Source organism: Bubalus kerabau, chromosome 2 (genome assembly GCF_029407905.1).
Source record: "Bubalus kerabau isolate K-KA32 ecotype Philippines breed swamp buffalo chromosome 2, PCC_UOA_SB_1v2, whole genome shotgun sequence".
Taxonomy (NCBI): Eukaryota; Metazoa; Chordata; class Mammalia; order Artiodactyla; family Bovidae; genus Bubalus; species Bubalus kerabau.
In genome coordinates, this window is record NC_073625.1 from 12,510,067 (window position 1) to 12,579,593 (window position 69,527).

General features: G+C 49.1%; 2 protein-coding genes and 2 long non-coding RNA genes across 10 annotated transcripts; 2 read left to right on the forward strand and 2 right to left on the reverse strand.

Annotated features, from left to right (window-relative positions):
- Window positions 1-468: 468 nt before the first annotated feature.
- Window positions 469-8,952, reverse strand: PLPBP (pyridoxal phosphate binding protein). Its single transcript, XM_055567099.1, has 8 exons — window positions 8,770-8,952; window positions 7,169-7,276; window positions 7,043-7,078; window positions 6,484-6,559; window positions 5,813-5,947; window positions 3,853-3,995; window positions 3,321-3,419; window positions 469-1,779 (listed from the first exon to the last, which is right to left on the reverse strand). Exons 1-8 carry the CDS (start codon window positions 8,866-8,868, stop codon window positions 1,648-1,650), a joined length of 828 nt encoding a protein of 275 aa, XP_055423074.1. The 5' UTR covers window positions 8,869-8,952; the 3' UTR covers window positions 469-1,647.
- A 9,525-nt stretch (window positions 8,953-18,477) lies between these two features.
- On the reverse strand, window positions 18,478-36,545 carry ERLIN2 (ER lipid raft associated 2). 2 transcript variants are annotated; one of them, XM_055567100.1, is made up of 12 exons: window positions 36,440-36,545; window positions 34,904-35,025; window positions 33,121-33,202; window positions 31,972-32,018; window positions 30,249-30,310; window positions 29,933-30,058; window positions 26,292-26,365; window positions 26,066-26,124; window positions 25,327-25,418; window positions 24,394-24,483; window positions 22,684-22,763; window positions 18,478-21,893 (listed from the first exon to the last, which is right to left on the reverse strand). In XM_055567100.1, the coding sequence occupies exons 2-12, from the start codon at window positions 35,008-35,010 to the stop codon at window positions 21,696-21,698; spliced, it is 1,017 nt and encodes a 338-aa protein (XP_055423075.1). In that variant the 5' UTR covers window positions 35,011-35,025; window positions 36,440-36,545; the 3' UTR covers window positions 18,478-21,695. The 2 variants fall into 2 exon arrangements, with proteins under 2 accessions (XP_055423075.1, XP_055423076.1); XM_055567101.1 differs by lacking the exon at window positions 36,440-36,545 and adding an exon at window positions 35,135-35,268.
- LOC129643023 (uncharacterized) lies at window positions 25,385-31,285 on the forward strand. Its single transcript, XR_008709983.1, has 3 exons — window positions 25,385-25,520; window positions 25,834-25,907; window positions 31,043-31,285. It is a non-coding gene; the product is annotated as an uncharacterized LOC129643023 (long non-coding RNA).
- A 6,314-nt stretch (window positions 36,546-42,859) lies between the features above and the next one.
- Window positions 42,860-45,695, forward strand: LOC129644604 (uncharacterized). Of its 6 annotated transcripts, none has more exons than XR_008710866.1 (3): window positions 42,860-43,044; window positions 44,799-44,976; window positions 45,074-45,695. It is a non-coding gene; the product is annotated as an uncharacterized LOC129644604 (long non-coding RNA). The 6 variants fall into 6 exon arrangements; XR_008710867.1 differs by lacking the exon at window positions 42,860-43,044 and adding an exon at window positions 43,617-43,653; XR_008710864.1 differs by lacking the exon at window positions 42,860-43,044 and adding an exon at window positions 43,626-43,727.
- Window positions 45,696-69,527: the final 23,832 nt, after the last annotated feature.

Sequence of the window (69,527 nt, forward strand, 5' to 3'; positions counted from 1 at the left end):
AGGAGATCCAACCAGTCAATCCTAAAGGAAATTAGTCCTGAATATTTATTGGAAAGACTGACGCTGAAGCTGAAGCTCCAATACTTTGGCCACCTGATGAGAAGAACCGACTCATTGGAAAAGACCCTGATGCTGGGAAAGATTGAGGGCAGGAGGAGAAGGGGACGACAAAGGATGAGATGGTTGGACGGTATCACCAACTCAATAAACTTGAGTTTGAGCAAGCTCTGCGAGTTGGTGATGGACAGGGAAGCCTGGTGTGCTGCAGTCCATGGGGTTGCAAAGAGTCGGACACGACTGAGTGACTGAACTGTGGCCTAAGGCGCACCATTCTCGTAAGCTGTGCAATGCCAGGATGGGTGTGGTGGCTTCCAGTTGGGTCCAATGCCCCCTCCTGTTAGACTCACTCACTACACCAGATCGTAGAAAATAAATCTTTTAATTGCTTTGTAATTAGCACAGAAGGTGTAATTCAAACTCACATTTTTATTTAATAGATGCTGAATTATCACATGAGAGCTTTGATTGAAACAGTATAGGAATCGTAATGGTTTAAGTTTTACAAAATTGCATTCTGCAGCATTATCATGGAGTTGTTTTCATACAATTAAAAGACTGGGGTTTGAATAAATACGAAAAACCCACCTAGAAAACAAACGATGACCCAGACTACAGCCATCTGTCGTGACTGCCCGAGAATTGTGCTTTCTGGGTTGTGAAGAGCTAGCTACACTACTGACAATCTAGAGCTGCAAAATCCTGGCTTATAAATACAGTCGGGGGGGGAAGCTATAAACGCGCCTAAAAAGTACTCCCAGGAATAGGACCCTCAAAGTCAAGTCTTGTTGAAACTGTGAGCCTGAACTGGCTTTGGGGGAAATCTTTAATTTCTGGCGAGCTACTGGAGATCCACTGGTGTTTGATATGAAATTACCACAGCAAGGACTGCAGTGGGGGGAAAAATTGCATCACTGGACTCTCATCACCACAGAGCCCTGGGTAAAAGCTCAAAGTCCTGTGTTTGGACGGGATGGTAGGAAGGCCCGAGGCCTGCTCATGGTAGTCACCCTGTAATTTTCAGGGTCATAGGGTGGTTGATGGATGATACAACTCTCATCGGCCACAATATGGGTGTGCAGGATTAACTCGAGCTGGGTCCTGAAGTTACCCAAACTGCCATCTGGAGTGAAGACCGATGTTAACTGGGTGGGATGGAAGCGGGGGGACAGAGACTATGCTGCTCCAGCGTGGCAGAGGTGACTGCTCTGTGGGGTCTGTACGGAGCTGGCAACAGGGATTTTCTATCCAAGTGGATGACGAGTGGGAATCCCTCTAACTGTGGCAATTACAGGCAACACCTGGGAAATGCATTCCTGGGCAAAGTTCAAGCCTGAACTCGACTCCTGGCCCTGGCCTAGGCATCTGATCTGCAGAAACGTCTGGATTCTTCAAATCCAGTCCAAAGCCACTGCTTGCAGTGAGCTTCCTGTGTCAGACACTAGGTAAGACGCTTCCCAGCCACACACATTGCCCTGGGCATGCTTTTGTCAGGTCCCCAGGAGGGCGTGGTGGTACGGTGACTTGGGGCCCCTGGAAGGTGGAGGCCCAGGTGAGCGCACAGTGAGTCCTCCTGGATCCGGCTTCGGGTCAGTGTGCCTGGGCCATCTCCTCCGGGGCCTTCAGCTCTGCTGCGGGCTTGTCTGGGGCCATTTTCTTGGAATAATCTCGCTCTCCAAAAATGGTGCTTCCGATGCGGACGTTGGTAGATCCCACTTCAATCTGTGGGGAAGAAGAAGGGGTTAAGTTTAAAAAAATAATGAGATGTAGCAGATGCAGCTGAAGGACTGTGGGGCAGTGGTCTACCCAAAGGGGTGTTTACGAAGTACGTAAGGCGAGACTGCAGAGACTGGGGAAGGCGACTGGCACTTAGTGGGGTGGGCGACAGGGGTGGCAGCCATGCGGGGTGGCCCACACACCCTTCTCATATGCTGGGGTTTCAGAGATGAGCAACCCTCCCTGTGAGTGAGCGAGCACAGGATCGAATTCCATTTTATGTAGAAACACCAACCTTATAGCAGAAAGTGAAGAGGAACTAAAAAGCCTCTTGATGAAAGTGAAAGTGGAGAGTGAAAAAGTTGGCTTATAGCTCAACATTCAGAAAACGAAGATCATGGCATCCGGTCCCATCACTTCATGGGAAATAGATGGGGAAACAGTGGAAACAGTGTCAGACTTTATTTTTTTGGGCTCCAAAATCACTGCAGATGGTGATTGCAGCCATGAAATTAAAAGACGCTTACTCCTTGGAAGGAAAGTTATGACCAACCTAGACAGCATATTCAAAAGCAGAGACATTACTTTGCCAACAAAGGTTCGTCCAGTCAAGGCTATGGTTTTTCCTGTGGTCATGTATGGATGTGAGAGATGGACTGTGAAGAAGGCTGAGTGCCGAAGAATTGATGCTTTTGAAATGTGGTGTTGGAGAAGGCTCTTGAGAGTCCCTTGGACTGCAAGGAGATCCAACCAGTCCATTCTGAAGGAGATCAGCCCTGGGATTTCTTTGGAAGGAATGATGCTAAAGCTGAAACTCCAGTACTTTGGCCACCTCATGCGAAGAGTTGACTCATTGGAAAAGACTCTGATGCTGGGAGGGATTGGGGGCAGGAGAGGGACAACAGAGGATGAGATGGCTGGATGGCATCACTGACTCGATGGACGTCAGTCTGGGTGAACTCCGGGAGTTGGTGATGGACAGGGAGGCCTGGCGTGCTTCGATTCATGGGGTCGCAGAGAGTTGGATGTGACTGAACTGAACTGAATATACTCTATCTTCCAATCCTGCAACTACTGTAGATCCAGAGGAAAGTTTTACAGTGTGGTTCTTGGAACCTGATCACATTAGCCTCCACTCTGGAAGATGGTGTATGTGAGTTGCTAACACAGCACATCTATCAGTGTGTGCTCAGAGCTGCTGCATCCTGGGGGATCTCTGCGTACGATCAGACACTTCGTCAGGACTCGGTGTCATATGACCACGCCCAAGCATGAACACAGGGAAATGCCTTTTTAAAAAGCTGCAGTTTAATTTCTTTCGATTTTCCTTTAGATCCCACTTAGGGAATTAAACTGAGTTGTTGTATTTTTTTTTTTTTAATGAGGTGTCAAGCTATAATTTCTATACAGTTCATTTGAAAAAAAAGAAGGGGCCGGGGACGTCAGCATGGGTGAGAGACACTGCCGCGTGGTGCCTCGATGCGACAGCTAGGCGTTGCCTTTGGACCCGTCCTGCAGGCACCCGAGGGCGCCCGGGACATACTCACCGCGTGCTGGAAGTCCACGGACATGCCCATGCTCAGCTCCACCTGCTCGGGGGGGGCGCCCAGCTTTTTGCACAGCTCCTCCCGGAGGGACAGCAACACCTGACGGGGAGACAAGTGTGATGCCATTTTACCCCTGCCTTCTCCGAGGATGGCTGAGAGGGGCCGAATCTCAACACCTCTGACAGAAACTACTTTATTCCTCATGGCTTTGAGGCCTGTCAAAATCACCAGAAATCACTGGAAGGGTTTGTAGCGAGCTCTCCTACTTTCAAGAAAACTGTCACTCGTTGGAGAGGAAGCCGGAGCTCGTTTTCTCTGAAGACCGTGTGTCAGGCAGGTTCAGACTGAGTGGAGAACGGTCTGTGGGGGTTCGGGGGACCTGTTCCCGTTTTCCGTATGAGGAGAGTTTAAGGAGTGGGTTATCAAGTAACATGACAAGACATGTCTGCAAAGTCTGTGGAGCTGACGACAGCAGCCAGCCCCGGATACCCTCAGTGGACGTGAGTACCGCCCCCACCCCGGGCCCGAGTACCTGGAAGTCTGGGTTCGGTCCTTGACTAAGATCATGCCCGAAGCTCCCGATGGTCATCAGCCCCACGAACTCCAGGCTGGGGCACTTGGCGTTGATGTGTTCCACCAGGGCTGCTGTCTCTGCAGGGGGCAGGCCGTGTTTGCCTTCACAAGAGACAGAAGACCGAGAGGTTCTAGGAAGCCAGAGGAACACCGTTCCCTAGGACAGGGGAGGCGACTCTCAGGCAAGAGGACTTCTTGGGAGAACTTGTCCTCAAGACTGAAATGGTGACTGAAATGGTGAGATGTCTGTCTGTGTTGCTCCCCTTCTGACCCGGTCCTGAGTGTCTCAAGGGAAGAGCTATAAACTGGATTCTCTTTATTCTGTTTCAGCATCTGAAGACAGCTAGAGTAGAGGGAAAAGGAAAAAAAAAAAAAACACCCAAAACACTGCTTTTCTTCAAATAGAAAGAAAAAAAAATTAATCTAAAAAAAAAAAATTATCTGGAACTTTCCTGGCGGTTCAGTGGTTAAGATTATGTGCTTCCAGTGTGAGGGCGGGGGGAAGCCATCGGGTTTGATATCCCTGGTCAGGGAACTAAGATACTGCGTGTTGGGTGTGCGGTGGAGCCAAAACATTTAAAAAGAAAAACAGAAAAACACCAAGAAGATGCACATTGCCCAAATGCCAGATTAACCAGAGAATTATTTTTCCAAATCTGGTACTTCTACGGTTTCATTAATTTATTAGTGGAATTGTAAAAACAAATAAAAATGAAGTACATATCATATAGTTTTGACTAGAACTTCGCAAAATTTACCTGATCTTGCTCATTAAAAAAACAGAGAAGGATTCTGTAGCAAAACATTACTTGTTATGCAGGTATGAGGACAGATTCTGTCCTTCCCTCATTTAACAAAGAGAGATGCTAGTAACACTCCAATCTTTAATTAGGGCAAATGAGGAAATGCTGTAATGGACTCCATCTGGAATCCGTTTCAGGTTTACCTATCAGGATCAAGTAACGTATAATCTAGGTGCACGTACAGATAATGCTGATTGTTAAGATTTAGTGAATGCTTATGTACCAGGCGCACACGCCACGTCCCTACAGTTTTTTATTTAATGCAGCAGCTCTGTGAAGTAAGTGCTCTCACTCTCTCCATTCTAAAAAAAGAGGAGACTGAAGCTCTGGGAGGCTAAGGGCCTTTCTCAAGGCCACAGGGCCAGGAAGTGAGGAACTGGGACGTGGATCCCGGGAGCCTGACTCCAGGCCCCAGGCTTGTTCCTTCAGCCTAAGCTCTATCAGCAAACAACTGGTTTGTAAACACGGATTCTTAGCAAACAGCGAACAAGTAAGACGCACAGGGTCCTGTACCAACAGCTTTACCTCCATCTCCACACTCAAGCCTCGCAGCACCCTTGGAACTACCGCTCTGCTATCGCTGGCAGGTAAGGAAAGTGAAGGGTCGGAAGGTCAGGCACATCACTCAAGGTTCCAGCACTGGAGCGTGGTAGAGCTCAAACCCCAGGTCTGCCTGTTCCAGGCCCAGGCTCTGACTTCTGTGCTATACTGCTAACCCAAGCCTTGTCAAGATATTCCCTGACTGGTGCCCACAGTGGGTTTTGTTCGATTTTCTCCCAATAATGGAAACATGATTTGTTAAGGTTTGAGAAGTATTACACATGTAAATTCGCAATCTCTTTTGGGAGGGAGGGTGACCTCTGGGAATTTTCAGGATCAAAGTCACACAAGCCCCTTCTTGAGTCTCCTTGCTGGCCTCTTCAGAAACTAAGAACGCATTAAAGAATTAGACGTGGACTGGTTTGGAGGTCCTCGTGCCACCGAGACCCTACATACGACAGCTTATTGAACGGCCCTGCGAGTTCCTTCTGTGACCTACTGCATCGGGTGTTCAGGCCTGCCATCTGTCCTGCACTCCACCATATCCTAAGGGGAAAAAGTCTGCTGCTCACTTACTCGCCTCTCCGCTGGTGTTTATCTGGACCATAACCTTTAACCTTTCGGGGGAACCTTTTTTCTGCCACGCACTGTTCACTTTGTCCGCCAGCTTCACAGAATCGACCGTCTCCAGCATGGAGAGGTTAGGGACAGCTGTAACGAGAGGGAGGCGAGGTTATAGTAGCCACAACTGCTGAGCCTGTACGCCACACCAGGAGAAGCCACTGCAGCGAGGAGCCCATACAACAGAATGAAGAGTAGCCTCCGCCTGCAGCGACGAAGGCCCAGCACAGCCAAAAATAAATAGATAAAAAGAAAATTATGTTCATTACACAATAAAACGAACCTCAAACAAAAAAAAGGAAAAGGGCAAAAGTGTTTCCTGTGCTAGCCAAAAAATTTTTATGGGCTTCAATTCCTTCTCGTTTATTTCAAAAACCGCCCAAAAAATACATAATGTGTGCTAGGGTAGGTTTCCAAGTATATAATACCCAGCCAACTGTGAGTTCATTTTGTTCTTATCATGATGTTTCCCTTTAATCAAGAACTAAGATTTCTTTCCCAAAAGAATCCCTGAAGCATAAATGGTGACTGAGGGATAATCTAAAACATTTCCTCTTCCACAGAAGGGACTGTATGTGATACAATGATGGAAAAACTGTGTCTTCATATTTAGAGTTTTATCTTACCCATCAGTTTGTTGACATTCTGTTTCTGTAGATGGCCAATGAAGTGCCATTTGATCTCAGGACACGAAGACAGAATCTGAACAGAAAGAGGTGGTTGAGTTTAACTCATAGTCTGTGGAGGGCTTGTCAACTCACACACTTCGCATGTTCCTGTCTCACCTTTCCCATCTAAGCAATTAACCACTATTGCATCTTCAGTCAGGCCCTTAAAGACACTTAGAGAAAAACTGAAGGCTTCTATTTCTCTTCCTTGTTCCTGTCAACTCTCCCCTTCTTTCAGATACTTCCCCTTGAGAAGAAACTGATTAAAGCTTTCAAATCTCAAAAGGATCCAAGGTTACAGCAAGCTTCTAAAATTACCATCTTTAAAAAAGCCACAAAGGAGAAAACGACAGCGTTGAGAGAGAAAATCTAGATGAGAAATATTTGGGGCTCACGGCGAACGCAGGCATTTCTACCATCAGCCTGACCTCCTGCTCTGAAACTCAACTACCAAGGTGGGTCTAATTTCCAACTGAACAGTCAAGATTTAGATACAAAGAATTCAGATTCCACTTACTTGAGGATTTGATGCTTTTTCAAGCAGTTCCTGAACCTACAGGGTAAAAAACAGAGTAAGTCAGAAGCCTGGCACATCCGACTCTTCTGAGAGCAGCTTACAGGCAGGAAAAGGGCCCTCACATACATAGTTCTCCCCGAAAGTGCGTTGCCCGTGACTGTAGGCCTCTATCACCATGTCCGCAGGTTTCGTTTTGCTGACTGCTACTAGCCGGGGCTGGATGGCTGGGAGATCCTGGCAAGAGGAAAAGAGCCAGATGAGTCACTGTTTGGACTTATTATCCTGATAAGTCCTGTAGGACATCCTGTAGGATGGATCGGCAGAGATCTTTACTTGGCATTTGATAAGATCCACTTTTCCAATACAGCAAGGCTATCAGTATCAAATAATGTTGATGAAATGTCTTTTGTATGCATGGCATCTAAATCTAATATGTTAGCCACATTAATATCTAGCAGAGCAGAAGGGACTACCCTGGTGGTCCAGGGGTTAAGAGTCTGTGCTTTCAGGGGGCGTGGGTTTGATCCCTGGTCAGGGAACTTAGATCTCACATGCTGCATTGCATGGCCAAAAAATAAATACATGTAAAAACTAAATAAAAAAAAAAATCTAGCAGAACACCTTTCTCTCTCAGGAGAGCTGGGAAGGTAAGTAAAAGCTTTATTTGCTAGGAGTGTGGTCTTTAACCAATATTACCAGTATCATCTGGGTCCCCTCCTGACCCACTGGGTCTGAATCTCAGATTGGAGTCTGAGAATCTGCTTTAAAACAAACTCTTCAGCTGACTCTTGCATGGCAAGGTTGGAGGTTTAAGAATCACTTAGTTAAGAAAAGGCATCAATCTCTGACTAGAAGGGAGGCCACTTCCAGCTCCTAAAACCCCAAGGTCAACAGTTTTGGAAACTCATTGTGATCCTGGGGTAGCTATCAATACTGCCTCTCAGAAGCAGCCTTAGGGTAACTCTGCAATTTATGTGGCAGAACCAGTGGCAGAGGGGCATCCCTGGTGATCCAGTGGTTAAGAATCCGCCTTCCAATGGAAGTTCCATCTCTCATCAGGGAACTAAGATCCCCCATGCCTTGGGGCAATTAAGCCCACCTCACAACTAGAGACAAGGGGGCGTGCCACAACGAAGATCCTGGGTGGTGCAACTAAGACCTGATGCAGCCAAATAAATGAAATATTGAAAAAAAAAAAAAAAGAAAGAAAGAAAGAAAAGAAACAGTGGCAAAACTGAAGCTTCCCTCCCTTAGTCGGTAAAGAATCCACCTACAATGAAGGAGACCCGGGTTCGATTCCTGGGTTGGGAAGACCCCTTGGAGAAGGAAATGGCACACACGTGACCCCCGGCAGACCTGGCCTCCTTTGGGTGCACCTGTAGTGGGCATCTTCCCCTGCAGTCTCTGAATACAGGCCTGGCCCCTCTCCCCTCCGCCAAGGCTGCTGACCCCTACCACGAAGCAGGCTGGACAATGGTCGCGCTGCCTAGAGACTGGTCATTTTCCTGGGATCGCTAACCTTCAGAAAATCTGACAGGAGCTGGGGAACCCCCTTAGCCTTCGCTAGCTTTTTGGGGGGCTCTGCAGCTTGCGCCAATGCCAAGGCAGCGGGCAGGTCCCGCCCCTCCAGGAGACCCCTCTGCGTCACTGTGACGACCCGTTCCCACGCAGGTGTCCCCCTTTCTCGGCGCGGCCGCCCACAGTCCCCGCGCGGTCCCCTTCCTCACCCGCGGCCGCCGCGCCACCGCCTGCTGCACGCGCTCGTTCACTGCTCGCAGAGCGAAGCCGATCCCCAGCTCCGCCGACATGCTGCCAGCTTTCCACATCCCCCAGGGACCAACGTGGAGCCCCGGGCCCGCGAAACCCTGGCAGAGACCCCTTCCGGTCCCGCCCAGCGCGGGTTTCCGTGAGGCCCAATCACCACTAAGCACCGAGTCGTTTTAGCCAATCGCCAGCGCGGGGTGGGACGGAGGTGGTGATGCGGCCAGTCCCGCCCCCCGGCGACGCCATCTTGGGGAGGTCGCCTCTGAGGCCCTGCGAGGCTCTTGGGTGCCGCTGGCGTCCTTCCTGGTGCCGCCGCCCCCTCCGCCCCGCCGCCCCCGCCGCCCCGCCGCCCGCCCCCGCGGAAGCCGGGAGGTGCAGAGAACCTAGTGTGCTACCGAGGTCTTACTCCTCCATCGGGGAGACGTGACTTTTATCTCAGATGATTCTTGGGAGGAACCGTTAAGAGAGAGAAAGCTGTTACTAAAGAACTTGGCAGGATTTACATGCATGGCTGTTTTCCTTTGGTTATCCTTCAACTCAGTGCTGCCCACTGTAAGCCACATATGTAATTTAAATTTTTCGAATAGGCACACAAAAAGTACATTTGTCCTCTAAAGATGTACAAGTTGAGAGTTGCATATTTATTTGAGGCAAGATGAGGTGCCCAGGAGGCGGCAGCTCAGCTGAGCTGCTGCTGCTGCTGCTGCTAAGTCGCTTCAGTCGTGTCCGACTCTGCGACCCCAGAGGGCAGCCCACCATGCTCCCCGGTCCCTGGGATTCTCCAGGCAAGAACACAGGAGTGGGTTGCCATTGCCTTCTCCCGGATAGCTGAGGGACTGCTCCAAAGAGGTAGTGGGGGAAGGTCAATATATAAGATTTTGATGCAGGGGAAATTCAGTGCAATCACTTTGTACGAGTTTTTCCCCCTAGTCAGGAGGATCTGATGCCACCATGAAGGGATTTTGTGCTTTCCTAGATAAGAGGAGATGCAAGGATCAGGATCATAAAACCTGTTCCTGAAATATCCACCTATATAAAGACCTGTGCCATCAGATTCCCTGGAGCACAGAGTACCTCACTCCACCCTGAACTCCCTCATCGGGTGCTGAAGGTCAACAGCTGCTTGCATCTCATCATATCTAGAAGAGCACTAAATCCCTTCATGATGACAACAGATACTGGCTGAATATCTTTTGTAAAATGAGCGCTTAATTGTATTGAACTCCACCTTCGACAAAATCTTAAATATTGAGCTTCCCTCACTGCCTCTTGGGAGCAGTCTCTCAGAGCTATCCGAGGTACTGCCTCCCAGGCTGCAGTCCTCAATTTGCCCCAAATATAACTCAACTTGTAGCTCTAAAGTTGTGCATGTCTTTTAGTTGACAATCACAACCCTTAGAAAGTCAAGTTACCCTAATCTGGAGCGACTGTATTAGACAGACATTCCTAAAGCATAATTATTCTTAATACAGTTTATCTAACAGCTCATTGTTGCTGTTCAGTCGTTAAGTCCTTAAGTATCCGACTCTTTGCCACCCTATGGACTGCAGCACACTAGGCTTCCCTGTCCATCACCAACTCCCGGAGCTTGCTCAAACTCATGTCCATCAAGTCAGTGATGCCATCCAACCATCTCATCTGTTATCCCCTTCTCCTCCTGCCTTCAGTCTTTCTCAGCATCAGGGTCTTTTCCAATGAGTCAGTTCTTCGCATCAGGTGGCCAAAATATTGGAGCTGCAGCTTCAGCATCAGTCCTTCCAATGAATATTCAGGACTGATTTCCTTTAGGATTGACTGGTTGGATCTCCTTGCAGTCCAAGGGATTCTCAAAAGTCTTCCCCAACACCACAGTTCAAAAGCATCAATTCTTTGGCCCTCAGCTTTCTTTATGGCCCAACTCTCACATCCACACGACTACTGGAAAAACCATAACTTTGAGTAGATGGACCTTTGTTGGCAAAGAGACGTACAAATAGATTCAAAAGATATTTCACAGCTCTGTTTTCCAAACTTAGTTGTGAATCAGATATCACAATATAAAACTCACTAGTTGTGAATAACAGTTGGAGCAAAAATTTTTTTTAATGCTTCCTTCCCTTTTTTTCTCTTTTGGTTTCAGGAATTAGATGGTCTAAATAAGTGATCCAGAGAGCTCTGGTCTCAAGACATAGGAGGAGTTTTACCTCAGAGCAAGAGATAATTTCTTCAAGCTTTCTCTGGAGTCTAAAGAATATTGTGACCATACTGTCAAAAATCATCTTTTTTTTGGCCACTTGATGCGAAGAGTCACCTGATGACTCATTGGAAAAGACCCTGATGCTGGGAAAGATTGAAGGCAGGAGAAGGGGACAACAGAGGATGAGATGGTTGGATGGCATCACTGACTCAATGGACATGAGTTTAAGCAAGCTCCACACTCTGTGGTCATAGTTTTATAGCCAAAATTTAGACCAGAGAGTGGTCAAATTGGCTCTGATAACAAGGGCAGATTGGTCCCAGCAGGGATTGTCCTTCTTGGGAAGTGGGGTTCTTAGTTTGATCAGCCCAAGGCTGTTGATTATAGGAGAAAACTCTGGAGATAAGGGAACTTGGGTCCATTTTCCTAGCCTGTGTCAATAAAGAGCTAATATTTTTAGGCCATTTTTCTTGTCATTGAATCATAGCTAGGGTGACCACTCATTAAAAATTTTTTTCCCAAGGGGTTCCCAGGTGGAGTGTGGAACCTTAGACGAAGTGCTTCCCACATTAGCTCGAGAAGTTTGTACCAGATGTTTGCATGCTCAAACCAAACCAAACCAGAACCTCACCTGCCAGGGATCACACTCTAAATAAAACAAAAGGCAAAGAGATGCCCAGAAATCAAAAGCCAAGTGACAAGAGAGTTCCCAAAAGATGGTAAAGTGATGCCCAGAAATCAGAAGTTAAATGGCATAAATGCCAACGTGACTTTCCAGCCTCACTCGACCTGCGACCTGGCAGAGGCAGTGCTAGCAGCCCTAATTTTTAGTTCTGATACAGTTTCAAGCAATTTCTTGTGGTTCGTGCATTCTCAGTCATGTCTGACTCTGTGATCCTATGGACTGTAGCCCACCGGGCTCCTCTTGTCCATGGAATTCTCCAGGCAAGAATATTGGAGTGGGTTGCCATGCCCCTGTCAACTACAAATTAGCACTTACCAAGAGCATTGCCGGAGAAGGCAATGGCACCCCACTCCAGTACTCTTGCTTGGAAAATCCCATGGACAGAGGAGCCTGGTAGGCTGCAGTCCATGGGGTCGCTAAGAGTCAGATACGACTGGGCAACTTCACTTTCACGCATTGGTGAAGGAAATGGCAACCCACTCCAGTGTTCTTGCCTGGAGAATCCCAGGGACGGGGGAGCCTGGTGGGCTGCCGCCTCAGGGGTCGCACAGAGTTGGACACGACTGAAGCGACTTAGCAGCAGCAAGAGCATTGCCAACGAGTGAACAACAAAGGTGTTTGCCATCTGCCTCTAAGGAGATTGAACCTCATGCTGCTACAGCTGTTGACCTTCAACAACCCTGGAGGGAGTTCAGGGTGGAGTTTAGGCACTCTGCTCCAGGGAATCTGGTGGGACAGGTCTTTAAATAGTTGGCTGTTTTTCGTAACAGATTTTATGATTTCAGTCCTTTCATCGTCTCATATCTAGAGAAGCACTGAATTCCTTCATAGTGACATCAGATCCTCATAACTAAAAAAAAAAAAAAACCGTTCGTAAAATGAGTGCTTCATGGTATTAAACTCCCCCTTCACCAAAACCTTATATATTGACTTCCCCCATTGCCGCTTTAGAGCAGTCTCTCAGAGCTATCTGAGTTGCTGCTTCTCGGGCTGCAGTCCTCATTTTGCCCCAAATAAAATTTAACTTGAAACTCTCAAGTTGTACATCTTTTTTTTGTCAATAACCTCCTCCAGGGGATCTTCTTGATGTGGGGATCCAACCCATGACTTCTGGATCGCCTGCATTGCAGGCCAATCCTTTTCTGCTGAGCTACAGGGGAAGTTGGTTTCCTTCAAAAATGTTACTCTATCATTTCCTCTTTTAGCAACTTCTAGATATCAGTCAAGGTAAGCAGGGCCAGCCGTTTCTAATTGTGTGCGCTAAAGTATCAATTTTGAGATATCAAAAGAGCCCCAATTTAGCCATTTTAGGTTGAGATCTCTTTTAGGTATAATTTCCCCGGTTAACTGCTGCTGCTGCTGCTAAGCCGCTTCAGTCGTGTCCGACTCTGTGCGACCCCTGAGACGGCAGCCCACCAGGCTCCCCCGTCCCTGGGATTCTCCAGGCAAGAACACTGCAGTGGGTTGCCATTTCCTTCTCCAATGCATGAAAGTGAAAAGTGAAAGTGAAGTCGCTCAGTCGTGTCCGACTCTCAGCGACCCCATGGACTGCAGCCTACCATGCTCCTCTGTCCGTGGGATTTTCCAGGCAAGAGAGCACCCCACTCCAGTACTCTTGCCTGGAAAATCCCCGGTTAACTAGGTACTTGCAAGTATGCGCACCATATGTATTGCATGTGAATCTGGTTGGAGTGTTAGTCAGTGGTTGGTTTTCTGGTGCCCCTCGTTTCTGTTTCTGAGAGATCCTGTTTCCCACTTTAAGTTCATCAGGGATAAAAGTGAGAGATCCTGTTTCCCACTTTAAGTTCATCAGGGATAAAAGTCACTAGTGAAATTGTGTAGTGGGCCCGTGTGCTTCTTGTGAGCTTAACTCCCCCAGGAGTCACCCCAGAGTCGTTTCTGCCGTGTTACATGTCTCGATTCTGCCTCCAGCAGTCTAAGACCACTGTGGCTGCTCAGATGGCTGGATGGTCAGTTCTTATGTGTCACCTCTGGACGAGCAAGTAATTTAATTAGTGGGTGGGTTTCCTTATGGGACCACTGCATGATATGAGGACTAGGCCTCCACCATCCCCATAAATTTCTCAGTCTCCTGAGAAAAGCGCAACCAGCCAAGAGGAGTCTTGTTCCTTTTTTTCACAGCAAAGCTCTCATACATTCTCATTTGTATCCCGACAGATTCTATAAAGGCAGTCGAATTGAGGTAGTCAGATCAGACTCTTATCTCACCACTCATCCAAGACCACTTAGTCCCCTACAAAGGAGTGACCTCGGCATCTTTCAGCTGAGCCCTGGGTATTCCTCGATTTTTTTTTCAGTCGAGCAACCCCCTCCCCCATACACACACCCAGTACCTTTCCACTGGGTGGGAATTTCTCGGTATCTTTCAGCCGAGCCCCACTCATGTCTAGACCATGAGTGGGTAAGCCCCGGATGTTTCACCGGCTCCCCGCTCCCCCATATCTTTCTGTCACGCGAGTGTATGTTCCTTGGTTCTTTGTCTCATCACAACAAAGATTTGGAGCGATGGACATTAAAGCCCTCGGCGCATCACAGCTCTCAGTTCTTGGACAAACCGTGCTACAGCTCTTAGGCAAATCAGTGTTACAGCTCCATTTTATTTAGAAGATAGCAGGAGAATCCAAGACTCAAAGAGAAGAGAGTGGAGGAGTGCGTGGGGAGGGAGAGAGAGAGAGTGAGAGAGGGAGAGTGAGTCCGAGAGAAAGCGCTTTGGCTCCTCCTTTTATATGTTTTTCCTCCACCTGGGCCTGCCCTATGCAAATTGGGCTTAGCCAGGAGTGCTGTTTGTTCTGCCTGAAGTCTTCACTCTGGTCCTCGGACCTTCCTTTGACCTTCCTTGTCTTTTAGCCACCGCCATTTTGGACTCCTTTTCCCTATTCTACCTACCTAACATTTCCAACTTGGAGGGGGCAGGTAACCTGCTCCACTGCCAAATGAAACTCAGCATCTCAACCAATATGTGAGATTTGAGAACCAGGAGAGACTTCCCCAAATTTGTTTGGATTCCCCTAGGAGGCGGATGGGTGCAAGGGGCCGCTGCTGGAACCAAAGCTCCAGTTCCTCGTGGAGTCCAGGCCAAGGAAGGAAGTCCACTCTGGGTCACTTTGTCAGTTGCCCTAACTGTTGACTTAAAAAAAGGATGCACAACATGAAAGTGTTGTGTTAACTCGCAACATGAGAGTTGCGAGTTAAGTTTTGTTTGGGGTAAAATGCGGACTGCAGTCTGGGAGGCAAGCACTTCAGATACCTCTGTAGAGCAGTCTTGCAGAGCTGAGATGATGCCTCCCCGACTGCAGTCTGCATTTTGCCACAAATAAAACTTAACTGGCAACTCTCACTCTGTGTGTCTTTTTTAAGTCGATACATTTTACATAGTTCAGAAAATCCAAAGTAAGGTTTCAATATGTAACCAATAGAAAATGAGATGTTTGGATTCTTTCTTATTGTACTTAATTTACAAATGCCAGTATGTAGTTAGGACTTAAGGCTCAGATCTGACTGTCCACACTGCAGTCTCCCCAGTGGCAGGAGCCAGCTTCTGGGAGGAGGGCCCAGACAGCTTCAGACAGTCCAGCCTGGGCCCCGCACACATTCAGCCTATTTTTTAGGGCTGTGTGTCCACATCTGGGCCATATGAAAGTCACAGACAGGATGAGGCGCCAAGTAACACAGAAGTTGACTCCATAAAATACTAAGTTTAGTAGTTGGATGATGAAATGCTAGGTGCTTTGGGCAAGTAGAAAGAGATGGATTTTGTTAAGGAAAATACTCTTGGCTGTATGGCTAGACTGTTGCAAGATTCTCAAACATTAATTCAGCTTAATGAATGAGATGCTATTTTATTGGAGAAGGGTCTAAAATTTGCTCTCCAGGTTGTCTTGTGACTGGGCTTACCTTGAGCCTTCTGGAAAGAAAGGGCAACATTCATTCTTCTCTCACTGTCTTCCTGGACCCTGGGAGACTAAGATAGTTTCACGTCTGCTCTGGGAAAATTACTTTGAACAAAACCTAGGGTCCCTGTCATCAAGGACTTCTTTTGGGGACGTTTCCATTTACCAGGTACACAAAACTGGGTTTTCTGTAAACTGGGGTTGCAGTAAATGTGTTCAAGTAACATGTCTCTGGACTTGATAATTTCTCCTCCTGCCAGAGTGATAAAAATTAAAACATGACTAGCCCTTCATGGGAGAAGGCAATGGCACCCCACGCCAGTACTATTGCCTGGAAAATCCCATGGATGGAGGAGCCTGGTAGGCTGCAGTCCATGGGGTCGCTAAGAGTCGGACACGACAGAGCAACTTCACTTTCACTATCCATTTTCATGCATTGGAGAAGGAAATGGCAACCCACTCCAGTGTTCTTGCCTGGAGAATCCCATGGACGGAGAAGCCTGGTGGGCTTCAGTCCATGGGGTCGCACAGAGTCAGACACGACTGAAGCGACTTAGCAGCAGCAGCAGCCCTTCACAGTGTGAATATACTCATAGATGCTTGTTGTAGAGACGCAAAGTTGGAAGGTGCTAGCCAGCAGTCAGTGGTGGGAGGAGCAAGATTAAACGGTGATGAGGGTTATGGTGAAGGGTTGTATGGAGGAAGGATTGGGTGAGCATAACACACTTAAATGGATATGCTTTTTATCACAAAATTTTGGGGGGATGTTCTGGGTCTTTGTTGTGGTGTGTGAGCTTAGTTGGCATGTAGCATGTGGGATCTTTGTTCCCTGACCAGGGATTGAACCACCCTGCATAGCAAAGTGGATTCTTAACCACTGGACCACCATGGAAGTTGAAGATATGCTTTTTAGAAAACATTTTAAAAACCATAAATACTCAACAGACCGGGTGATAGGTCATTATGACAATAAGTAGAAGAATCTTCAGTTAATAGGTCGGGTCTTTGAACTGCAAGGTCAGCCTCCCCACCTCAATGGGGTATGTGAGTGTGGTTCCCCCAAAAGTATCAGAAGACTGATTTAAATTTTTGAGTTAAAGAAGAGAGTGGTGGCGAGCCTGGGTGGCAGCGGCACAAGGCTGACCCAAGTTGAATCTTGGTTTCATCACTAAACTGTGATCTTGGGTAAGCAACTGAACTTCTCAGTTTTTTGTGGATAAAAAGGAGTCCGTCTCGTCTTCAGAGTTGCCGTCAGGACCAGTCAAGGTGACCCATGACACAAGCTTAGCAGAGTGCCCCTCCAAGCGAGTGCTCAACGAACACGCGTCTCGCCCCTACACCTTATCCATTAGACAACCTTTACTGAGACATGTTCTCTGTAGAGGAACCGGAGGAGACCAAGGTGAGTAGGACAGGATTTCTTGCAGATTCATTTCTAAGGGACTTTTCATCTCTAACATTCTGTGACCTTGTAAAAACAGAAGTAAAGACAAAAAAGGATTGTAAAGACAAATGAGGATTCCAGTCCCATTATCGTTTCTTAAAAAAAAAAAAAAAAAACACAGCTGTACTTTTGAGTGAATTTTATTCCACCTTTTCCTCCTCTTTTTTTTGGTTTCTTCTCTTCCTCTTTTTGGGACATCGACCATCTAATTTAACCTTTCATTTTTCCCTACTATGTGACCCTTGAAAGTCACCTCATCACCAGTAACTGTCTTTAAATCACTCCAGTGGTTTGCAAGGACAAAGAGGAAAAGAGATTAGAAAATCAAATACCCAGAGAAACAGGTTTTATAAACAACTTTCTAAAAATCTAGTATACGTTCTCACCATAAATGCCATCAAGCTTTTAAAACATTCACCTCTGTAGTCTAAGGCCCTGAATTGTGGGGGAAAAAACACTTATGGATTTTAAAATTGTTTCCCTTTGAGTTTACTGTGATTCTTTTGGGAGGATTTAAAAAAAAGATAACATAATAAAAAAAGTTGTTGCTTGGTTACTTGACACTGAAGAGAAACGGACAAATAATGCCCGTGTTCCAGTTTAAATGAATTCAGTGAGAGAAGCCGTGACAGCAACCCCTCAGCAAACACGCTGTCACACGTGGCTTTTGAAATGGCAATACAGACTCTAGAACCCGAGGCGTGGGGAGGACCTTTAGAGACCATGTGGTCTTTCCTATGGTGAGGTGGACATTTAAACCATCCCAAACAGCATAGAATGGCCCCAATTTCTCAGGCCATCAGAGAAGACAATGCTGTCTGTGTTAATCTCTGGACTATGTGCAGATGACCGCTTCTCTGTTTCACATTTTGTTGTTGTTCAGTCGCTAAGTTGTGTGTCTGACACTTTCCAATTTTAGATAGTCTTCAGTAAAATCTTTTAAAATGCTCTATTCTGTGAGCCAATTTTCTCTTCTTTGGTCTCTGAGGAGCTAGAGAACACCAACTGACCATGATGCAACTTTTTTTTTTTTGGGACTCTCAGCATGTCATGTGGGATCTTAGTTCCCTGACCAGGAATTCAACCCAGGCCCCCTGCAGTGGAAACTTGGGGAGTTTTAACCACTGGACCACCAGGGAAGTTACCACTGCAACTTTTAGTTGTTGGACAGTATTACTTGTTACAGGTGTATAGGATAAGTGATTCACAATTTTCAAAGGCTATGCTCCATTCATATTCATTTAAAAATACTGGTTGTTCTCCTGTGTTGTACAATGACACCATTTTCATAAATGAGCTGTGTTTATTATTTCTACATTGATAATGGGAATAGATATTCATCAGAATAATTTGGGGTCATGACTTAACTCACTAGGCAGAGATGCTTTATCTCTTTGTATCTCCTAGCCTAATACCTGCTACTGCTAAATTTCACTGTAATAAAAGAAAAATAAATACAAAGACTCATTTTATTTAGCAAGACTGAAAATAAAACTAACACATAAAATCACAGCTTTAGGGTTGTCCAAAAGAGTTCCTCCATCTATCAACCCAGGGCAAATGAATCCAGCATATTGTTTGTAGAATGATTAATATAACAGGAATCATTTCTCAGTTACAAAGAGGGTCATTCAGTCCTCAGGGCTCTCTGCCAGTAGAATTGGTTTTGACCATTCAATTATCAGCTTGCTCAAAAGCAGAAATAGAGAGGAATGAAAATACAAAGTGATTGGCTATCACTTCTTTTAAAAGGCAACAACAGAAGCCGTGACTAGAACCTACTGAACAGAACTAAAGCATCAGTGGTTGGTGGACAAGCCACTAGTCAGGATTCACTTATCCTCAAACCTGGGTAAGTCAGTAAATACGCCAATCTCACTTCCACCATTTACTCTATAAATGGTAAAGTTATGTGTTGAAAGATACCGAGACCCACAAACTGCAACAGATCATTTTAAAAAATCCACTTTCTTTTTTTTTTGGATCAATACAGTCAGCCCTTTGTAGCTGTGGATTCATGGGTATGGAGGGTGGTTGTACGACACCATTTTATATAAGGGATTTGAGCACCCACAGATTTTGGTATCCTCGGGGCTCCCAGTCCCCTATGGATACAGAGGGATGACTATATTGCTAAAGTTCTTCCAGTAATTTCTGCCCTCCCCTCAATTTATTATGATCACAGATCCCTCCAGATTTAGTCAGATGAAAATTAACAAACTGTGGCTTCCTTTCATTCTGTCCTGATATTTAAAAAGTGATTAAAAACAGGTACTGAATATGGATCATTTCTGCGAAGTTTAATGAGTGAGAAACATTCAACCAAGGTGACTTTTCCTTGGAAAATCCTACAAAAGCTGAATTTTAGAAACAGTTCCTTATTTTGATAGAGGTTCCATTTATCAATAGCAGCCATGAGTTTACTGCCTGCCAAATGGCAGGCTGTCATATTTTACATGTTTAGAATTCAAATGTTTTCACATCAGGTTCTCTAGTAAGCATTACCAAAACGAAGTCACACAGACAGACTGGTTAGTTGTCCCAAGCCAAGGAAACAGCCCATTCCCATGATTTTCCTATTCAGGCAGGTACAGACAACCATTGGAATTAAACGACTGGGAACTACAATACTTGTATTTTTGCTTACAGAAGAAGGACGTTGACATTGGGGGGCAGGGGTAGCAGGACTTCACTGAGGCTCTCCTGTGTAGTGCAAGGGACAGGCCATCACTGGACGCTAGTGTTAGAGTGGTGTTCTAACCACCCAAGCAAGCGTGCTATTCGGACAGGCTGAGATGTCCATGCTGCATATCCCATTGGAAAGAAGTGTTCTCTGAGCTTAGGCAGCTAGTCTCAGAGCAGAAGAGCAGAAAAATATGTAAGTCAGGGATGCTGGATGTGACACGGTGCTCCTGACACGTGATTCATGGCATTGAAGTGAGGGTGAGTATATCTTAATGATGGATGTTTTGTGTTGGTCTTAGGAGACTAACTGCCTTCTGCAAAGACACCTGAACACATTAACATCCATCACTCATAGGACATTTTGGATCCCCGCACAAAGTGTGACCAGGACTGGTGGTTTGAGAATTCAAAGTTCCAGAAATTAGAACAGAGAAGGGCAACATTTAAATTAAGACAAGTTAACCCTTTGTGTCTTCTTAGGCCGCTGAATGCTCCCCCAACTCCCGGCTTTTGGGACCATCAGATAAATCAGAAGTCTGGGTGTAGGGTCAAGAATGACATGGAAATCTGTCCCAGATATCATCACCATGTTCCACCAAGAGGAGGGGGGCACAGTGGGAGCTTCTCTTGGTGTGGGGGTGGGGGCAGCTAGTAACAAATCCTAAGCCAGGGCTTGTCCTGGATGAAATCAACAGGCTTGCAAGCTCAGTCCAGCAGCTGCCCTCCACTTAGTGAGCTGGTGCATGACCCCACCCGACTCCAACTCCAGAATGCAAGGAAACCTCTGTTTCTGGTTTGTGCTCCCTCAACCAAATCCCCAAATTAGTAATGAAAACACATTTGAGTGGATTCTGATGTGGCCCTTCTGATGCAGGGACTCGGGCAGGAACTCTTGACTCGAACCCAAACAGCTATCTCTCTGTGACCCCTGAACCCTGGATCTAAAGACACGAGTTGCTCAGAGAACAGGCTCCCTCTTATCACCGTATCAGATGAACTCTCAGCACAAGTCATAGACGCTGAGACTGGGACAACTTTTGGACAACCCATCCTTCTCACCCAGAGGAGCTCTTCAACGCAGAATCTCCACAACAATAAAAAAAGACACTTGATCTCAAGGAACAGATACTGTTTGCCAAGCAGGGACCACAGAGGCGAACGGGTATTGTGGTCCCACTTCAGTAGCTTTTAAGACACTGGAGAGTTCTTTGTTCCTGCCTTCTTGATACTGAGTGGAACCAATGACTAGGTAAGAGAAAAAAAACAAAACCAAATCACGGAATAGGTGAAAAGTTTTAAAAAGAACTGGGGGTGGTGGCCAAATCCTGACTCAGAAATGAGGCCAGAAGCCACCATGCTCTGGGGCAGAGAGGGTGGTGTGTAGAAAAGCTTGCAAAGCTAGCACCAGATCACCCTCACCAGAGCCTGAGGCGGCGCCCCTGCGCGGTGACTCATGTGAGCCAGAAACGCCAGGAGAGCCAGCATCCTTCATGTCCACTTCCCTACTCTTTGCTGGCAAACTCACAAGCACGTGTTTGCTCAGGAGCTGGGCCTCACCCATGGGCATCTCTCACTGTGGAGGCGGCTCGCGACGGCTTTGCTGCCTTTTCCCACTCTAGGGCAGACCTGGAGGTGACCTCCTGCACTTCTCCCACTTCTTGTTGATAGCATCCCTAATTAAGCCAGCCTCAGAAGGGCAAAAATCAGTGCCTGGAGGTCAGAGCTCTAACCCACCTTTTCCAAAGCTTAACCTAAGTCGCTTAACCTAAGTCACGTAACCTACTTACCCGAATAAAACCCCAGTTCATCAGTCCCTGCCCTGCCCTTCCCAGGAAGGAAAATAGATTTAGGTCCGTTTCTTCTTTTTTCACCATGGTATGTGGAAGAGAGTCAAAGAAGGTAGTGTGGAAGGGAGGGGACATCCTGGTTCCTCGTTAAAAAATAAAGATCTCTCTCGGAGTGTCACTGGAGGTTGTGGACGGAAACATTCAGTTCTCGGAGTCTGCCTCCATGGGCTCATCTTCCAAGACAAAGCTCAGCTTGTCAGCTAGTCCTTCAAACTGCTTGCCCACGCTGCCCGCAGAGTCCATGAACATGTTAGGGATGTCTTTGCCAAAGTAAATCTTGCTGTTGGAAGCAATGGCCTTGTACTTCATCAGCTGCAGATACTCAGGGGTCAGCTTCAGCTAGAAGCAAAAACAGGAAAGAAAACAGTGGTGAGGCCAGATCAGGGAAAAGCCTTGGGGGGCCATCCCTTGACTTTTCTCAGGGAGTGTCTCCGTGAGAACCACACCCTGTCTCCTCTCCCTGGTCTCCCTGTTATATTAGTAACCACGTAAAGACCCTGATGCTGGGAAAGACTGAAGGCAGGAGGAGAAGGGGGCGACAGAGGATGAGATGGTTGGATGGAATCACTGATTCAATGGACATGAGTTTGAACAAACTCCGGGAGATAGTGGGACAGGGAAGCCTGGTGTGCTGGAGTCCTTGGGATTGCAAAGAGTTGGATATGACTGAGTGACTGAACAACTATTGTATAACCACTGCTCTGGGAGAGCGTGAATCTCAGGTATTCAAGGTAAGAACTGTGAGAATTTTAGGAATTTCTGTGTTTAACAGCAAAATTAAGGAGTTCCCTGATGGTCCAGTGGTTAAGAATCTGCCTTCCAATGGGGATAAGGGGGCATGGGGTTTGATTCCTGTCAGGGAACTAAGATCCCACACACTGCGGGGCAACAAAGCCCACGCATGGCAACAACTGAGCCTGAGCGCTGCAACTTAGGCCTGATGCAGTCAAATAAATAAATAAATATTTTTAAAAAAATCACCACAATTAAACTTCTATCAGGGTCCAAGGGAAAGGGAAGACCCTGCCCACAGGGCACAGGAGTCCTTGATTACGGCCAGGCGGGGGAGGCAGTGGTCTCCCGCAAACAGTGTACACTTTCTCTTCGCCAGGCAGCACTGGCCCTTTACCTTATTTGCTTCGGCTATTTTCATGGCAGTGTAGCACTCGGCGTCCGCCTTGGCCTTCTCCCGGGCCAGAAACGCAGCATCTTAAGGAGAGAACGCAGAGAATCAAAGCATAGAGGCCATTAGAAAGCAGGTCCCCGCAACTTTGCCCAGCTGGCCCCGTGATCCTGGGCACACTGCTCTGGTTTCTCTGGGCTCTGATCCTCTTATTTACAAAACTGGGGAAAAGGCATTTTCTCCTATTTCGCAAGTTGTGAAAATTGACCAGGAGGCAAAAGTGCTGTGCCAGCGTCTCCCGGTGGAAGGGACTAGCTGACCACGTGCAAGCCTGTCGCTGTGCCTGGCAGCGGTTTCTCTGATGGCGTCATAGAAACACACATCCTCTTTCCACCTGCTTACCCCTTCTGGGGCCAGGGAGGAGAGGGCTGGGACACAGCCTCGGCCTCCTGTCTCTGAGCTCTCTGCCCTGGCCCTCTCCCCTCGTGCCACACAGCAAGAGCCAGAGAAGCCAGAAGAAGGTTCTGGATGTGGCCTGAGGTGGAGCTGCCCTGAAACCGACTGGCGTAAACAAAACAGTACAGCTCGTTTCCAACTTCATCTCTCTCTTTTTTCCATCGGTCATTTCAGAAAGGCTCTTGTTAGCAGTGGTTAAGCTGGCCCACTCAAAAACAATTACAGGCCATGGTCCAGACTAACACCTATTTGGACTAAGAATGATTTAAGCTTCTACTAGGTAAACAATCCCCTTCCTTAATCTGCTGAGACCAGCTTTCGGTCAAGAACTGATACAAAGTTGTTGACATTTCCTCCCTGTCCTTGGGGATGAGGCCAACCTCATGTGAGCAACACCTGGACCAAAACCCGGGAAGCAAGGTGGGTTCTCACTGTGCAGCCTCAGCAGGGCCCCGGGGAGCAAGCGGCCAACTCAACTGCCTTAGCACCTGGTGACTTGTGTTTACGAGAAACAAAAATGTGCCGCTTGGCTAAGAGCTCCCCGTGAGGAACCACTGATCCATAAAATCCTCACTGGCTCCTCCATGGGCCCGCTAAGCCCGACAGGGCAGGTCAGGAACGTAACTGGGCACTGCGCTGTGGAGCCTGGGGCCGGGCCCTGAGGTCATTTTCGGCCTACAGTTTGCTCGAGGAGGAGGTGGGTGGTGGGATGAGGGGAGGGCTGAGGGCAGGGGCCTGAAGGTGAGTGATACCAGAAAAGCCAGCAAGGAAACACCTTTTTCCAGCTCGTGATACTGGTGCTGACAGGTGTCTTCTTCACACCTGGCTTAACATTCACAGGGACCCCGAGAGGCCAAAGCGACAGGGTTCACAGGCCTCTGCGATGAGGGAGCGGGGCAGGTGGGGGGGGCGGGGTGCGGAGCGGGCTGCTGCTCCGCCCTGGCTTCCTGGTTTACTTCCCGGCCAGACTGCGGGCCCAGGACAGCCGGGACCACATGGCTCCCCTTTTTCCGAAGCCCAGCCCAGCAAAAGAGTCCTGAAGGCACCCAACTCAAATCTGATGAATGACTGAAGTGGAAAATTAATCCCACACTGGCCTGCATCTCCCCAAAACTTGAGTCAGCGCACAGAGAACGAGGGATGTTCCAAAGAACCCGTGACATCTGAGAACAGAGAAGGCAGGGCAAAGGAAAGGCCTCCCGCCCCGGCCTCACGGCGGGGTCTGAGGAAGGCGGGGGCAGGGATTTCGGGCTTGCTCACCTTCAATCTCCGAGATCCTCTTCTCTGTCTCTTTCTCCATCACCTTCTGCCCAAAGGTGATTTCGGCCACCTGTGCCACCTTCTCTGCCTCTGTGTGGAGAAAAGCCTCAGAGCTCTGATATTTCAAAAGCGTGCACCTTTCACCCGATCCGAGGCCCTGAGGCAGGGCAGTGAGTGGGCCCAGGTGAAGGGCCACTGGCCCAGAGGGCAGTCATGCAGGTCCCCCGGGCAGGGGTGGGACACCCTAAGGAGCACAGGCCTGCGTATCAGTGCAAGACAGTGAGTGGGGGCGCCCGGCCCCAGGGGGAGTCACTCCTCTGACGAAAGTGAGGAGCCGGCCCCGACCTTTCTCGTAAGTCACAGGGTGTTCCTTCCAAAAGGATATTTTATGGGTTAAGGTGTGAGTTCCCTCCTGCCACTGCACTTTCGGAAGGGGCCAGGGCCGTGGCTGGCAGTCTGGAGCAGTGGTGGAGAAGCCAGGGCCGGGAGGTGAGCCACTGGATTTGAACCCCATTTCCCTTGCTCCCCTGCCATGGGACCCTGGGCAGTAGTTCAGCCTCTCTGAGCTTCGGCTCAGTGAGAGCAGGTTAAGGATGGCGGCTTCCTCACCCGGGGAGGGGGTGGGGGTGTGAGGAGCGGGATGAATTGCACACAAGTGTTTAGAAAAGCCCGAGGCTCACTGGAAGGGCTCATCAGTGCTACAGTCTTTGTGCATGAAGGGTTAGCAGGAAGGGCTCCTTTCATTTAAGAGGCTTGTGGAAACACAAAGCTCGACCCTCAGCCACGATCTGACAATTTCAGCTCTGCTCCCGGGGGACGAAGGCTGCTCCTGTGTGAGGCAAGGCTTCGGGGGACCGTGTCCCAGGCTTCCCGAATTGCCCTCCCCACCCCGCCAGCCCCTCTGTCGCCTGGACCGCAGAAGCACAGTCAGACCAATGAGGGCCTTCTTCCGCTCTGTCTCGGCTTCCTTCTCCACCACCTTCTGCTTCTGGGCTGCGATCAGGAGCTTCGTCTTCTCGCTTTCCCTGAAGGGGAGAAAAGTGTGCAGCTGTGAGGCCGCTGGGGACGAGCTTCCTCGGAACTTCCCTGGCCCCCGGGAAGCCAAGCCCCCTGCCCTGTCGTGAGAGGTAAGCTGTCATTCCTTCCACCCTCAGGAGGTCTGGTCTTGTTTGTAAATCTGCCTGTGCCGAACGGCATTTGGAATCTTAGTCCCCTGACCAGGGATTGAACCCACAACCCCTGCACTGGAATGCAGTCTTAACCACTGACCACCAGAGAAGGCCCTGGAAGGCCCCTTAGGTCCCAGGTGAAGGAGAATATGCTGCAGACAGTAACACGGCTAGCTTTCTCCTTCAAAACCCACTTGTGAGCAATAAAGCATAACTGACTTGAGTGACAGGCACCCGCCTGCCCACTCAGTTGCCTTCCCGTCCTCTCCAGCGTGAGCCGTGAAGGGAGCACAAGACTCCCCGACCCTCTGAAGAGCGTCTGTGCCCTCTGGTCACGGAGCCCAGGTGAGCGACCTGACACGCCTGCCCTGTCTTCCAGGGCGATGGCTGTACAGACACTCTAGAGGGGACCACACGCGCGCCACGGCTTGGTCAGCCCTGGGATGGGATGAGCGGGAGGTGGGCAGGGCGGTGCTTCCGCCTAGGCGCGGGGGCCTACTCACATCAGCTCATAGTTCCTGCGGATGGCTTCTGGGATATTGGGCTTTGTCACCCGCACAGCCTGGAAAGAGAGAAACACAGCATCTGATGGGGGCATGGGGGTGCGGAAGGACCAGCTCCCACGGGTCCTTGGTCTTCCTGCACAGACAGGACATCCTCTGGAAGAGGGGCTGTGCCTTCCTGGGGATGGGGGCGGGGTGGGGGGTGTCCCACCAGGGTGGTGCTCACTTGGATGACGAGCCCAGGGGCCATGGAGGTCAGGTCTTGTTGCAGAGCCAGTTTGAGATTTTCATCAATCTGATCTGGAATCAAGACAGACAGAATACGGAGCTGAGATGCTTTCTAGGCAGGGTGGAGGGAAGCATGGGGTAGAGAGCAAGGCAAGACACCAGCTCAGGAATGTACCCAACGGGCCAAAGCTCTTCCCGAGGCAGAGCGCTCATCAGAGCTCGAACGTCTGAAGACTCCCTGGAAGACTCTCACGGCGGACACCCACTGGGCCCGCTATGTGGCCAGATGGGAGTGTCCTTTCCCTGCGGCCTCAAGAAAACATCAACCTCGCCCAGAAGGGAACTGAGTTTTAAGAGAACAAACAACAACTCCAGCACATTTCTTGAGTCAGGAAGCGGCCCTTCCCTACAGACAGCAGCCAGAGAAGGTGGCCGCCCATCTTTCACAAAGAAGGAAGGTGGGACGGTCACGTCAGGTATTTTGAAAGGAGTCAAACACACTAAATCTATTAACAAATTTCTAAAACAAAAACAGACTCTTAACATCAAGAGAGGCCCCAAGGAAGACTAATTCCATCAGGAACTCCATCAATCAAGGGGAAAAGGACCATGTACAGTTCTGGAAAGGAGTCTGAGTCTTTTTTTTAAACATTAAAAAAATTTTTTTTTCGGCTGAGCCACTCAGCTTGTGGGATCTTAGTTCCCTGACCAGGGATCAAACCCACGCCTCCTGCCCTGAAAGCGCAGTCTTAACCACTGGACTGCCAGGGAAGTCCTGAACCTGAGTCTTTTGATGTGTTGTTTGTCTTGGTTCTGATTCTTCTGTCTGTGAGTCATTTTATGGCTAAGTGTTAGAAGACCTGTAACTGATCGCCGCTCTAGCTGTGACCCAGAACAGGCTGTCAGCGTTGGCCTGGACCTTCCCTTCCCTGCCCCCACCCACAAGATCCTCAATAAGCTCCTCGAAGGGCCCTGAGAAAAGGACGCCCTGAAACCAGCCTGGAACACCTACATGGAACCATCTCCTTTATTGTCAGCGGCCAGCTGCTTTACGTGGCCATCCTTGGTCCAGGAGCCTTTGAGGAACAGCAAGTCTAACTTCCTGACTGTTATAAATGCTCAAACTGAAGCCCACAGAGGTTTGGGGATATACTTAAGCTAATCAGTAGTCAAGATAAAGAACTTGTTTAATTATTACACTTTGATCGTTAGGGTTTAGAACAGTACTTTCTTCAATAGTCATATCACTAAGCAAGGGGTATTAATGTTTCTACATATGCATATGCTCCCACCAGCCTCTCAGCACTGAGGCAGAAATGCCCGTAAGGGCAGCACCTCACACCTGACATGGGTATAACAATTTGATGGCTAGAGATGAACATAACATTTCATATTTTCTATTTTAAATAAGAGACTGGCCAAACTTTAAGGGAAATAGCTCATACCCTCCATAAGCTAATAACATGGTTGTTTCTCAGATTAAATTCTATCTGAGTCAAGGAAGATACCCATGGCCCTGGGCTAGTAACTTTCCAGGAAAATCTAGAGGAAATATTTTACAAGATACCTTACTAACAAATTTACACCAGGACCAAGTTGTTTATGGGTGATGGTTATGCTGACAGACCCTGATTAAGTTAAGAACTGATTAAGTTAAGCGAAGAACTGACTCATTGGAAAAGACCCTGATGCTGGGAAAGATTGAAGGTGGGAGAAGGGGAAGACAGGATGAGATGGTTGGATGGTATCACCGACTCGATGGACATGACTGTGAGTAAACTCTGGGAGTTGGTGATGGACGGGGCAGCCCTGGCGTGCTGCAGTCCCTGGGGTCGCAAAGAGTTGGACACAACTGAGTGACTGAACTGAACTAAGTAAACACAAAGTCCTGGATAACACTTTCATCAAACGGGAAACATGGATGCCTCCGTGTAGGCGGTGATAAAAACTGCATCAAGCTGAGTTAGGGCTAGAGTACTGGGAGGAGGGGAGCAGAGAAAACCCTTCCATTATCAGGACCCAGGATTAGAGACGCGAGTTTCTCCTTTGCAGATGCAAATGGATGCTAAGCAAAACAGTGCTTGCTGGCAAGAACAAACTTCAAAAAGGAAAATATTCCAACGCAAACATAAATCCCCAGCTCCTCTGTACACAAAGCTTTACTTTACTGTGCTGCCAAGTTCATCTGCAAGACAAGACAGTGAGAAGTTTTCTAATGCAGAACAATTTCACATCTTAATTCTCTCTTCATAGAAATTAGAGATCTTTCGTTGTTGCAAATGCTTTGTAATGTTCATTTACTGGCACTAGTGCTAAAACGATGGCTAGAGAGAAAACGAATGATATTTTATGAAATTCTATCGGGTTGAGGTAAAAAAAATAGCAAAGTTACTGAATTTTTCTAAACAGCACACCAAATCCAAACATGGGAAGAGGCTTCAAAGTCTATAAAGTGAATTTAAACCCATTTTCTTCTGCAGAAAAGTTAAAATGGCTTCTGATGACTTTCCAAATTTGAAACACAGGGCAAAAGGCTGTTTGCCTAGTTAAGATCACTGGGGTCGCCAACGACTCCACCTCTGTCTACAGGATATTCTCACTCCAGGCCCTTTAAATTAAGATTCCTGGGGAAAACCAACTGTCTGGTCCTGGCACTGGTTGCAAAGTGCATTTGCTTTTAGCCCTGGCTTCTAGAACACTCCTAGCAGTGAATTTAACAGAAGGCTTTACCCCAAATGAGCTGTAACAATTACTGAAATGCTTCTTTTCATTGTTGCTGAAGTCAGGCTATGTTTTCATTGATCAGGAAAAAAAGAAACAAAGTGTCAACTGAAGACCAAAGTGGGTCCTTTCTGTTTTAAGCATTTTTCCTTAAGCATTTTTCCCATTCTTCTCTATGGGTACGGGGTAAAAAACCATCACTAACAACAGGCGAAACCCACCCAGGTTCTAGGGACTCTAAGTAGTTACAGTCCTTGTCCCACTTTTAGAATTAAATGTGACCCTTTGGGACTTCCCTGGAGGCCCGGAGGTTGAGACTGCACGCTTCCAGGGCGGGGGGTGTGCGTTCGATCCCTGGCTGGGGAACTAAGATCCCACACGCCTTGAGGTGCGGCAGAAATAAAAACACACTAAAGCAAACAATAATAAAAATGTAACCCCGTGGTTCTCATCACCCTGTCCTGGCGCCCTTCATCCAGGGTGAGGTGGATGGAGCCAGAAGCCAGAGGAGGGAGGTCTGGACTTCACCTCTGCTCCCAGCCAGCTCTGGGACTTTCTCCCTCGGGACCTTGGTATCCTTATCTTGAAAGGAGGATGCTGGGCTGGGTATTCTCTAAGGTTCTTCTGGAACTGACCCCTCTTCATTACAGAAGGAAATTTAGGGACATGGGCACATATTTCCATCCCAGGTCTGAGGCAGGGCAGGAGCGAGTCCTCTCGTTCACTATGACTCCCGTGTCCAACACTCAGCCACTCTCACCATTTTCTTCCATCGGCACCCGTGTTTCCCGGCAGTGCCCTGTGTGACTGCCTGCTTCCCGGGCACTGGATCTTCAACACTCTGGTCCCTCGGTACCCACCCTGCCTCGTGGGCAGCTGAATTAGGCAGCAGGTGATCATCCGAAGAGATTTTCTTACCGAAGAGCTCGATGTAGACCTCCTGAAGCGTGTGGACACTGCAGAACTGGTTCAGCTCGTGGTGGATCTTGTTGAAGATGAGGGCCTTGTCGTAGTCGGCTGTGTAGTTCTTCACTATGTCATACACTGCGGGGGAGGAGACGTTCAGAGTGAGGAGGGCGGGACCCGCCACGCTCTCAGACACACGGGCTGTCCCTTCCCGAGATGCTGCGACAGACACGGGGATTGGGTGGGGGGAGACTTGGGGATGATGCCAGGGAGTGGGCTGCGGGGAGGGGGTGAGGTGGGGTAGGGGAGGTGCATTGCAAGCAGGTACCTGCATGTGGGACCAGGAAGTTCACCACCTCGATTCTGTCGAAGTAGATCATCACGCCACCGCTGTTGGAGGAAGCGCGGACAGCAGCTCGGTCAGTGCTGAGCTCGGGAATATTGGGCCTCTCCCGGGGTGGTGGTGGTATGTATGTGTGTGTGCGCGTGTGGGACTCGGCAGGAAAGGAGGAGGGTTCATGGGGGTCACAGGTGTGTGGATCTCAAGGCAGGAGACCTTCTGAGTTTCTATCATAATCTCCTGAGAAATCATACCTCCTAAAAACATCTCCACAAGGACAAAAGTGAAACTTTTGGGATACAAGAAGAGTAGTTCATATGTTTTGACTCTGCAATGACTTTTGAATAAAGCTACCAATTGCATGGAAAAGATTAAGGAAGGTCACGGGGTTCTCAGAACTTTAAAACGTGGAATGTTTTGGTCAGTGTTTCTCACTGTTTTCACCATCATTTTAGTTCAGCTCTCTCCCCACTTGCCCTCAATATTCATTAGAAAACACCTTCAAACATACAGAAAAGAACAGTACAACACTCATATACCGACACCCAATTTTAACAATCATGAACATTTTACTACCTGTTGATTGATCTACTTTTTCTTTTTTTTTGCTGAACATTTCAAAGCAAGCTGCAGTCAGGATACTTTCCTCCTAACACTTGGCAAGCACCAATCACCTAAGAATGATGACAGTCCCCTGCAGAGTCACAATACCATTCCTAAAGCTGGGAAATGAGTGATAATTCCTCTTCATCTAATGAGCCCTTCTCTAATTTTTCCCATAGGTTCCCATCATGGACTGAATTTGTATGAGCCCCAAAATCCACATGCTGAAACTGGAGCCCCCAAAGTGAGTGCATTTGGAGACAGGGCCTTTACAAAGGTGATTAAGGTTGAATGAGATTATAACGATGGGGCCCTAAACTGACCGGACTGGTAAAGGGAAGAAGACAAAGGCACCAGAGATCTCTTTCTCTCCCCACACATGCACAGCGGAAAGGCCATGTGAGGACACAGGAAAGCAGCCACCTGCAGGCCAGGAACCAACCTTGCTGGCACCCTGATCTTGAACTTTGAGCTTCTGCAACCATGAGAAAAATAAATGTCTATTGTTTCAGCCACCCAGGCGATGGTATTCCACTATGGCAGTCCAAGATGACTAACAGTTTCCATAACATCTTTTAGAGCTGTTCTGTTGGAACCGGGCTCTGATCAAGGTTCACCACTGCATTGCTTATGTCTTTATGTCTCTTTTTCGACCCAAGCCCTCCAAATACAAAGCCTTTGTGATGAGATCAGGCCAGCTATCCTGTGGGAAATTCCGATTCTGTATCTGTCCGAGCATGTGGTTTACTTTGTTGCTCTGTCCCTGTTCCGACCACCTTGACTTTTCAGTCAGACCACTGCAGCGGTTCTCTTTCAATTCCCTGCCCTGCAGTCTTCTCCTACCACCTATCCAACATTCTCCATATTTAGTTCTGTTAAGTTTATCTTCCTCTATCAAGTTATTTACCTGCTAAAAGCCTTCATCATGGCCTTCAAGGCCCTTCCAAACCTGTCTCCGCCACCTACTCAACTCAGAACACAGGGAGCTTGGGGGCAGAGAACTCGGTGAAACCATCTAGGGGGTGTCCCTTTCCACTGTCTCTTACGGCAGCCAGTCAGATGGTCCTGCCTCTTATTTGTCTTCACAGCTTGATTCTGGGCACCTTACCTTGTCCCACAAGGTACATTCTTCACCTCATCTGTCTGGAGTGTGGTCTGGAAATAGGAGAGACAGAAGATGCTATAAGGTGAGAAGTGACCAAGAAAGTGACTTCTTTTGGGAATCCCTTGGCCTTGGTCTTGAATACTTATTTGGGTTAAGCTTTGCCTCTGTTAAATGTGAATACCCCCACTGAATCCTCCTTATTTGCAGTGTGTGAGACAAAACCAGGCAAAAGTACCACCCCAGCTTCGCTGTAAATGCACCACCATATAACAAGCTGAGTAATAATGGTTTAGGGGAAAGGACCCTGGACTAGGAGTCCCACGACCTGTGTTTACGTTCACCTCTTCCATTTACCAGTCTGGAAACAGCAGATTATTTAACCCCTCAGCCTGTAAAACCTGTTCAGCCCATTCTCAGGATTACTGGGAGACTCAAACGAGATAATATGCATGAACTCACTTTGAAAACCATAAAGCATAGCAAATGGCAGAAGAAACCTACAGGGCAAATGCTGATGAGGTAACCCAGGACACTTTCCTGGGTTAGTTTAAAAGTCATTCTCTAAATCTTATTCCTCTTGTTGGACATACTTCAAAGATGACTAGTCTAATTCAGCCTGGCTTTAGATCTGTCATGGCTAATCCTATCCCTATTTTAGATGTCATTTCCCTTCATTAAGTTCAACAACCCGCACCCCCCACAAGTTATGTTCACATCGCTCATGTTCAAATAAGAACCAACAAAATTATCATGTTTTATTTCCATCTATCTTGGGAGCCTGTGGTTTATCACACACACACACACACACACACACACACACACACACACACATCCTACTTTTCCTTCTATGCATTCAGAACAGATTCTTCTCTGGCTCTGTCTTGAAGTGGAGACATAATTCCCACCTGGGACCGATGGGCCAAGGCAATGACCCCATTCAGCTATTTCAACAATTAAGTAAAACTCCAGAGTAGATGGTTCATGGAGCGTCAGACTTTTTAATCTGTATTATATATATGATCTACTAAATGAATTCCTTCAAAAGGCATCATACTTATCCACTCATCCAAGGGCTAAATCATTCTAAATCATGCATTAATCACCACCCCAAATCTGCAGTCATCCAACCCTGCCCCCTCAAGCCCAGTATACCTGCACAGACTTATATGATGTGATGAAAGGAAGCATGAGATGGAAGCCAGGGCCGCTGGTGGAAGTCAGCAGGGCACCACCTCTGCAGTGGAGGAAGAGAGAGGCAGGCTCAGTTTAGCAAAGACATGTTTGTTACATCAATACGGTTTGGGCCCACTTTCTCTGCAGCCCCATAAGCATTTAAGACAGAGGGACAGGTGCCAGAGCCATGTCCACGGATCCCTTTCTTCCTCTCAGCTCAACTCTAATAGTCTACGAAGCCTGATGGTAAAACCTAAAACCATTATTCATGCTTTTGCAGAGAGAAAAATGGCACACAAAGTGGAATAAAGACAGTAGAATCCCTGGCTATACTTGAGATAAGAGAGGTGTGTAGGCTCAGTCACTTTAGTTGTGCCTGATTCTTTGCAACCCCACGGGCTATAGCCCACCAGGGTCCTCTGTCCATGGAATTTTCCAGGCAAGAATACTGGAGTGGGGTGCTATTTCCTTCTCCAGGGTATCTTCCTGACCCGGGATTCAAACCCATGTCTCTTACAACTCCTGCTTTGGCAGGCAGATTCTTAGCTAAGAGAGGAGGTGTGTTTTGTCACATCTGTTGAGCTTGTGACAATCCACAAGGTCAGTTAAGTTCACTAATACAGTGACCAATCAACGATACTAATGTTGGAGTTCAGTGACACAAACATCCAAAAGAATAATTTTAAGGAAATTTTATAAACCATCTAAATATTTTTTTGGGGGCAGTGGAGTTACCTTTGTAGTCATGCTATATGTGAATGGTAATAGACTTAAAAGTCATTTTGGGAGACATGCTTCCTTGGTGGCTCAGCTGGTAAAGAGTCTGCCTGCAATGTGGGAGACCCGAGTTTGATTCCTAGGTTGGGAAGATCCCTGGAGAAGGGAAAGGCTACCACTCCAGTATTCTGCCCTGGAGAATTTAATGGACTGTATAGTCCATGGGGTCTCAAAGAGTCGGACACAACTGAGCAACTCTCACTTTGGAAGACATAGAAGCAGATGGTGGGAAGACACAATTAAAGGGGAGAGTGGAAGCCAATCAGACTTCCAGAACTTGCTTTTGGCAGCCTGAGAAAAAGCATCAAAGGGCTTTAATAAGGAGTTCATAGAGGCATATAAGAAGGAGTTCACAAAGATTTAAAGCAAAAACTTGGTTATGGAGGTTACTCAAAGGAAAGCAACCCAAGATTTAAAAGTGTTTCTTTGCTTCATGCTATTTAAGTCACAGATACATTTTTTTTTTTTAAGAGCAATCAAAATAAAGTGACGGAATAGGTTATTTAAGAACCACTATCCTAGAGCTTGCCTCGATGGGTACAAATCAACCTGCAGGCCCTTTCATTTTCCCTGAAATGTTAATTTTAAGGCCTAGGTCCAAATTATATCTCAAGTTGCCATGAAGAACTGGCATTCCTCAGAGGTGAGCTTGTGGTACCAAGATGCCCAGAGGGAAGTAGGAGAAAACAGTGTTTCAGAGATGATCTTCAAGGAGCATGGTTGCCTTTACGTTTGTCTCTAAACCTAACACGTGTATCAGTTACCAACCATGGCATCAGACTAGTAAGTTTCATATTTACATTTCTCTATATATGTACGTGCATGAGTGTGTATTCCCCTTCCATAGTCACCGGCACAAAGCTCAGTCTGAAGACTTCCCTATTGAACACAATATAAATGCAACCGGCCAGCACAATCTGTTACACATTGACTAGGAGAGAGTCACCGAACAGGAAGTTGCAGGCTCTCCCTGTCGCTGCCTTACCTGTAATACACCCCAATATGTCCCTCTTCTATCTTGTGCACTGCCGAGAAGAGAGATGCACAAAAGAAACTGGCAGCCACAGCCACAACCGCTCCCAACTGAGCCATTGGCGAACGCTCACCCTGGGGGAAAAGATACAGGAAAACGTGTGTGCCCTGACTTGTGGGAGGAGAGCTCTGGCAGCCAGAGTAGCTCCCCAAGCTGAGCTCCTGTAAGTGGCTCACGTCCAACCTGTAGTAGTGTGAACACCAAGCTAGATCTACACCTCTTCCTCCTTGCTCTCAGTCGACACCCCGGAGCCTCAGCTGTGGAATTACACTCTCCACCTTCTGCAAGAGGCAGTGGCTCCAGACACAGCCCGTGGCCCAGGGGAGAACCAGTGCCAGGTGGGCAGTGTTCAGAACACAGCCCTCTCTTCCTGTGAACACCAACGGGCTGTCACCGGAGCCACTCATGTTAGCAGCAGGGAAAGAGGCAGCTGCAGTTACGTTGGCCCCAAATTACAGAGGATGTCAAGTGACAGGCAGTTGTGGCTGTGTAATTCTGGTCAGAGCCTCCCAGTCCTAATTGCCTGCCATTTCAAAGGAAACCATTATTGACTCCTTTCGGGTGCTGGAGCCACAGAGAGCCTGCGAGCAGAGTTCAGAAGGGCGGGATTCTCTGGCCTTTCCTCCACCTTCTCCGTTATTCCTTTGGCCCTAGCCAGATACAGGGCTCTGGGCAAGGATGAAGCCACGCTCCGGCCCATATGCTTGACTGGCACTTTGCACTTGGCAGGTTCTCCCAGCCCACTTTGAGGTGGGGGGTGGGGGTAAGGGGGTCCCCCAGGCTGGGAAGACTGGGGCTCCTGGGTCGACAGCATTCAGGCACCGGGACGCGAAAGAATGAGCATCCAGAGGCTCATTTCCTGAAACCCGAATGATCTGGAAGAAACGACAGTAACTGAGAGCGCGCTGCGTGCTCAGTCGCTTCAGTCGTGTCCGACTCTCTGCGACCCCAAGGACCGTGGCCCGCCGGGCTCCTCTGTCCATGGGATTTCTCCAGGCAAGGCGGCAGGAGTGGGGGTGCCGTCTCCTTCTCCACACTGACAGCGAGGCTCCCAACTCTGAGCGCCCCGAGGCCCGCAGGCGCGAGGCGTGGACTCTGCCCCCCGGGTCTGACTGAACTCGGGCGCGGACGTCGGTCTGCGAGGCTCTTCGACGTTCCCCTCGCAGCCTCCGGCTACTGATCAGCACGGGCGGAAAAAAGCCTTTCCCTTCCCCGTCCGCCCCACCGCGCGCCCCTTCCCCGCCCTCTTCCGAGAGAGGGTCGCGCGGCCCCTCAGGAGCCGCGGGGTCGAAGCCCTCCCGGAGACCCCGCTCGGCCCCGCCGAGAGGCTACAGCGGGGCAGGAACGAGACGGGAAGGGCTTGCTCGCCCTTTCCCGAGGGACACAGGACGCTGTGCAGGCGACCCGGGAAGGCCGCTCGTCAGTCAGCTCCGGCCCGGGGGCTTCACCGAGGCCCAGCGCGCGCGCAAAGGGGCGCGGGCCGCGTACCACGCTGTCTGTCCCTCCAGGCGCTCCGTACTCTGCCGAAACCCCCAATGCGACCGCAGAAACCACCACACCCCTCCGCACGCTACTTCCTTCCGGGCCCGTCGCTTCGATGACGCTATTTGTTCACGCGAGAAGACCACACCCCCACACCCACACCCCGCGATAGCCGACCCCGCCCCCGCGCCCCGAGCGGGCAGTGTCCAAGGATAGCCTCCAGGGGGCGCCCGCGGCTCGGTCCGGGCGCTCGGGACCCCGATCTGAGATTTTCGGGTGACCCCCGGGAACCAGCGGAGTGGCTGTGGGTGCTCAGACAGAGACGTCAGTTTTAAAGGATTTGAGTTTGGAGTCTGCTCCGGATTCCCCTCCACATTAGATCAAGCCTGTTTTTTTTTGTTTTTGTTTTTTTAAACGCCGGAGCAGGTTACCAGCGTATTGCAACCGTTCTAGCTCTCAGCTCCACTTAACCTGTAGCACCGCTGAATGAAACATCCTTTAAATGTGCAGATTAGCACCATTACGTCGCTAATCAACAGTCCCTACTGTGAACTGCCCTTTATGCTTTTCTAGGAGCTTTCGCTTCTGAGGTCCCCACAGCACCGTAAAGTAGATTAAGCAGGAATTATCTCAATTTTTTTATGAACAAAATCTAGGTTGAATGAAGTGCGAGGGTAACTGGATCATAGTCGGCTTTCAGTTCAGTTCAGTCGCTCAGTCGTGTCCAACTCTTTGCGACCCCATGGACTGCAGCACACCAGGCCTCCCTGTCCATCACTAACTCCCAGAGTTTACTCAAACTCATGTCCATTTAGTCGGTGATGCCATATAACCATCTCATCCTCTGTCGTCCCCTTCTCCTCCTGCCTTCAATCTTTCCCAGCATCAGGTCTTTTCAAATGAGCCAGTTCTTTGCATCAGGTGGCCAAAGTATTGGAGTTTCAGCTTCAGCATCAGTCCTTCCAATGAATATTCAGGACTGGTCTCCTTTAGGATGGACCGGTTGGATCTCCTTGCAGTCCAAGGGACTTGAAAGAGTCTTCTCCAACACCACAGTTCAAAAGCATCAATCCTTCGGCACTCAGCTTTCTTCACAGTCCAACTCTCACATCCATACATGACCACTAGAAAAACCATAGCCTTGACTAGACGGACCTTTGTTGGCAAAGTAATATCTCTGCTTTTTAATATGCTGTCCAGGTTGATCATAACTTTCCTTCCAAGGAGTAAGCGTTTTTTAATTTCATGGCTGCAATCACCATCTGCAGTGATTTTGGAGCCCCCCAAAATAAAGTCTGACACTGTTTCCCCAACTATTTGCCATGAAGTGATGGGACCAGATGCCATGATCTTAGTTTTATGAATGTTGGGCTCTAAGCCAACTTTTCACTCTCCTCTTTCACTTTCATCAAGAGGCTTTTTAGTTCCTCTTCACTTTCTGCCATAAGGGTGGTGTCATCTGCTAACTCTTCTTTGAAAGTGAAAGCAAGTGAAAGTGAAGTCGCTCAGTCATGTCCGACTCTTTGCGACCCCGTGGACTGTAGCCCACCAGGCTCCTTCGTCCATGGGATTCTCCAGGCAAGAATACTGGAGTGGGTTGCCATTTCCTTCTCCAGGGGATCTTGGCTCCTCACAGGGTCTTGCACTTGTATCTTCCAGCTAGATTGTAAGTTCCCTGAGGGTGGAGACAGGGTCTTCCTTCAGCATCCCAGGCACTTTGGTGCTGAGTAAAAACAGCAGCACAGTGGATCCAGAGCCAACATCCAGACCTCGTGTCGCCCAGTCTGCAGCCTTCACTGGTCGACAGCATCACACCGGGACCTTTCTAATTTAGCCACTGAAGTTATTGTGTTCGTGGAAGAGAGAGTCCACGTAATTACAGTCTTCTGTACTTGGAAAGCATTTTACACAGGGAAGATGGCAAGCTGGGGGTGTTGGACAGATTTAGGACGCAGGAAAAGGAAAGTGTAGGTTTTCCAGACATGGTTGCTGGGGACTGGCCCATTTCCAACCTCCTCTCTCACCATCTCCTGGGGGATTGCGCTGGGTGAGTTTGCGCTGAGAGGTTTCATTGTCTGTTAAGTCCACAAGTGGGCTGCGAGGCGCTGCCTGGATCCGCATGCCCACCTGGTAAGTGAGGGTCTCCTGTCACTGCAACCACACCTCCAACACACACAGGTGCACACAGGCTCGGCCAGTTTCCTGATTGATCCTATCAGAACTGAAGAGTGTTTCCTCTCCAAGTTCAGTGATAGAACTGGGCCCCACATACTTAATAAAAGTTTTGTTAATAGTTCACATGTAACAAATGTTTCCTTAACAGTTAAGTGAATGAATAAGAGAAATGGAAATGTTGGGGTTTATCAGCCGGAGGAATGGGACTTAGCTTGCAGATAAGAGAGTTAAATTAGTTATCATTTAAGAATTTCCTGACTAAACTTTGGAATGATCTATGAACGGAAGTGGTGGGGTTTCTTTCTCAGGAGACTTTTACCAGGTCTGGGTTATTTACTTACGGCCCTGCCTACAACTGTAACTAAATGATGACCTAATATTTCTGAGAAGGGCATGGCAACTCACTCCGGTATTCTTGTCTGGAGAATTCCATGGACAAAGGAGCCTGGTGGGCTACAGTCCATGGGGTTGCAAAGAGTCAGTCACGAGTGAGAGGGACACAACATTTCTGAAAACTCCTTAAGAGGCCCGTGATTTTTATGACTCTATACCCAACATAACCAGAGGTAGGTCTATGTTTAAAAATCCATTAAAAAAAAAAAAACTTGCAGTAGAGAGGAGTGGCAAAGTGCAGATACTCCACGGTGAAATTGTATTTAAATCCTGCGCCCCCTCCTCTCCTCAGCCTCCTATTAGCTGTGGGACCTTGGGAAAATGACTATCTGTGCCTCAGTTTCTTCATCTGTAAAATGGGGGTCAGCTTTACAGGACTATTGTGAGGATTAAATGACAAACCAAGAAAAGCATGTACAACAACCCTTGCCCCATTTTAAGTGTCCAATAAGCATTAGCTCTTGCTGGTTTAAATAGGAACTTTCCTTAATGCATTCTTATATGTGAATTCAGATTATTATTGTAATTAAAAAATTTTTAATTTGCCTGCATTGGGTCTTAGTTGTGGCCGCATGTGGGATCTTCATTTCAGCTGGCAGCTCAGTAGTTTCAGAGTGAGGGCTCAGTTGTCCCGAGGCACATGGGATCTTACTTCCCTCACCAGGGATTGAACTAGCATCCCCTGCACTGGAAGTGTGGATTGTTAACCACTGGACCACCAGAGAAGTCCTGGATTCAGGTTATTAATATGACAGAAAGTGAGAGAAGGATGAGCTCTAAGGTCTATGGTTTTGAATTGTAACTAGATGAAGGCTTATCAGAGAAAGTGATAAGGGATTCCAAAATGATACCTCCATAAATGTTTACAATACAGTTTTCATAAAGCATGACTGAATGTTTTCCACATACCAGGCCCTGTGCCTTTCCCATTTTATAGTCTTCAGCTTAATCCTTTGAGTTCAACTCTATTTTAGAGAAGGACGTTGAAGCTTGGAGAAGTTAAAGGAGTGTCCAAATCACAAAGCTTTTAAGTTGCCAAGGCCAGATTCAAATGAAGTGAAAGTGTTAGTCACTCAGTCGTGTCTGACTCTTGGCGACCCCATGGACTGTAGCCCTCCAGGCTCCTCTGTCCATGGAATTCTCTTGGCAAGAATACTGGAGTCGGTTGCCATTCCCTTCTCCAGGAGATTTTCCTGATCCAGGGATCCAACCTGGGTGTACTTCATTGCAGGTGGATTCTTTACCTTCAGAGCCACCAGTGAAGCCCATAAATTCAAACGACCCCAAGTCCATTTCTTCATTATAGCAGATGAATTAGAAAATAATGATGTAACTTAAAACACATACACACACACTTACCACGTTTATTTCAGATGTAACTTTGCAGGAATGTAGATCAGTGGTCAGATATTGTGGAAATTTAAGTTGGGCTGGTTCATTTTGGAAGTTGAAGCAGGATTTTGAAAAAACATGCTCATCTCAACCATCCACGTCCCCCAATCTCTGGATAGCTGTTTAGTCCTCCAACAAGTTAATTGTTGATGAAGGTGCTACTCCAACAATGGAAGAGACACCTTCTTTCCATATTAGAATCCTTTTCATCAATAACTGGGTTAGCCCTGGAGCAACCAGGCAGCTCTTAAAATCTTTGGCTTCAGTTCATCTATATCACAAGGGTGGAAGTTGCTGGAAAAAGTTTTTTTTTTTTTTTTTAATTTTGATTTTTCTTCTTTCGCTAATGCTCTAAACAGAGAATAGAGGTCATCTTTTAGGACATTTGATCCCAGTAAGATTTTGGTTGGGGAAAAAGAGTGAAGAACTGCAACCTTAAGTTATTACGAGGGCTACTCAGAACTTTTCCAGCTGGCAAACCTAGGGCTGGTGTCTTGGGACAACAAAAGGATATTTGCTTGGGGCTAATGACATTTCTTCAAGGGAGTTCTGTAAAAGGATCAAAGAGAAATCACGAAAACAAAATTGAGTTGGAAGTCCCCTAGAGATCATTTTGTGACTATGTTTTTACAGCGTTATTGAGGTATAATTGACATACAATAAAATGCACATAAAACATATAGTTTGATGTTCTGACATCCATACATACTTGCGAAACCATGACGACAGTTAAGATAATGAACGCATGCATCACACCCTCAGTTTCCTCATGCCCTGTGCAATCTTTCTCTCCTAGCCCTCTCCATGACCCCTGATTCCAAAGCCAACTCATCTTCTTGTTATTCTAGCTTAGTTTGTAGAATTATGTATGTATGGAATTGTGCTGTATGTACTCCTTTTGGAGGGAGGGGGATGTCTAGCTTTTTTTTTTTTTTAAACCCAGAATAATTACTTGGAGAGTCATCTAGGTTGTTAACTAGATCAAGAGGTCATTCCCTTTTCATTGCTGTGTAATATTCTACAGCACAGTTGTACAGCAGTTTGTTTTAGCCACTCAGCTGTTGATGGACATATACACTGTTGCCTGTGATTTTAATCCAACCTTTTAATTTCACTCCTGGAAAAACAAAGGGCAAAGGGGAGGATGTCTTCAGAGAGGCAGCTTGATCAATGTCCACAGTGCTTTGGGAGTGAAGGAGTGATGAGAAAGGAGTCAGCCACCTGGGAAACTATGCTGGAGGCCTGATGGCCTGAAGTGTGGCTTGGCTTGGTTTGCCTGGGGTGCACCTTCATTTGAATCTTTGAATCCATAAAAATATTAGGAATTTTTAAAAAGACTGTATAGCATTTGTTCTGCATATATTTATCCATGTGTTCAGTCACTAAGTTGTGTCTGACTCTTTTGCGACCCATGGACTGTAGCCCACCAGGCTTATCTGTCCATGGGATTTCCCAGGCAAGAATACTGGAGTGGGGTGCCATTTCCTTCTCTAGGGGATCTTCCCCACCCAGGAATCGAACCCATGTCTCTTGCATTGGCATGTGGATTCTTTACCACTGAGCCACCAGGGAAGCCCACAGAACTACTGGTGTATATGCTTGGAATGTAGATCTCAGCTCATCTTACTGAAATGAATTCCAAAGAGGGAGATCACTTGTTCTTCAGAAGATGAGACACGGGGAGAGGCCGGGCTGTAAATCTTGGAGGGGAGGACTTTAATGCCACTTAGAAGTCAGGCCTGAAACACCCATGATGTTTGTCAGTTCACATTTTAGTGTTCTTGAGTAAGTGCACAGGGTGTGGGGGATGAAATATGGCAGGTATTTGATTTAAAAAGCCTGCCCAGATTTAATGTCCTGATAAAATGTATTAAATCTTTTAAGGTTTTAATGAATCTAGTATGTGTTTCATAAATCAGGAACTCTGCTAAGCCGTCTCCTGGTTTAATAAGAGTAAACTCGGAAATTGCTCTGAGCAGAAGCAAAATACATTTATATCACATTGAAAAGTAATAGATTTTTAAGCTGAGGGGGTCTTTCTGGGCCTTTTAAGCTGTTTGCTTATTACATTGCTCCAACTCCTTCAAATATTAAACCCCAGGCAAACACGTGCTTAACCGTATCAAGATGTGAACCAGCACAAAGGTAAAGATTATTTGAAGGAGAGCAGAAAACAAAGCCAGTATTTCCTGATCTGGGGACCTCAGACCAAGCTGCTTTCTGCACCGAAACAGGCTTTGTGTATCTAGGCTTATGGTGGTTGACTAAAAATCATTAGTAACTGTTATTAAACTTCCTAAGTTCTCTAACTCCTCCATCCTCACCCCAACACATTTGCTGGACTCACCCAGCACATTTGCTGGACTCAAGTGGTAAGCATGTAACACCCTTCTTGGGTTTTACAGCTGTCCAGGGAACGGCTTGTGAAGGTCGCTGGTCAGACTGTCTACATAGCAGGCGTATAGAAGCCTCTTCTTGTCTTCAACCTAAGGGCCCTGTGGTGCTGTACTTAGTCGCTCAGTCCTGTCCGACTGTTTGCGACCCTGTGGACTGCAGCCTGCCAGGCTCCTCTGTCTGTGGGATTCTCCAGGCAAGAATACTGGAGTGGGTTGCCATGCCCTCCTCCAGGGGATGTCCCCAGCTCAGTAAAGGTTTGCTTTTGTTCCTATCCCTTCCTTTCTTTCTTGAGTTCCCCCAGCACCCAGGGCTCCAGCTCCAGCAGGGGTTGGGAGAGGGCTCCTGGGGTGGGGTGGGGTGGGTGTAACAGCTGGGTCTCTCTGATCAGGCTGGGATGGGAACCCCCTGGTACCCATATTGTGGCTGGGGCAGATTCTGGGTGAGACGGTGGTTCAGGACACTTGCGGAGGGTGGGGGGGGGAGGTGGTGTTGGAAGAATGAAGTGGGGGTGGTGGGGCTGGAACATTCCAGAGCACAAAAGCTGGCAGGGCTTGTGAGCTCTGCAGGGGAGGGAGCCGGGCCCCATAAAGCTCAGTGTGGAGAAGCCTGTCCAACCTCATTAGCTGTCACGGGCAACAATACTGATCTGGCAATAAAGGCGATTCCAAACCTGTTGGTCATTAATCACCCGCCTGACAGTTGCGAATGGAAGTGGAAAAACCTCATCCCGCCCCCCCTCCATCCTCCTCCCACCCTGGCCCAGCTCTGGGGTTTCAGGTTACCTCTCGGTATATATGGGGTTCGCTGCTGGGGGCTGGTCCATCCCATTTCCAGGGGCCGGGTTCCGCGTGGACAGGCCACAGGTCGGCCAGAGCAGATTCCTGCCCGGGGACCAGGAAGCGAGGAGGTGTAGGGAGGCGCCCCCCACCCCTCCCAGGTCGGCCCCCTGGGATCCAGGCTGGAACTTGGCCAGCAGGAGCGTGGGGTTGGGGAAAGCTTGTCATCAGCGCTCCAGCCTCGTCTTTCCACACCCCCTCGCTCTCCCTGGCACCCCGCCCCCTTCTCTCCCTTCTGCAGCCACCAGGTGCCAACATTATTTCCCCTTCTCTTCCTTTTCTAGTCTTCCCACCCCTTACCCTCCGATCCACCCCTCCCCCCGCCCCAGGCAGATCTCCGCTCGGGAAAAGCTTTCATCTCAATCCTTTACGCCCTGCTCTAAATGTTAGCCCCGTGTCCTTTCCCAGAGTCACTTGTATGGTCAAGCCTCGTCCTGAACCGTGGCATTTGGCGACAGGCGACTTGGTTGACAGTGATGGTTTGTGCGTGGGAGGACCGGGCGGGTCTGTCCCCGCGCCCCCTGAAGGCAGCTTGCGGGAATTGCAGCTGAGTCGCCTGGTCGGCGGAGTGGACCGGGAGTGACCAGTTGGGATAGGTGACGGGCCAGGCCAGGTGAGGACTCGCCAGCTCTGCAAAGTTCCTGGCCTGCTCCTCAATACGCTTGAGCCACGTGACATTTTAGAGCCAGGCGGTGCAACTTTGACTCCATTTCAAAGGACCTAGAGGAAGAGGAGGGCTTCCCTGGTAGCTCAGTGGTAATGAATTCCCCCTGCCAAGCAGGAGACGCAGGTTCGATCCCTTGGTGGGGAAGATCCTCTGGAGCAGGAAATGGCCACCCACGCTGATATTCTTGCTTGGGAAGTCCCATAGGCAGAGGAGCCTGGTGGGCTGTAGTCCAGGGGGTGGCAAAGAGTCCCCGCCCCGCCCCTGCCCCGCCCCCGCCCCCGCCCCCCAGTGACTTAGCAATGGAACAACAGAAGGAGAAGGGTGTGAAGAATTAGCTAGGACTTTCTGAAATGATAGCTTGACTTTTTGAATACTTCTTTTGGCTGTTAGGATGGGCAGGCACGAGAGAGAGGAAACTGAATGCTAAAACCCAGGATGGGGAGAAATTATAACATAAAATTGCAAGTGATCTGAATTGATCCTCTAGTTTCCTCATACTTTTCAGACTCCCATGGGCAAAGATTGACCTGGCCTGGCCCACAGTTAGCTGGTACCGTCTGTTCTGCCCACAGCAGAGAATAGCAGCGTCTGTCCCCAGCTGATCCATCCAGACTACTGTAACAGAGATGAATTCCCATGGCCTACTACCAAATGGAACAAAGTGGAAAAGATCGGTTTTTAAGGTCTGTTTCATAATTTTCTTTACATTCCTCTTTCTTTTATTTCCTTCTTTTTTTTCCCCTAATAATATGGTTGTTTTTAATTCTACCTAAACTCCAGTACTTTGGCCACCTCATGCGAAGAGTTGACTCATTGGAAGAGACCCTGATGCTGGGAGGGATTGGGGGCAGGAGGAGAAGGGGACAACAGAAGATGAGATGGCTGGATGGCATCACTGATTCGATGGATGTGGGTTTGAGTGAACTCCGGGAGATGGTGATGGACAGGGAAGCCTGGTGTGCTGCAATTTATGGGGTCGCAAAGAGTTGGACACCACTGAGCAACTAAACTGAACTGAACATATTAGAATCACTGGGGAGCCTTTAAAAAGTAGTGATGCCTAAGCCACATTCCCTGATACTTTTTTCCCCCTAAACAAGTGACATTAAACTTTTTTTTGCCTGTTTATTTTTGGCTGCACTGCGTCCTCTTTGTTGCCGCTTGCAGGCTTTCTCTGGTTGTGACGAGTGGGGCTGCTGTTCGCCGTGGTGTGAGGGCTTCTCATTGCGGTGGCTTCTCTTGCTGTAGAGCAGAGGCTCTCAGCGCTGAGACTTCAGTAGCTGTGGCATGTGGGCTCAGTCATTGCTGTGCACACGGGCTTAGTTGCCCCGCGGCATGTGGGATCTTCCCAGACCAGGGATCAAACCCGTGTCCCCTGCATTGGTAGGTGGATTCTTAACCACTGGACCACCAGGGAAGTCCTCTCTGATATTCTTATTGATAACATTGGTCTGGGATGGGGTCCCCCCATGGAAATACCTTCAGGTGATTAAAGTCTCCGGTTGGGCTGAAAACTATGGGTGTAACAGCTTTACACTCATCACGTCAATTCCCACCGTGAGGTCTTTGCTTTTGAGTTTCCTCTGCCTGGAACACCCTCCTCTTTTCTGTCTGCCTGTTGACCAGCCAGCTGTGCCACTCAAGTCGGCTGCTTCTACTGTGAAGCACAGTCTTATTCGAGAGAGGAAAGCAGCAAAAGATGTGGTCCTGAGCTGGGGAAATAATACACGTCAGTCGCACATAATGTTTCTATGTGAAGATAAATGGTCTAATACCAGAAGTAGATGCAGTCAGAGCTCAGAGGAGGGAGAAGTCAAGGAGGGCTGGAGCAGCCACGGAAATTTCTGTAGAGAAAAGGGCTGGACTGAGCGCCCGTGGGTGTTGGGGTTTGGGGAAGGAGGCAAGCAGGATAGAGGACTTCAGGCAGAGGGATGACATGAGCAAATGAGTAGAGGCTGAAATGATCTGTGCATGTGCTGGGGACAAGGAGAAGATTTGCTTGACTAGACAGAAAGTTCAGCCCTTCCCCCTCCTTCAGCCTTGCAATCATCCCCACCAGGCTTCCTGGAGCGTCCCAGTGGATTCCACTTCATCGAACCATAGACGGCCCATACTTGTCAAAAGCAGTGATCTACTCCCCCAGTATATCTCTTCCAACTTTGTCGTCTTCAACTGCACACTGTATTTGAAGTTTTTTAAATTCCATACCCCACCAGAACTAGTTTAGAAGAGCCTCAGACCAGGTCATCAGCATGCATGCTTCTGATGCACTCTTCTAGTTTTGCCGTATCCGTGTCATCACTCCAAGGTCTCACATCTAGTAAGAGGGAAGACTTGGCCACAAGGGCTGGGATCCTGGCTTTCATTGACTCGTGCTGTGCAAGGCACTCTTCTCTTAGCCTCCTGGCTTCTTTGCTTTCCCCTTCCTCATCAGACCCAAAGAGATTACAGTCACTGCCATCTTTACTATCTGTAGCTCCGCCTTCTGTGGTGTCTTCTGCACTAGTAGGGCCATACTTGCCCAAAGCTTTCTTCACCCCTGGCAGGCTGACCTTTTCCTTTTCATAAGATTTGATGTGATTGTGACCTACCACCATAGGTCATGGCACAAGGTGACAGGTGATGGGCCTGAGACGGCTTCAGATACCCCCGCATTGGCTTGTGATAGTATATGTCTCTTAATGTAGATTTTGTCTGCCGTGTAAGTCATTGAGCACCTGGAGGCCGATGGGGGTCTCAGGTTTCCAAAACCCAAGGCGTGGGCTGACGGGGGCCTGGGCAGCAGCAGAGGAAGAGAGGAGCTCAGTGCCAAGTGCTAAGAAGAAAAAGGACGTTTTGTCAGTTTCATGTGTGTGTCTCTAGCCCCCGCCAACAGATCTGTAAGCAACAGGAAACTGGACTGTATTTAAGTTGGGACTTCAATTCAGTTCAACATATTACATATTAAGTGCCAGTTCTGTGCCAGTTCTAGGCTTTTGGGATTCAACTAATCCCAAACAGAAGATCTACCTCTTTTGAGCTGAGATTCTAGGCAGGGGTGATACAGATAACAATAAACACTATAAATAATATATATAGGTAAATTACATAGTCTTGTGAAAATATAAGTACCAGGGAAAAAAGGAAAAGAACAGGGTAAGAGGAATCAGGAGCGAGCAGGTGAGTGTGTGCATGTGTGTGTTTGTGTGTCAAGTTATTAAATGGAAGGTGTTAAGTGCAACGTCTGACAAAGCCTCATTGAGAAGGTGACTACCAACCCAAGACTTGAAGGAAATGAGGGGTGTGTCCAAGTGGATCTCAGGGAGAAAAAGAGCCCTAGGCAGCAAAAAGATTTCTGTGTTTCAGCAGGCCTGGCCTCTTGAGGAGAAGCACAGAGGCCATATGGATGAGGTGTTGGAGGAGGCAGTGATGGGAGAGGAGGCCAGAGAGACAATAGAGATCTGGACCATGTTGGATCTCAGAAGCCACCCTGTGGGCTTTGGCCCTTGTGGGTTTCGGGCAGATGAGTGACATGATCTGAGTGGTGTTTTTAAAAGCCGTCTTGGGCTGCTGGATTGAAATAGACAATGGGGGTTGGGGATAGAGCGTCGGCAAAGGTATAAGCCAGGAAGTCCATCATGAGATCAGTGTTTCCAGGCATGGCTGAGCCCACGCAAGTGAGTGAAAGAGGACCTTCAAAGCATTCGCATTGGAAGGCCGTGCATTATCGTCTGTGTGAAGAAGAGCATCATTAGAAGATGCTCACTATTTCGATTGGGCTTCCAGGGTAGCTCAAACGGTAACGAATCCGCCTGTAGTGCAGGAGACCTGGGTTCGATCCCTGGGTTGGGAAAATCCCCTGGAGAAGGGCATGGCAACCCACTCCAGTATTCTTGCCTGGAGAATCCTGTGGACAGAAGAGCCTGGTGGGCTCCAGTCCACGGGGTCATAAAGAGTTGGACACAACTGAGCGACTATCACAACAACATTATTTATATTCTTGACCAAACTGAATAAGCCTGACCATCCAGCTTGACTTCAGGAGACAGTTCTCTCCCTTGGAATTGCCTGGCAGTCCAGTGTTAAGACTGAGCTTCCCCTGCAGGGGGCACAGGTTCAATTCCTGGTTGGGGAACTAAGATCCCACATGCTGCACAGCGCCGCGTGTCTATCCACAAAACAGACATTTGTCTCCCCTAATCAACACACACAACTTTGTTATTGCCCGTAAGGTATGTGATGGGCTTTAAAGATGATTTTAAAAGAGGTTCATGGCATTTCAAGCAAGGTAAGAGAATAGAATAAAATGTATGTCATTCCAAAGTATCCATTTTGAGTGGGACAGTATTTTGATGTCTAAGCCCTGTTAAAACTGTTTTAAAAAAATTCTGTTATAGTATTTCTTCCTCTGTACTCCCCCCTTTTACTGAGCAGGGGCTTGGCACTCAGCGCGCAGTACACTCAGTAAGCACTTGGGGAATGGAATTAAGCCTTGGGCATGCTGGTATGTGCTCATTTGCAAGGCAGTATTAAAAATTCCATTTGAATTTCCAAATCCAGCTAGTTTCAACGGGGCAACGTCTTTTTTTCTCCCCCCTTAAAGAGAAGTGAGACCTGCATATTTAAAAGAAGTTCTTTACCTCCACCCCGCCTTCCCTGCCCTCCCCTCCCACCCACCAATGAGAAGCCAAGGTGACCACTTTCTGTTCAGTTTCTTACAAGTCTATTTAAATGAACATGCAGCCAGGGGGGTAATCAGTCTGTCACCCAGTCAGCAACATTGTTGAGTGGTTTCTCTGAGTATTAGTCACCAAAAAAGGATACCAAAGAAATAGAAACCGTCAACTTTGTCCTTGTGTTGCTTCCAATCTGCCAAGGAAACCAGGAACCATGCATGCAATAAGGACATTTACAAAGACACGCTGGTGGGCGATTCCAGGAAGGAGACTCCTTATTGCCAAATGTGCGTGTATCATTGTAAATCCCTCAGTAACACGGTGTTCGTTATCCCCGTAACGATCCTCTGAAACAAGATCACGGTGTCCCAGCTGGAAAGAGCCCTGCTAAGAACCCATCTTATCCAGACCTCTCCCTCTGGGAGCGGGAAACCCGAGGCCCAGGTATGTGGAGTGCGTCACCCTGGGTCACCCAGGGAGCAGGAGGGGCTGGAAGCAGGTCTCTGGACTCTCAGTCTTTCCTAAAGTTCAGAGTGAGAGGAAGCTTGATGAAGCTGGGAGAAAAGCTTGATTTGGCAGGAGGAGAAAGAATAGGCAGCTAGGGGGAAAAGTGCATAACCATTTGTCATTTCACAGAGGAGGGGTCCAGGCGGGGAAGATGTACTGGTTCATCTGAGGGATGTGGAAGGGGAAGGGGTTCACAGCAGGGGGATCCCTTGGTCCAGAGTCACAAGAACATTAGCTTTTGATTATTATTTGCTGAGGCTGACCCTTCCACAGCTGAGGAGGTGGTTGGAGAGGTCAGGAGTGCCAGACCGAATGAAGGCCAGCCAGGCGGTAATGACACGGCGCAGGCCTCAGCGATAAATGGGATTTTGCAGCTGGGGTGTTTCGGTCCCAACCACTGAGCTGGAACAAAGACCCCAGACCAGGGACACCCAAGGGAGAGATTCACCTACTCCCGTGACCCACACACACCAGCTCACAGCGGGGATCAGATGGGGGTGAGCCTTGCAAAGCCATCCAGCTGGGACCTTCCCATTGTAGCATAGCCTGAAAACCGAGTCTGTCTGGCTGTCCATTTCAGGTCCCTGCTCCAAATGGAAAAAAAGCAGCAGGACCTATGCTGGTGATTCTCTGCAGTGTTCTGGCCGTGGTTCACTGGGCCGTGGGGAGTGAGACGAGGGTGAGGTGGGAATCCGGGTTTTTTTACGATGAGTAGCCCTGTGAACAGCCCTGCCAGGGGAGTTGTTGCTGCCCTGAAAATAGTTTAATTGATACTGTCTTTCTAGATTTCATATGTATACATTAATATACAATTAATGCATTAATTAATACTTATTAGTTAATAAATAATGTTTAATTAATATACAAAAAATCTTTATTATCCTCTTTCCAACTTACTTCACTCTAATAGGCTCTAGGTTCATTCACCTCATTAGAACTGACCCAAATGCATTATTTATGGCTGAGTAATATTCCATTGCATACATGTACCACAGCTTCTTTATCCATTCATCGGTCATGATGGACATCTAGGCTGCTTCTGTGTCCTTGTTATTGTAAATAGTGCTGCAAGGAACACTGGGATATATGTGTTTTCTGCAATCCCACTACCAGGCACATACTCTGTGTTTGGGTTTTCTGGCCCCAAGGCACATGGCATCTTAGCTCCCCAACCAGGAATCGAACCTGCAGTCCCTGAGTGGAAGGTGAAATCTTAACCACTGGACCACTAGGGCAGTCCCAGGGCCCACATTCTGAGGAGCAAGCCTTTCAAAGGGAATTCATGTGAGTCCAACTTTCTAAAACCCTCGCCTGGGAGAACGGCCTTCCCAGCTCTTTCTACCTGAGGGCTGCCATCTTTCAGAGTACTTTGCATATTCTCCGCCTTTTCTAGACATTTCCAGCCCTTCCTCTGAACCGACCTCTCCTCTGAAGGCTGGTGGCCTTGAGCATCTGTGCTGCTCCTTTGGCTTCAGCATCCGTGGTCCACAGTTCTCCTATACTTGTTATTTCCCCAACTCGATTGCAGCTACCTGGGTTTCCCCCTCCCTTCCTCTGTCTCGGTGGAGCCAGTATTCCATGAATACAGAAGCCCTGACTTGATCTGCCCTCTTGGAGCCTGGAACTTCTCTCCATGCCCTTTGTCACCTTGCTCAGTTGGCCCCAAGAATCCTTGGTGGGCGCCATCTCTCTGTCCCTGTTGCCCAGGACTCTATTTCTAGAACAATTGGATGGAGTGTGTTCCTCTCCTAAGAGAGGGCTGAGCTCCGGAATGGGGGTAAGAGCTCCCTCTTGGCAGAGCTGGGCCGGCCCAGCCAGGCGGCCAAGGGACCATTGATCTGAGTCCAGTGAAAAAGTGGCTTCTCGGGAGCCCTGGATCCAGGCCTGCTTCCAGACAGCTTCTTCTTTCAACGCGTTTTCCTGTGTTTTAACTGCACAAACACGCCCGTTCCCAGCTGTCCCTGAGAGACGGTGATGGTGGTAGCGGTGACCACAGCAGGGGTCAGAAGGAGGGGCCGGTGGGGAGGGCGGGCTGGGGGCGTCTTGCTGTATTCGAGACCTTTCCGTGGTCAGGGCTGAGGTGGTATTGGGGGTCTGCAGATACAGTCGTTTGGACTCTGACTCCTGCGACAACTTGGTGACGCCTGGGAAAACAGACGTGAGTGTAGGGCGAATTCACAATAGACGTCTCACCTCTTTCTTCTGCCTTTTATACCTCCCTCTCATTTTCACACACATGCACACACACACACACTCACTCACAAGCACTTAACCAATTAAGTCCGTCGGGCGCTATTTGCGGATGATGGTGTGGAATTGTGCCGGAGTCGTGTCCGGCATCATTAAATGTCAGCATTAACAATACGGCACTTGGCAATCAAGGCTGCTCTGTGGCTGTTAGTCATTAATCACCATCTGACAGTCCTGAATTGGAAACGAGGAGTCTGTTCGCATGTGCTCCGTGGACCCAGTTACCCTCTCAGTAATCAGTCTCGGAAAACTTTTCTTTGACTCTCTGCCTGTGAGGGCCCCTGTCCTGGCGAGGGGGCGGGGGTCCTTAGGCTGAGCCCCTCTCCTCCCATTTTTCCCCCTCCCCTTCCCCTCCTTGTCCTCCTCCAGCTGCGGAAAGGAGCCCAGGTCCTAAAAAAACAGGGGAGAGAGGAGCATATTGTTTTTGGCCTACCCTTTCCCTCTTTAGGCCTGTTTTATGTAGCCTTGTTTTTCTATTTTAGCCCCACAGCCAGGAAAATTCTTTTTCTCCCTGAAGAAATTCTGAAAGACAGCAGGGAGCTCGGTTCTGTTCCAAAAGCTGGTGGGGTCAGTTCGTCAAGCGCGTCCTCAGGTGTGGACCCGTGTCTGGTAGATGGGAGGGGGGAACCTGACGAATTTGGGGGATCACTTCCAGCCACATGGGTCTGAATTTCCACGGGTCTTCTGGGTCCCTTTGCAGAATTGAGACCGAGGACTGTTTCTCCTTGGGGTCTAATCTCAACACCTCTCTACAGCCTTACTCATTCGTTTGTTCCAGAAATATCCACTGAGTGCCTGGGATGAGCCAGGCATGGGCTGGACCCTGGGGTAGCAGCGCTGAATACGGACCCGGGTCCCTCCCTCGGGGTGGCGGCTGTGAGTGGGTGAGATGGGGCTCAGAGACAGAGTCTGTGTGGCCCCAGGCTTGCTCTCTGTCGGGGAGTCTCTTCCTCTGCATTCTTGGTGCGTGTGCTGTGAGGCTGCTGGCTCCTCCTCGGACACGAGCATCTGGGAAAATGGTCAGGTTCCAGAACTTTCCCAACTGACGTCTCGTTCCCAGCAGCCTCCCGCTCTCTGCCTACCCAGGTGGGGCTGCTCCCCAACAGGTGAGCACTGATGTCTTCAGACATGTCGCCTTCTCCCTGGACCCCTTTTGCAAACACATCTAATGATGTCTTTTCAGGATTTTGTTCCTTAACTCCAAGGAATGAGTTGAGTGGGGGCAATTTCAGCCACCGTGGCGAGTTGGTAGAAGAAGCAGGTCAATGATGGCCTTGTCCCCATGTGGGTCTCCTCTGCCTGCCTTGAGGGTTCTCCACTCCAACCAGGATTCCCCAGGGTGACCGCCTTGTCCCCAGGACCACCTCTGTGCTGACGAGAAGGAAAGACTTCAGGTATCAGTGCAGGGTGTGCCTTCTTGTTCTCTTCCCTGGTGGCTCTGTCTGTGGTCCCTCCTCTGAGTTTCACCCCTGGGTCTCCTCTCTCAGCCAACTAAGGACTTCAGTTCATAGATGCTGACCAATACCTACACCCTTTCACTGTTTTCCAATTAAATAGAATTCAGCAAACTTTCACTGACTGTCAACCGCATACCTGGAGCTGTCCCAAGCACTCAGGGAACACAAGATGAATAAAAGATCCTTCTTGCCTTTAAGGAATTTATGGGCTGGCAGAGGGCTTCCCAGGTGGTGCTAGTGGTAAAGAACCACCTGCCAATTCAGAAGACCTAAGAGACGCAGGTTGGATCTCTGGGTCAGGAAGATCCCCTGGAGGAGGGCATGGCAACCCACTACGGTATTCTTGCCTGGAGAATCCCATGGACAGAGGAGCCTGGTGGGAGTTGCAAAGAGTTGGACATGACTGAAGCAACTTAGCACGACTTAGCATGTATGGAGGGTGATGAGGGGTCTTCTTATAGAGAAGAACTGGAAAGAGGATAAAATAAGGGGCTCAAGGGGTTCAGAGTGAGGGAAACCGACAAGTGGCTGGGGTCAAAGGACCATCGAACTCATGGGGAAGGGAAGAAGGAACATCTGGATGGACTGGTCTGTACAGGTCAGTTTGTGGCGGACTTGAAAGCCGGATTAAAGGTTTGGCCTTAGGTAGATAAGACCCATGGGTTTCCAGGAGTAAGAAACACATCCTTGCCTATTTCATCAAAAATATATCTTTCAGAAAGAGGGAAGGCTGAGTTCCCCCTCAAGCTTTACATTCCAGGCCAGAACCATGTAATTATAGGTTGATTTGAGTGATCATCAGTTGAACTTTGGTCTCTATCAGCAGCCGTCCATGCCACAGCTCTGGGAGCTGGAAAATCCTCGAAGCTCTGTCCTGGGGTGTCCCCGTGACTCTGAGAGGTCCTGGCAGTGCCAGCTCTACTTCCATCTCCCTCTGGCTTGCGTGGGTTCGCAGCCCTGCCTCGCTCCTGTGGCTGGTGGGCCTGGGCGCAGGGTGACCGAGTGGTGTCTGGTCTCTTAGTCCCAGCATCCCTTCTCCCAATTCATCCCTTCCTGGTTCTTCCAGGGCCCAGGGCTGCATTTTTGTCCTTCCATGGGGGCATAGCTATAGGGGATAGTGTCTGCACGGCAGGGGAAAACCCGGCTGCTGATCGGGTGTGGACTTCTGAGCCCGAGACACTCTCCCCGCCTCACCTGCCTGACTGCACTCAGCCTTCACGGCTCAGCCGCAAGGTCACGTTCCCAGAGACTCTCCCTGGCCACCTTGTTCTAAACGAGGACTCCTTGTTACCTGCCCTTTGTACACACCAGGAAACAGTTTGCCATTGCTGCCACCACAGTTTACAATTGTTTTTTCAGAGGTTGGTTTGTTTGGCTGTAGTGGGTCTTTGTCGCTGCACTCCGGCTTTCTTTAGTTGTGGAGAGCGGGGGGCTACTCTCTAGGTGTGGTGCTCAGGCTTCTGCCTGTGGGGGCTTCTCTTGTTGTAGACTCTAGAGTGTGCAGGCTTCGGGAGTCATGGTGCCTGGGCCCTAGAGCCGCTGGCATGTAGGATCTTCCCGGACCAGGGATCGAACCGGTATCCCTTGCATTGCAAGGTGGATTCTTAACCACTGGACCACGAAGGAAGCCCCTCAGTTTATAATTATATATTGATCTGTTTAGTTTTTCCCCTGCATTAGTCTGTAAGCGCCATGAAGGCAGGTGCTGAGTGTCGTTTTGCTCACAATTGTACAGCCCTGTGCCAGGTGTGTCTTGGGTGCTCAGGAGGTGATGTGGAATGGATGCCTTGGGTCCGTCTGGTGGCTGGATGATCTCAGAGCTGGTTGCGCATTTACCCAGTGGCCTGCTGCTGCTGCTGTTAAGTCACTTCAGTTATGTCCAACTCTTTTTGACCCCATGGACTGTAGCCCACCAGGCTCCTCTGTCCATGGGATTCTCCAGGCAAGAATACTGGAGTGGGTTGCCATTCTACACAGTGGCCTAGGGGTAGGGAAACTGTGGGATTTCTCTGTCTTTTTCAGAAGGAAAGAGAGAGCAGAAAATGGGAAGTGAGCAGCCATGAAAATGAATGAAATAGCACCATTTGCAGCAACAGGGGTGGACCTGGAGATGATCATACTAAGTGAAGTAAGTCAGAAGAAGACAGATATCACATGACATCACGTATGTGGAATCTAAAAAACAACATACAAGTCAACTTATTTACAAAATAGAAATGGACTCGCAGACATAGAAAACAAACTTATGGTTACTAAGTGGAAGTGGAGGAAGGATAAGTTAGAAATTTGGGATTAACATATACACACCACTATAAAATCGGAGAAGGTGATGGCACCCCACTCCAGTATTCTTGCCTGGAGAATCCCAGGGACGGGGGAGCCTGGTGGGCTGCCATCTATGGGGTCGCACAGAGTCGGACACGACTGAAGCGACTTAGCAGCAGCAGATATAAAATAGCTAAACAACGAGGTCCTACTGTATAGCACGGGGAACTATATTTAGTATCTTGGAAGGACTGATGCTGAAGCTGAAACTCCAGTACTTTGGCCACCTGATGTGAAGAACTGACTCATTGGGAAAGACCCTGGAACTGGGAAAGATTGGAGGCAGGAGCAGAAGGGGACGACAGAGGATGAGATGGTTGGATGGCATCACCGTCTCAATGGACATGAGTCTGGGTAAACTCCAGGAGCTGTGATGGACAGGGAGGCCTGGTGTGCTGCAGTCCATGGGGTTGCAAAGAGTCGGACACGACTGAGCAACTGAACCGAACTGAATAACCTATAATGAAAAAGAATCTGAAAAGTAGTATGGACATGTAACTGAGTCAGTTTGCTCCATACCTGAAACTAACACCACGTTGTAGATCAGCTATATTTTAATAAAGAAATGAGGCATGAAGAGGGTAAGCATTCTTGGGGACCTGCCCCCCGCCTCCCTCACCCTGCTCATGATCTGGCCCCATGGAGGATGCTTAGCTTCTCCAATAAGAGACAGTGGGAGATGGCCCTGGTTTCAGAGACCAACTTCTCCTTAGATGGAGTCCCCAGACCTGGGAGCCTGGCTTGAAAAAGACAGCTATGCAAGTTCCAGAAAGAACCAAACAGCCCATTCCTGATCCCAACCGCCCTCCACCAGCCTGTTCTTAATGGCTTCTGAGCTTGGAAACCCCAAAGAAGTTTTGGGGACCATTCTTTTGCCGTACCCATGGACGAGCCACAGTGTGCTGGGGAGATGGGAGAGGAGAAGAGGAGGGAAGAAAACAGCTCAGAGCAGGGCTGGCCCGAGGGAGCAGCGGGAGAGGGGTGTAAGTGTTGGGGATGGGTGGGGGTGCACCCACTTCCTCTTTCCCCACTTTCCAGGGGTCTCCCTGCTGAGCGGGCTTGAGGGTATGAGAGCTGAGGGAGGCAGGGCAGGGGGCGAAGCCCTCAAGGCATGAGGGATGGGGAGGAGACCCTTGACTCCAAAGGTGGTCCTCAGCCAGGGCTGGTACCACCCTGGGGGCGCTGGGATTGTACTTTGTCTCTACGATTGGTGGGCGTGGGGTGGGGAATACCAGCCAGTAGTGTCAATTTTTTAAATTTGTTTTTGATTGGAGTATGGTTGCTTTACAATGTTGTGTTAGTTTCTGCTGCACTGCAGCATGAACCAGCTATGCTGCTGCTGCTGCTGCTGCTAAGTTGCCTCAGTCGTGTCCGACTCTGTGCGACCCCAGAGACGGCAGCCCACCAGGCTCCCCCGTCCCTGGGATTCTCCAGGCAAGAACACTGGAGTGGGTTGCCATTTCCTTCTCCGAGGCATGAAAGTGAAAAGTGAAAGTGAAGTCGCTCAGTCGTGTCTGACCCTCAGTGACCCCATGGACTGCAGCCTTCCAGGCTCGTCCATCCATGGGATCTTCCAGGCAAGAGTACTGGAGTGGGGTGCCATTGCCTTCTCCCATGAATCAGCTATAAGTACATGTAAATCCCTTCTCTCTTGAGCCTCCTTCCCACACCCCCCACCCTGCTAGGTCATCACAGAGCCCTGAGCTGAGCTCCCTGCATGATGCAACAGGTTTTTGTTGTTGTTATTGAGTGACTAAGTCATGTCCAATGCTTTTGCCACCCCATGGACTGTAGCCTGCCAGGCTCCTCTGTTCATGGGATTTCCCAGGCGAGAATACTGGAGTGGGTTACCATTTCCTTTTCCACATTGCAACTTCTCACCAGCTTCCCACCAGCTATCTATTTTACATGTGGTGGTATTAATATGTGTGTATATATAAATGCTACTTTCCCAATCCGACAGGTAGTGTCTTGAGACCGAGAATGCTAATCTTTCTGCCCTACATGGGAGATGCCTTCCCAAGTGGGAATTGTCTTGTTCTCAGGGTCCCATCTGAGAAACACTGACATGAGAGAAAGATAAGGACTCTGATGCTTCACTCTTGGGGGCGTAGGATGCCCGTGGTTTCCATCGCCAGAGCTCCTGAGATCCTCGGGGCGGGGAGAGTGGACAGGCCCACCCCTGACCACGGGGGCGTGTGACACGGCGCTCAAGGACAGCCTGGGTCACCGCCTCCTCATCCCCCCTCTTCATCACCTCTGCACCCTGAAGGCCCACAGGGCTCCCCAGCAGGCCTTGCACACCCCACCCCAGGCCTCACGGCTGTGCCGTGTAACTTGTAACTTTTTCCATATGCGGGGCTGCTCCAGTATCAGAGAAAGGGGAAACGGCCTGGAGAGCTAGAGGTGGGTGTGGGCGGAGGTGAGGTGGTGGTGGGGGCGTGTGTGTCGGAGGGTTTGGGGAGAGGCATTTTTTGGGGGGGCTGTGTTGCTGGGAAGGGGGTGGGGCTTGGGGAAGTGGATGGCCAGCCTCTGGCCTGTTGGGAGGACGCCGTTGGCACCCGGAGAAATCCATCCAGTGGAGCCAACCCTCATTAATCATCCGGGCGGCTGAACTGCCAGCTCCTTTCAAGATCTTTCAAGAAGGGTTTTCACCCAAAATAGAGTTGAAAATGTGCTGGGCCCTACTCAGAATCCCATCAGTCTGGGCATTATGGAAAGTGTCGGGCGGGCTGTGACGGACAAGGCACACTCTGTTGCAGGGGTCCTGACTCCCACAGCCTGTCATATCAAGCGCCTGATCAAATTTGACAGCTTCATTTGTACCTACAGAATAGATAAAAGGGGCTGTTCATTGAAACAAATGGAGGGGAAGGGGGGGGAGGAACGGGAGGTGGGGGGCAGAGGGGGCGAGAGTGTGCGGTGCTGGGGGGACGGATGGCCCCGGGGAGGCGGTGGCGGAGGGCCATGGCTATAGGGGCAAGGGGGTGCCAAGGAGGATGCTGCCAAGAGCAGTCTCTCCTGCAGCACCCCTGGAGAAGGGGGCGGGGTCAGGGGGAGACAGGTGAGTTTCAAGAAAAGGGCGCTGGCAATGGAGACCCACCTGTCAGGGTCACACTGAGGGGCTCCCCAGCCCCTGGTGGGGGGCTCTGGGCCCCGAGGCTGTAATTGGAGCCAGGAAGCTGGCCTTGGAGGAGAGTCTGGGGTGACTGGCTGTGATGCCAGGATGTGCGCCAGCTTGTGGGAGGCGGGTCTCAGCTCCGAGCCCCGAGCTGAGGCTTGCGGGTGGCCCCCAGCACTGACTTCCTGAGGGTTACATCTGTAGGTGTCCGTGTTCCTTGCAGATGGCAGCTGGTTGGCATGGGCTGGAGGACGTCCCCATACCCCTGGCACGGTCTGGCTTTGGCTTTGTTCAGGCTGCCCCACTGGCCTGGAAAGACCCCTTCTTCCTCCTTCCGGGGGGTTTAGTGAACAAGGGAGTCCTCCCAGACCCCCCAGAGTGCTCCAAATGCCTCGCAGTCTTTGCAGCTCCCCTTCGCTTGTTAATGTCAGACTTTATGTAATGTTGTTAGCATGTATTTATTTTCAATTAATTTTATTTTAATTTAATTTTTAAATTTTGGCTGTACAGGCTGTTCAACGGGGGGGCTTCCCAGGTGACGCTAGTGGCAAAGAAACCACCTGTCCATGCAGGAGATGCGGGAGATGTGGGTTCGATCCCTGGGTCAGGAAGAGCCCCTGGAGGAGGGCACAGCAACCCACTCCAGTGTTCTTGTCTGGAGGATCCCATGGACAGAGGAGGGCTACAGTCCACAGAGGATGCAAAGAGTCAGACAGGACTGAAAGGACTCAGCTTGCATGCGCAGGCTCTTGGCTGTGGTGTGTGGGGGCTTCTCTCAGTTGTGGCCCTCTGGGCTTAGCTGCCCCGAGGCATGTGGGCTCTTTGTTCCCTGACCAGGGATTGAACCCACGTTCCGTGCACTGGAAGGCAGATTCTTAACCACTGGGCCACCAGGGAAGCCCTACTAGTGTGTGTTTGTCCAGGTTCTCCTACCAGATGGCAAGCAGTTTGGTGCGAGGGTTGGGGGTGTGTGTCTGACGTGTCTTCTCTCCTCTGATAGCATTTAGCACACTTAGCAGGTTTTCAAGGAATATTCCCACAGGAGACTCCACAAGGCTCAGTGGTGACATCAGGAAGCCAGCCTGGGATCAGGGGGTTCAAGGTTCCTGTCTGAGCTCTGGTCTTCAGAGGAGAGGGTCAGAGGTCAGCAATGCTCTCCGTATGCTGACCCCGCCCACCTGGCGCCTTTGGAGGACTTAGACACTCCCTTCCAGGCTGATGCAGCCCAGGCCGGTGGTCATGGGTGGCCCCCGGAGCCCCCTTAGGCTCCTGTGGCTGGACAGCTCTGGTGGCAGGAACATAGATTTCTGAAATTGGATAGACCTGGTAGGGGGTCTTGCCTTTTCTGCTTACTGACTTGGTGACGTTGGGCAAATGTGTTTAAGAGTAGATTTACTGCAGAGAAGAGGTGCTAGGATTAAGTAAAACCTTGTGTGGAAAGTACTTAGCACAGTGCCTGGCATACGGCAAGCACTCAATTAATGTTTGAGAAGGATGAAGGCTGGATCTGGTCCTGTTGTCCAGACCTTTTTCCTTTGAACTTCAAGGACATCCTGTTAATGGCATGTGTTTGTTAGTGACCATCGATTTTTATCACTCTGAATTGATCCTTAGTTTTTTGTAAGTTTCACAGATGGAAGCTTTGCCAGAATGCAGTGCATGGAAGTGCAGTGCATGTCTACCCCTCTTGTCAGGAGTGGATGTTAAGATGCTGCCTCAGGCTACTTCCCTCGTGGTCCAGTGGTTAAGAATCTGCCTTTCAATGCCAGCAAGGTGGGTTCGATCCCTGGTCAGGGAACTGAGATCTCACGTGCCTTGGAGCAACTAAGCCAGCATACCACAACCACAGAGACCCTGTGCTACAATGAAGATTCCATATGCCACAACTGAGACCCAGTGCAGCCAGATAAATAAATACATAGATATTAAAAAAAAAAAGATGCTACTTCAAGATTACAAGGTATGTGGAAGGTCACAAACCTCTTTGAACTTCAGGCTCTCCTAGCCCATGTCCGGCTAAAGCATTCCATCCCAGTGCCTTTCCTGTAATTTCGGACGTAAACTTTCTCCAGGTGAACAGGGCTGTGTGAGCTTGGAAGGGCTTCTGCTGGGGAAGGTCTGGGGAAGCAGGTGGAGGTGAGGGAGTGAGGGGGAGGTGAGTTCTGTCCTGGCTTCCCCCTGACACACTTTTGTGGCCCATGGCAGTCTCTGCATGCCCTCATCTCGCCAGAGAGTTAGTTTTGCCCTGATTATGGGAAGGGCAGGGTGAAAGCCAGTCAGAATGCTCAGAAAGCACCTTTGGGGGGGGTTCCCCTCCTGCTCCCCTCTCCTTGTGGGCACAAGGGAGGGTCAGTGACTTGCCCTCGCAGTTAGGAGGGGCCAGAGGATTATGAGCAGAGGTTATATGCGCCATTTTTGGCCTGAGCTGTGTGACTGTTCATGCCAGCTCTCCCCCTGCTGAGACTGGCAGGGACGTCAGGGGGCCTGGTTAATTATGTGCAACACTATGATGCTTCTGAGTTCCACCTTGGTTAGACTGAACCAGAGTCCTAGTTATTTAATCAAACTCTGCTTCCAAAGGAATTCTGTGGATGTGATTGAAGTCCCTAATCAGATGACTTTAAGTAGCTCAAAAGGGAGATGACCCAGGGTGAGCCTGACCTAATCAGTTGAGCCCATTAAAAGATGCTTCTCTGAGCTCAGAGACTCTGTAGGGCTCATGCCGGTAGAGTTTCAGGCTATTTGTGATCTTGACTGCCTGCCTGCCTTAAGAATTTCTAACTTGCTTAGCTAGCCACCATGATTGTGTTGTCAACACCTTACAATAAATGCCTTGCTATTAATATATTACTGGTTCTGCTTCTCTGGTCAAATTCTAATTTATACGAGATCCCTGTCAACCCATGATGGAGATGTAGTATAACTGAAAAATAAGCTTTTGTTGTGTTAAGCCCCCAAGATTTCTGTGTTAATTTGTTACTGCAGCATGCTGCTACTGCTAAGTCGCTTCAGTCGTGTCCGACTCTGTGCGACCCCATAGACGGCAGCCCACCAGGCTCCCCCGTCCCTGGGATTCTCCAGGCAAGAACACTGGAGTGGGTTGCCATTTCCTTCTCCAATGCATGAAAGTGAAAAGTGAAAGTGAAGTCGCTCAGTCGTGTCTGACCCTCAGTGACCCCATGGACTGCAGCCTTCCAGGCTCGTCCATCCATGGGATTTTCCAGGCCAGAGTACTAGAGTAGGGTGCCATTGCAGTATCTAGCCTATACCGACTTTTGCAATAGCATTAATAAATCCTGAGTCCATCATATCTTAATTATCTTATTTATCTATCTCCTACTAGACTGAAGCTCCTTGAGGCTAGGGCCAGGGTGTGTCTCATCTTTTTAGTGCCCAGAGGAGACCATAGTATCTCATATGCAGTGGGGGCACTCTGGATTGTTTAACAAGTGAGTCAAACTCCTGCACTCAGCAGTGTCTCAACTCTTGGAAGGACCCATGTACTTTCAATTGCACAGTGTCCAGCAGGGTTCCAACACATGTAGACACACTGGCCAAGACATTCTGATGGGACAGTTCCCCTTATTCTATCCATCCGCAGCATCTAAACCCACCCGGGTACAAAGTTTGAAGCTACTGGCTCAGTGCAGAGTTTTATAGTCAGGACTGCATTTGTATCCTGATTCCACAGCTCTTTCACTGTGAAATCGTGAGCAATTTCCTTAACCTCTCCAAATCCGTTTTTTTCATGAGAGTGAACTGCAGGTTTGTTGTAAATATTAAATATTTAACTGTGCCATGGCATACACAAAATGATGCTTACAGAGATGCCATAAGGCAGCGGTCCCCAACCTTTTTGGCAGTAGGGACCGTTTTCGTGGAAGACAATTTTTCCATAGACCAGGTCGGGGGGATGGTTTCAGGATGATTCAAGTGCGTTACACTTATTGTGCACTATTTCTATTACTATGACATCAGCTCTGCCTCAGATCATCAGGCATTGGATCCCGGAGGTTGGGGACCCCTGCTCTAGGGTGTGCCTGGCTTATTGTGTATTTGTTTGGTGCTGCCTGTATTTGAAGTTGTCCAAAGTGAGAAGGATAAGTGTGACTGTGTAGTCATACTAGTCCCTTTATGGACTGGGTACAAGCCCGTATATAACTCACACCACACACACACACACACACACACACACACACACACACAAATTCACACCTCCACCTACCCAGGAGAACAAACAGGACACAGGGAACGTGCAGCGACATCTTCCAAATGACTGTTTCCATTCTAAAATCTGGCCTCCGATTTAAACTCCAGGAGGATCATTTTATTTTCTGTTCCAAAGATTGATGGAGATCCCCACTGCCCACTCAGAGCAACGGTCCCCCACTGTGGTTTGATTTTCCTCTGCCTTTCATTTCTTCCCTTGCCAGTTCCATTTTCCAAAAGCAATTGGCTGTAGGCTGTGAAAAATAAGATTCTTTATGTAGACCTTGGTTTAACCTCCCAGGATTCTCAACACTATTTAAAATAATAATGCTTGACCCACTTAAGCATCCAAGCAGCCTCCGAAATACCGGCATCACCGTACCCTCAGCATTTTGTCGAATGAACAAAGTATTTTAATGCTTCTTTCTTTCCCTGGATGGAAAGTTCATATTACCGTATTCTTGTGGACCCTCCGCCCGCCCTGCATCACGGAGGTGAAGTCACAAGGAATCTTTTTCTGGATCTTCCACATTTACTGTCCTGATGGGAACTTCAGAATTGCATTAGACTGAGGACCACTGTCAGAGCCAACTCCGACCAGCATAGTGCATCACCCTTGAAACATTTAAAAACTCATAGACTGTTTTGATTAGAAAGGGCTTAAATGTGGAGGAAAGGGAACTCCTGTGCACCCTTAGTGGGAATTAAATGGGTGTAGCCACCATGCAAAAGAGTATGGTGGCTCCTCAAAAACCTAAAAATAGAACTACTGTATGATCCAGCAATTCCACTCCTGGGTATATATCCAAAGAAAATGAAAACACGAATTCAAAAAGATACATGCATCCCAATGTTTGTAGCAGCTCTATTTACTATAGTTAAGATATGGGAACAACCTAAGTGTCCATCAACAGATGAAGAGTGGATAAAGATGTGGTGCATACACACACACACACACACACACACACACACACACACACAGTGGAATACTACTCAGCCATGAAAAAGAATAAAATCCTGCCACTTGCAACAATGTGAATGGACCTGGAGAGTATTATGCTTAATGAAAGAAGCCAGAGAAAGACAAATGCTCTCTATTATCACTTATATGTGGGGTCTAAAAAAATGAATGAATGTATAACAAAACAGACACGCAGAGAACAAATTAATGGTTACCAGTGGGGAGAGAGAAGGAAGGCAAGAGAGGGGTAATGGAGTAGGAGGTACAAACTGCTATGTATAAAACAGATAAGGTATGAGGATATATTTTACAGCACAGGGAAATATAGCTATTATTTTACAATAACTTTAAATGGAGCACAATCTATAAAAACATTGAATTGCTATGTTGTATACCCAAAACTAATATAATATTGTAAATCAACTATACTTCAACTACAAATAAATAAAATGTTTCATGATAAAAAAAATGCTTAAAGATGATAAGGACCAACAGTTGCACTTCAGAAATGGGAAAAAAGAGACTCGGAGAGATTAAGTGACTTCTCCAAGGTCGAACAGCAATAATCTTCAGAACCAGAGAAAAATCCAGGTTTTTCTGGCCCCTGCTTCAGTGCTCTTTCTAACTCTATGAATGACGACTACAACTTTCTGGACTTACCAGGGGCCAGGGTGCGTCTCCGCTGACCTTGGATCTGGGGACGACCGAGGGGAGGCAGTTGCCTTCTCTCTCTGGCCTGCAGGTTTTTAATGTCTTCTTTGTTTGTTTGGGGCCCTGGAGACTGCGCTGAGGGGAGAGACTTTCGGCTGCTCCCTCAAGCTACCAAAGGACACTCACACCCTGGGTCTCCGTGTTGAATCATACAGTCACTTCATTTCCACTCAGCCAGCAGGTTCCGTTTCTTTTCTCTTAAGAAGTTTCCCAGCGCCTCTGTGATCCAAACCCACCGACAGCTTTTCCTGTCTTGGTAAGTATTAATAAAGCTGGCGCTAGGCCACTGCCCCTGGGAAAAACTTGTAAAGGCACTTCATCTAGGAAGAAGCATAAACCATTTCCAGGTCTGGAAGGTACAAGTGGGTTAAGGGAAGCCTGTTCCTTGTATTCCAAGGGGTGGTTCCCAGACCAGGGATTGAACCCAGGCCTCTGCAGGGAAAGCACCAAATCCTAACCACTAGGCCCCCAGGGAACTCTGGGGAGCCTATTCTTTGATCTGCTGGCTTGGAGCTCTGGCTCAGCCTGCTCATCACCATGGAATGAAGGCCTCATCCATCTTCCAGCGTTCAGAAGAGGACGGGCCTGAGGGGAACTGGGGAGCCTCCCAACAGATCAGGGCTCCCGTGGGAAGGTAGCCCCAGCGAGCTCTCCCTCCAGCTGCTGCAGCCCAACTGCTGATCTGCACAATTAGCCCCTTATTATAAATGGTCAAGTTCCCCACTGTCTGCACTGCACAACTGAATGCTTACTAGATCAGCATAAATGCAGTGGCAGAGAATACTCTCTCATTCTCCATCTCATGGGTGTGTCTTGTCTCCCCCAACTAAATTGGGCAGGAATCTGGTTTGAGTTTTCTTCTGTGTTTCCTGGCATCCGGTGTTGCGCTGGTCACATAACAGGAATCCTGTAACCTCTGCCTTGGTGATCCACCTCCTGGAAGTCTGACTCTCCAACACCAGGTCTGTATTTTCAAGCAGCCATTTCCGTGCTGGTCATTAGGTACATCATTTGTCAAAACAAACTGTGCAAGTGGAATGAAGTCAATAGCACTCTTGTGTCTGCCGCCCACTTTTTAAAAGTTGAAATCAACCATGTTGTGGTTTGGTTGCTCAGTCGTGTCCGACTCTTTTGTGACCCCCTGGACTGTAGCCTGCCAGGCTCCTCTGTCCATGGGATTTCCCAGGTAGGAATTCTGGAATGGGTTGCCATTTCCTTCTCCATGGGATCTTCCTGTCCCAGGGATTGAACCTGAGTCTCCTGCATTGGCAGGTGGATTCTTTACCACTGAGCCACCAGGGAAGCCCCCAAATGAACCATGGGGCTCCATCAATTTCCTGCAACCCCCCGACCTTGTTCTCACCCCTGTGTGGCAGGGTGGCTTCGATTCTGTTTTTAGCTTGGCCGAGCCCATCGGCCCCCTCCCCGGCCTCCCCGCTCTGCTGGGTGCCTTTCCTGTCCTTGGACTCAGGGGCTGACAGCTGGTTTGGGGGGACCGGAGGAGAGGATGAGGGCATGCTGAGTGTGACAATAGGGGGGGCTTTGTCCAGGGGCCAGGGTGCGCCTCCGCTGACCTTGGAACCGGGACGACCAAGGGGAGGCAGTTTCCTTCTCTCTCTGGCCTGCAGGTTTTTAATGTCTTCTTTGTTGGTTTGGGGCCCTGGAGACTGCGCTGAGGGGAGAGACTTTCGGCTGCTCCCTCCCTCCCGGACAAAAAAACGGTGCATGCTTTTCCTGTTTAAACAGGGCACAGTTGTGAAGTGCCCTGACTGCACACACCGAGGCCCGGCAACGGCTGCAATAAATCAATAGGAAAATAGAAGCTGCCAGTTAGACTAAACAAGTGCATTTGCAAAGACGGCTAGCTCTCATTAATCACTCTGACAGTCCTAAAAACACATTTCCCCTTTAATGACTGTATTTGGATAATCAGTGCTTTTTCCTCCTCAGTCAGAGTTTGAGTAACAGACAGCTGGTGTTATTACGGGCCATCAGGGAGGGGGTGTGGGGTTTAGGGTCGAGGGGGAGCCGACCACTGGAGGTCTCCTCGAAGGGGCCGGGCTGCCATGCGATAATGAGGGGGAGCTTTTGTGCTGCCATTGATGGCTCCTGGGCAGCCATGTGCAAGTTCCTCCCCAAACTTTGACACCCACCTGCATTCTGTGGACACAAAAGCCTCAGGGTGGGGTTTTGGCGGGGAGGGGTTGGCAGGTTTCACCTGGCTTGGGGAGGAGGCAGCCAGGCGAGGAGCTGGGTCCATGTGATCTGGCTTTGTTTCCGTGAGGTGACTTTGGCTTTCAGAAGGAAAGTTTGAAACCCGGGACATTCCTCTTTATAAATGATGTAACACATTAATGCACAGCGCATTATGAAAATGGTAATTCAAACCCATAGTGCTCCAAATTAAACCATACATTATCGGATGCACTCAACCATCTATTTTGCAAAAAGACAGGATGAATGAAATCAAGTCAAACAGAAAACTGGAGTGCAGCTTCCCCTGCAGAATGATTAATACAGGACAGAGTCGCGGCATTATTGGAAGACGGATTCCACGGAAACCCAGACATCCATCAGGAAGGGGTTAGTTCATTTGCTGAGAGACACATCCCAAGATGCTGGAGAGGCCAGGGCAGCTAGGGCTGCAAAGGATGGAGGCCCCTGCACCCCACACCTACCCCGTGGGCTGCAGATTCTCTGAGGATGGGTTTGTGGGGTGACTGGGAAGTTAAAAACAACCCCCTGCAATTCTGTTGAGCAATATCTGAGGGTGAGTGAGGCCTCCCCACCCTTCTCTTCCTCTCCCTGCTGTCCATGAGGCCACAAAAATAACCAGGCAGGAGGTGTGAAATTATGACCCTGAGCCAGGAACGTCCAGTGTCTAAAGGTCTAGCTGTGTGGCTGTCACCCTTCCCAGTGCCTGGGGAACACAGGCCCCCGGTTCTGGCGCCTGGAAGAGATTAGGAGGAGGGGCGGGAGGAGGGCTAGGGAAAGGAGGAGGAGGTGGAGAGATGGAAGGTGGAGGTGATGCTGGAGCAGAGTTGCTGGATGAATTATTTATGCAAATGAGCAGCTGGTGGGCAGCATTATCACTCTGAAAACAGCAACTTTGTTTCTGTAGCCCCTGCAAGTAACACACTCCCCTCTACCACCCCCAGCCCCAGTGAATGAAAACAGCCACATGTCTTGGGACCCTCACCCTTTTATGGTGGGGAGAGCTGGCGGCGGAGGGTGAAACCTGGGCCACTCCAGGCTACAGTGCCTGCCTGCCCTTTGAGTCACAGTGGGAGCTGGAACCAGCCTTTTCCAATCAGGCCAAAGGCATCCTTCCTGGTCTGCAAAAGCCGATGATACATTTTCTGGGGGAAACCTCCTCCTCTGAGGAGTTTCTAATGTGCATTCTCACACCTTTCCTGTAAGCCAAGTACCTGGAGAGAACTTTCTTTCATTATATGGGGAGATACCAAGTCTCTTCCTTTCTCCTGTCCCAACAAGGGGAGCCTGTGGTCCTTAGGAAGGTCTGAAGACCATAGTGTTAGTCGCTCAGTTGTGTCCGACTCTTTGCGACCCCATGGACTATAGCCCATCAGGCTCCTCTGTCCATGGACTTCTCCAGGCAAGAACACTGGAGTGGGTTGCCATTTCCTTCTCCAGGGGAATCTTCGCCACCCAGTGATCGAACCCAGGTCTCTTGAATTGTAGGCAGATGCTTTACTGTCTGAGCCACCAGGGAAGCCCCTGACCATAGTTTAAGAGAAAAGTTTAACTCCCCCTGCAGAGGGAGCAATTTCCAGCAGTTTTAGCAGGTATTAGAAACAAACAAAGGTACCTGAAAGAAAGAGGGAGATTTGAGAGGAAGGGAAGATTAACCAAGAGCAAACAAAATAACAGAGATAAAGAAAAAAATAAAGCAAGTAGCTACAGTTCAGTTCTTTTGAAGCTTCGGGCCAGTTTGAACTCTGAGAAGTCCGGTAAGGATGATCCCTCAGGAAGACTCTGAGCTCCCCTCAGGGGCGACTTCTTCCGGGCCTCCAGCCTCTTCCTTACCCTGTTTATCTCTGTGGGCAAGGATGCCAGCAGACCAGGTTCCTTCCCTGGGGACACATACAGGATCTTACTCCAGGAGTACAATTTTCTGCGGAAGATGACTGAGGTTCTCTTGACTAGGGAAGGAATTTTGCCCAGAAACAAAGCTATAGGGGCAACCCCTCAAGTCCCAAACCCCACGAAACATCTTACGCTGAAGTTCTGTCAAATCCCGAGGGGATGATGCCCGATGAGGCCAAGACCCACCCTGTGAGGAGTTTGGGGCCATTTGTGGGATGAATCAGCGCAAGCAGAGACCCCCGTGACCTCTGGGTCTCCGGACATTTCTAAAGCACACAGTTTGTGGAGCAGGAATTGCCCTAAAGTCGCATTCTTCACCGAGAACGTCAAGCAAAACAACACGAATGGCAACAGCAGCAGCTCCCAAAGCTGCGAGGCGCCTGACGCAGAGGAATGCGGCTCGGAGGGGACAAGGGGGGCATTTTTCAGCGCGCCCAACAGGTGGCTCCACGCCTTAGGCGCATAAGGCCGAGCATCCGAGCGCCGTGGCCCGCTGCACCCCGAGAGCTGGGCGCCAGGCGTCCTGCATCGGGAACTTGCGAGGGGCCAGCCTCAAGGGGCGCCCCCTGCCCCGGGGAGGGAACGAGAAAGCACCAGGGAAGACGCGCAGGCCCCGAGGCCCCTTGGTCCCCTCCTCCGGACCCCGGAGACTCCCAGCGCAGTAGAGGGGTGCTCCGGCCCTTTCCTTATCATCCTGAAAAACAGCACTCTCGCTGTCGCCTGCTCAAGGATACAGAAGCCAGTATCTATCGTGCCAGCTCAAGAAAACGGGGAAACCGAGGGTGGCTCCTACATGCCGAGTCATTGCCGCGCCTTCTCCGCAAATCCCAAACTGGGGGCGCAGACGGCTGGGGCCCACAATCCGGCGCTAGGCTTAGGGAGTCCCCAAGCTGTGAGCAGCGCCCTTCGCGGCAGGTGCGTGTACCCTTCC

Bases quoted from the DNA above. Each gene is read 5' to 3' on its own strand.
- ERLIN2 (XM_055567100.1), bottom strand. From the start codon at position 35,010: ATGGCTCAGTTGGGAGCGGTTGTGGCTGTGGCTGCCAGTTTCTTTTGT. The intron at 33,203-34,903 runs GTAAGGCAGCGA...CCTCCACTGCAG, and splicing joins CATATTGGGGTGTATTACAG to AGGTGGTGCCCTGCTGACTT. The intron at 25,419-26,065 runs GTGAGTAGGCCC...TCTCCCCTTCAG, and splicing joins CGCAGGAACTATGAGCTGAT to GGAAAGCGAGAAGACGAAGC.
- PLPBP (XM_055567099.1), bottom strand. From the start codon at position 8,868: ATGTGGAAAGCTGGCAGCATGTCGGCGGAGCTGGGGATCGGCTTCGCT. The intron at 5,948-6,483 runs GTAAGATAAAAC...CTCTCGTTACAG, and splicing joins GAATGTCAACAAACTGATGG to CTGTCCCTAACCTCTCCATG. The intron at 1,780-3,320 runs GTGAGTATGTCC...TCTTCCCCACAG, and splicing joins CCGTGGACTTCCAGCACGCG to ATTGAAGTGGGATCTACCAA.